Here is a 69,686-nt window from a genome sequence, read left to right on the forward strand (position 1 = left end):
TTGATATGTGTGATGGGGATTTTGGGTAGGACTGGCTCTGCTGGTGGAGTTTTGGCTGCGAATTTATTAGACGACTTTTGTTAGGTGCAGTTTTTAATATTTGAAAGTTTTTTTTTAATGTGGTACTTTTAAGATGTTTTTCCATAATATAATGTATAGTTTTGTTTTGTTTATACATGGTGTATGATAAGGTCTTAGTTTTGGTATTGAAAAGGTTTTCTTTGAATTGTGTTTTACAGTTGGGTTGTTTTTGGTGAGGTGTTGTTTTTAAAGGATATGTTTATAAGGTTTACGATGGTGTTATGGGCTGTAGCATAAGGCGGAGGATGGGTTTTTAATTATTTTGTGACAGCTTTTATTATTGTGAGTATGTAGCGGTTGTTTTGGTGGGTTTGAGGTCATGTCATAGCTAATTTATTAGGTTTTTTAATAATATAATTGGAACATTATATATGGGGTGTTAGTGTATGTTTATGTTGGTTTATTATTATAGAGGTTTTATTAATTTGGTTTGTTTGATTGTAATACATGTTTTATAGTTATGGATAATTTGGGAGATACTCTTTATGGTTAAATTTATCTTTTGATTTTGTGTTTATTTATCAGTGGTATTTTTGTTTTGATGGTTTGAGGCATAACGAGTTAATTGAGTTAGGAGTAATTTTAGTTTTGTGTTGTTAAGTTAGGTTCATTTGTGCTATTTTAATTTTTGTAGTTTGATTGATTGATTGGCTGTTTTGGTGCCTTTTATTAGTTTTATTTTAGGGAACATGGATACTTATAGGATGGATTTTTAAAGTAGGGTTTTGGTTTGTTTTTTGGTCTTGTTTTTTTTTTCTATTTTCTAGTACTTTAGATTCTTTTAATGATGTTAATTATTTCATTTATTATATGAGGGGCATGTGATTTATGACTTTTTCCATGGGGGACGTGTGAAACTTCACTTATTACCTAGGGGGGCATGTTTTATATCACCTATTATATACAGGGTGAGCCGTATATCACTTTTTATATTTATTCTGTCCATGTGTGTCTGTTTCTGAGTGTCCGAGTGTGCATGAGTGTGTCTGAGCGTTTCTGAGGGTGCACGTGTCCGGCTGTGTCTGTGTGTGCCGAGGTGTTCCCGAGTGTGTGTGAGAACACAGCTGCAGAACACAGCACTGCCAGCATAGTACGTTGATTTTTACCATAATGGGAAATACACCTTTGTGTCTGGGCTGTGAAGAGGTTCCTATGTTACCTGAATAATTGATTTTTTTAACAAACCTTGAACAGAAGCTCCTGCTCATATTCCACAGACTTATTTCTGCAACTGCTGATCAGCCTCAGTGAATCTGAAAACTTTCAGTCCTTTAAAAAGGCTGCAAAAAGCAATAACTGCCACGGCCATATTTTAATTTTCTGAAGCTGTTTCAGTTCTCTTGAAGCTACAAGGTATTTGTCATACTGTGTTAGAAACTCTCAGCTGTAAAGTGCCTGTAGGATAAAAGACGTTGCATCTTTGCTCGTTTATAGTTATGGATATAACTCAATTCTTTTGCTTAAAGCTGATTTTAATTGTCAGAAAATCTGATTTTCAGTTGATGAATCTGGGGATGCTTTTATAACTACTCTGCCTATGTGAGAGCTGCCTCAGCCTGGATGGCTGTGAGGATATCCAGCTGTTCCCTAGGGCTTGGAGCAGGGCAGGGCGCAGAGCTCACGGTAAGCCTTGTTAAAACACTTTTAATATCAAAATAAGTTCAGACTTTGCAGTAATAACATACAAAAGTCCATTGCAAGCCTAGGTACAAGCTGTCCTTATTAAAGATCCATGTTGATGGATGTTTTGTCTAACTGCTCTGAGGACGGAACGTGTCCAAAGCTTTGTTAACCCCTTGTCTTCTGCTTGGTAGGGCAACGCCTTAGGCCAGGTCTCGGGAGCTGTGCTGGAGCAGGGAACCCCCGTGAGCACGAGCCAGAGATGGGGACATCGAACCAGGTAAGGATCGGTTTCTATTTAGTAACTGGTTTTGGTGGCTTTAATATCACAGCTGCAGCGTTCCTTCAGACGCTGTGTCCTGCGAGAGCAGTTCAGCTCCTGAGCTGGGCAGGGAACACTACAGAGCCTTTAGGAAATGCATCCAAATAAGAGACTACTCTGCTTTTGCTGTAGTTTTCCTTCCTGTTTTCACCTGGGCTGGAAGGACGGGCATGGCCTGTATTTATCACATGAAAGTGATGTTCCTAAATTTCTCCAGAAGTTCTGATTAATATTATTACTCATTTTCTGGCAGAAAACACGCTCATTTTACCTTTCCCACGTTGTTTTCTGGTGCTGCCCTGGTTTTGGGGGTTGGGGGCTTTGTTCCCCCCTACTCTTTTTTCGCTGTAGCATTTCTTCCCATTATCATGCTAAAGAAAGCTCCTGGGGCCGCACCCAGCTCGTAATGGCCCATTACAAAGGTAATGGTCCAGGGATGAAGGTAATGGTCCAGGGACAAAGGAGGTGGCCAGGGAGTTTGGGAGAACAAGTGTAGATCCAGTCAAGTTTCAGCCATGCCACATCACCTTGTCTCTTCTTAAGCCAGGCCTACCCTGCCAGGACAGTGCCAGCCTCTGAGTGCAGCTGCAGGATGTGCCCTGAGGCTCCGGGCATTCTTGGGAGATGGTGAGTGGTGAAATTATCAGGGTTTGGCTTGTATGCTACTGAGAGAATGCACTGATGCCTGGTTTTCATGCCTGGTTTTCTTTATTGTAGCTGACTAAGAGACAACAGCCCAGTGATGGCAGGAGTTTCCCAGAGAGTGGAACAGCTCTTCTCACCTGATGTGGATTCTAATACCTCGATCTCTGACAGATAAGTGCAGGGGTTCAACCCACAGTGGGGATGGGAATGAGTCTCTGGGTCTGGAATTGTCAGGGGGGATTTTGGGAGTGCCGGGGATTGGTGGGGATCTCTGTGGGGTGATTGCTGGGCAGGCGGGGTCTCTGTGAGGGCCCCTCTGAGACCCCTCCTCAAATTCCCCATTGTCTCTCCCCAGCACCTGTGGGACGCTGCACTCGGTGGATCAGGTGAGTGGGGGGTCCCAGGGGGGTCAGTGGGGGGTTTCAGACCCCTCTGACCCCCCCCTTGTTCTCTCCCCAGTACCTGAACATCAAACTGATGGACATCAGCGTCATGGACCCCAAGAATACCCGCACATGGTGCGGGGTGGGGGGCTCAGGGGGGTTTGGAGGTTCTCAGAGGGTTTCAGTGAGTTTTTGGGGGCTGTTTGGGGGTCTCATTGAGTTTTTGGGGGCCCTTTGGGGGTCTCAGTGGGATTTTGGGGGTCTCACGGGGTTTTTTTGGAGGCTGTTCTGTGATCTCAATGGGTTTTTTTGGGCCTCACCGAATTTTGGGGCCCCTTCAGAGGTCTCATTGAGTTTTTTGGGGGCCCCTTGGGGGGTCTCAGTGGGATTTTGGGGGGAATTCGGGGTCTCAGTGTGTTTTTGGGGGTCTCACCTGGTTTGTTAGCGGTCTCACTGGGTTTTTTGGGGGTTGTTCAGGGGTCCCACCGGGATTTTGGGGATCCCAGTGGGTTTTGTGGGTCTCATTGAGTTTTTGGGGGCTGCCTGGGGGTCTCAGTGTGGTTTTGGGTATCCCAGCAGATTTTTAGGGGTCTCAGCAGATTTTTGGGGGGGGCCTCACCTGGATTTTTGGGGTCTCACCAGGTTTTTGAAGGCTGCTTGGGGTCTCAGTGAGTTTTTGGGGCCTTTCTGGGGTCTCAGAGGTTTTTGGGCTCTCACCGAATTTCAGGGCCTGCTCGGGGGTCTCATTGAGTTTTTGGGGGCCCTTTGGGGGTCTCAGTGGGATTTTGGGGGTCTCAGGGGGGTTTTTTGGGGGCTGTTCTGTGATCTCAATGGGTTTTTTTGGGCCTCACCGAATTTTGGGGCCCCTTCAGAGGTCTCATTTAGTTTTTTGGGGGCCCCTTGGGGGGTCTCAGTGGGATTTTGGGGGGAATTCGGGGTCTCAGTGTGTTTTTGGGGGTCTCACCTGGTTTGTTAGCGGTCTCACAGGGTTTTTTGGGGGTTGTTCAGGGGTCCCACCGGGATTTTGGGGATCCCAGTGGGTTTTGTGGGTCTCATTGAGTTTTTGGGGGCTGCCTGGGGGTCTCAGTGTGGTTTTGGGTATCCCAGCAGATTTTTAGGGGTCTCAGCAGATTTTTTTGGGGGGGTCTCACCCGGATTTTTGGGGTCTCACTGGGTTTTTTGGGGCCTCACTGAATTTTGGGGCCCCTTCAGGGGTCTCATTGAGTTTTTGGGGTCTCATTGAGCTTTTTGGGGCACCCTTGGGGGGAGTCTCCCCCTGCCCAGCTGTCGGTCAAGAACCGCTTCATCCGCGGCTCCGTGGTTCGCTACGTGCAGCTCCCAGTTGACCCCTCCCCAAATTCCAGGAGCCCTCTCCCCAAATTGGGATTCCCCCCCCCCCCAAAGCCCCTCCCCACCCTGAGGGCCCGCTGGGCGCCGTGGCTGCAGCCCTGGGCGATGGTCTGGGGGTCAGCCATGCTCAGGAATCCCTTGAGGTGCCCCCCGCCCCCCACGGGCACTGTGGACACCGTGAAGTCCTGGGGAGGGGGGTGTGGGGGGGGTCAGGACCCCCAAAAGCCCCCCTGGAACTGCTGCAGACCCTGAGGAACCCCTCCCCCCCAAAAAAAAAAACAAAAAACCACCCAAAAAACTCCCTTACAAAGCCCCCCAGAAATTTTCCCCAAAGCCCCCCCAGAATTCTCCCAAATTTCCACACAAAGTGCCCCACATTTTTCCCCCCAAACCCCTCCCAAAGTGCCCCCAAATTCTTCCCCCAAAGCCCCTCCAAATTCCCCCAAACCCCCCAGGGCTCTGAACCCCAAAATTTCTTGGAGGTCTGAACCCCACCCAGAGCTCCCTCAAAGCCCCCTAAAACTCTCCAAATTCCCCAAGATTTCCCCACAAAGCCCCCCAAATGCCCCCAAGATCCCCTGAAATTTCCCCCAAACCCCCCAGAGCTTTGAACCCCAAAATTTCTTGGGGGTCTGAACCACCCACAGTCCCCCCAAACCACCCCCAAAGCCTCCCCAAATTGCCCCCACATTCCCCCCAAAATTCTCCAAAGCCCCCTGAATTTCCCCCAAGATCCCCCCAAACCCTCTGCAGGTCTGAATCCCCAAATTTCCTCCGAAATTGCCTCCAAACCCCACCCAGAACCCCCCCAACCCCCCAGGGGATCTGAGCCCCTCCAAATTCCCCCAGGGATCTCACCCGGAAGGCTTCAGCCACTGCCTCAGTCCCTCGCCCCTCGCAGGTTGGTCCAGGGCGAGATTCCCACAAAAAATTCCCAGCCAGGGGAGGGCAGGGGGCAGTTGGGACCCCCTGGAGGATCAGGGGGGGTTCCCGGGGTCCCAGACTCACCGGTGAACAGAACGTCGTCCGTCACCAGCAGCGCCCGGAGCTGGAGCTGCTCCAGCACCTCCTGGAGACCCCCGAGCTCAGGGGGGCCGAGGGGTCACGGGGGGGACATGGAGGGGGGGACATGGGGGGGGTCACGGAGGGGGACAGCGGGCGCGACCCCCCAGAACACACAGAGACCCCATAACACACAGAGATCCTCCAGTGCCGTCCCCCCGCTGATCCCACCCTCCCAAGCCCCCCCCCAATTCCCCCCCCGGGGTGAGGCAGCGCCCGCACCAGGGTGTGCATGAAGTGCCCGAAGCTCGGACAAGGCCGGGACCCTCGCCAAAAATGGGGACTTCTCCCAAAAAATGGGATCTTCCGAAAACGGGAACCCTCTGCACAAGGAGCCCCCCCTCGGCCAGCCGGGCAGTTTTGGGATAAAACGCGGCGGTTTTGGGGCTGCCCTAGGAGGGTCTCACTGGGATAGGAGAAGGAGGAGAAGCGGGAGGGGGGGGGAAAAAAGAAGAAAGGGCGGAGCCTTCGACCTCGGCGCCGTGGGGGAAGGACTGGAGGGTGGGACAGCGCCTCTGATTAACGTGAGCTCGTTAGCGATAATTACTGGCGTGCGGTGGCCCCATGGACACCTCCCTCGTGCACAAAACTGCACAAAATTTGAATGGGGACGACCCAAGAACCCCCCCGAAAATCCATCCAGCGCCAAAACCTACGGCCCCCTACCCATAATGCATTGCGGCGGCCCCGCCTACCCATAATGCATTGCGGCGGCCCCCTACCCATAATGCATTGCGGCCCCCGCCTACCCATAATGCATTGCGGCCCCGCCTACCCATAATGCATTGCGGTGCCCCCCCTACCCATAATGCATTGCGGCCCCCGCCTACCCATAATGCATTGCGGCCCCGCCTACCCATGATGCATTGCGGCGGCCCCCTACCCATGATGCATTGCGGCGGCCCCCTACCCATGATGCATTGCGGCGGCCCCCTACCCATGATGCATTGCGGCGGCCCCCTACCCATGATGCATTGCGGCGGCCCCCTACCCATGATGCATTGCGGCGGCCCCCTACCCATGATGCATTGCGGCGGCCCCCTACCCATGATGCATTGCGGCGGCCGCCTACCCATAATGCATTGCGGCCCCGCCTACCCATAATGCATTGCGGCGGCCCCCTACCCATAATGCATTGCGGCCCCCGCCTACCCATAATGCATTGCGGCCCCGCCTACCCATAATGCATTGCGGCGGCCCCCTACCCATAATGCATTGCGGCCCCCGCCTACCCATAATGCATTGCGGTGGCCCCCTACCCATAATGCATTGCGGCCCCGCCTACCCATAATGCATTGCGGCGGCCCCCTACCCATAATGCATTGCGGCCCCCGCCTACCCATAATGCATTGCGGCCCCCGCCTACCCATAATGCATTGCGGTGCCCCCCTACCCATAATGCATTGCGGTGCCCCCCCCTACCCATAATGCATTGCGGCCCCGCCTACCCATGATGCATTGCGGCGGCCCCCTACCCATGATGCATTGCGGCGGCCCCCTACCCATAATGCATTGCGGCCCCCGCCTACCCATAATGCATTGCGGCCCCGCCTACCCATAATGCATTGCGGTGCCCCCCTACCCATAATGCATTGCGGTGCCCCCCTACCCATAATGCATTGCGGCCCCGCCTACCCATGATGCATTGCGGCGGCCCCCTACCCATGATGCATTGCGGCGGCCCCCTACCCATGATGCATTGCGGCGGCCCCCTACCCATGATGCATTGCGGCGGCCCCCTACCCATGATGCATTGCGGCGGCCCCCTACCCATAATGCATTGCGGCCCCGCCTACCCATAATGCATTGCGGCGGCCCCCTACCCATAATGCATTGCGGCCCCCGCCTACCCATAATGCATTGCGGCTCCGCCTACCCATAATGCATTGCGGCGGCCCCCTACCCATAATGCATTGCGGCCCCGCCTACCCATAATGCATTGCGGCGGCCCCCACCCACAATGCATTGCGGCCCCGCCTACCCATAATGCATTGCGGCCCCCGCCTACCCATAATGCATTGCGGCGGCCCCGCCTACCCATAATGCATTGCGGCCCCCGCCTACCCATAATGCATTGCGGCCCCCGCCTACCCATAATGCATTGCGGCCCCGCCTACCCATAATGCATTGCGGCCCCGCCCCTACCCATATTGCATTATATTTAATAATTTTTATAATTTTGAAATCAAGGGGCTTTCAGGCAAAGATATGGGAATTAGGAATAACAGTTCTCTTCTAGGGAAATTAAAATAGAAATACAGTACTACAAAGAAACAAACCCCAAACCCTGACACAGTCAGAGTACAACCTGACACCCCATCAGGCAGGGTGTTGGCAGCAGTTCCATCCCATGGTGGCTGCATCCTCCTGCAGTGACAGATGTGGCTCAGCTGGAGCAGTGCTCCTGTACAAGGTGCAGTTTCCCTCCGGAGCTCCAGTGGTGATGTGGAGAAATCCGGTTTTCCTCTGGAGTCCAGTGGAGAAAGGGGCTCCCTTAGTGTCCCAAAACCTCTGTTTTTATCTTGGTAAGAAATGTTGGGCTCTTCCCCCTGGCTGGAGCAACTCCCAATGGGATGCAGTAATTTTATCAGTCCCACAGTGGGACTCAATGGCCATGAGCAGAAAATGACTGGCTGGAGGAAGGATGGGTTGTGAAAAGATAAAGAACAATGCCCTGCCTGGTTTCAATGGATGGCCCACTAGCAGATTATCTGCCGTGGAGATAAGGATCACTGCCCCCACCCTCAACAGATGGTGACAGAACAGATACCTTTTATCACACTCTGTATTGTAACGTGCAGATTATAATCAGGTGCGGCTCATGTATGGACAAAGAATGAAAAGTTGCTGGAAGTGCGGCTTATACTCAGTGTAGCTTATAATCATGAAATTACTGTACATCAAATGCCAAGGTTTAATTACAATGCCTCTAAGTCAAATTTCAAGGCAGCCAAACTTTCAGAGCCATGCAAGAGACAGACAGACATACCCACAGCAACTTCATACTTCAAAAAATATGAAGATGGTTAATGTTACTGATTTCCCAGCACCAGTATTTCCTCTTTCAAACACAGAACATGTTAACTGGAGCATTCAGTGCCTGGCTAACATCTCCAGGCTGGGGCATTCCATCTGGACCACAGCTGCAAGAGTGAGTCTGCATTCCTGCAAGAGGAAGAGTTAAACCAGGCTTCAATAAAAAGCCCCTGAGAAAACACACACCTATCCTACTGCATGGGCATCCTTCCCATGGGCAAGGTAAAGGTGCGTTAAGACACAAATTGCATGTGGGCTGGTTTTTACAGCACAACTGAAACCTTCCTGTGAGCAGCTGGATTCCTGGCCACCCTTGAATCCAGAAATGCAGGCAACACTTGCTGTTTGCTGTGAGCCATGCCATGTTTCTATAGCAGTATCCCATTTTATTTTTCCATATGTAGAATTTAGAGACCATGACCATGCAGTTGGTGTAGTAAATCAACTAACTAAAGATGGTAAGTATTTATTTGGCCCTTTGCAGACAAGAGGGTTTATCAGGCTTAGCTCCAAAAACATGTCTGAAGTCATGGGCAGCAAGAGAAAGCCTCCAAAAACACTGACTTTAGATTGTGGCAAAATTCGGTGCTGGAAAATATTCTGGAAATGATCTGCCAACTGTAGATATTTCCCAGAAGGAGAAAAGTGCAGCCTCCACACCTGGCTGATGTACACTTGAGCCGTGACGCACATCCAGCGCTGCTGCTGTGGAGCTGAAGGTGTGTGAGCCTGTAATTCAAACAGCCCCAGTGCCACTTTCCCTTTTAAAGCTGTGGCAGTCAGGGAGAACCGGAATGGTTGGTCAGAGTGACAAACATCTGCTAGATGAGAGGTACCAGCACTCGCTGCCTTGTCTCTGACTCTGCCAGAATACCGAAGTTTCATCTTTGTTTCAATGCTTTCAGCAGTGAAGGATGAAGCAATCAAAAAAGCATCTTCTGATTATACTGTAATCTTGCAGTTCTCTTAGATGCTGTGTCTGTGTCACAAACTTACAATTGATTTACACTGCCTTAAAAATTAACAGTCAGGATTTAAAAGACAGTGGAATGTTTTTGTATTGCAATATTTACTTATTTCCTCAGAGCCCAAGGTCCGAAGGCCCATTTCATCAGGGGAAAAAATATTTAATATTTTTTTTTTAACTTGAAAATTGTTTAGAATTAGACATCATCATCATGTTAAAAAAATAAATTTTAGACCTACTGAAAAAACCCAAAACCTATGACTTCTAAGACAGCTTCATGGCTTTTAGGGACCGTGGCATTATTTTCTAAAAGATATTGTCAAATCTGTGATTTAGCTCATAAAATCTTTGTTGCTTAGGGATAATAACACATCCTGGGGTTAATGGATTCTGTAACCTCCTGAGTTTTGGTTATTTCTAAGAAGCAGGCACTGGCAGCTGGCTGGAGAGCACTTTATTAGCCAGCATCCCCGGAGAGCAGACACTAGGACACTTGATATCTTTTTGGCTTAGAGGATATGGCAAGGACACAAAGCTCCTCACAGCACCTTGGAAAATGAGAGAACAGCAATGACACAGCTGAAAACGTGCTGTGCATCCCACTGACCAGGGCTGCCTTGGAGCAGGGATTCTGCCATCCCTGCCTGCCCTGTCCCACTGCCACCACAGCTGGGGAGCAGGACAGCTCTGACCTGCACCCTGACCTGCTGCAAGTGTCAATAACTTCTGGTTTTAATATAAAATAATACTATAACATCTACATGAAGCACTAATAAATTTGAATTCATTTTACACATTTTAAAAAATCTAATGATGTTTGAAAACAAAGGTTGGATTCTTGACTAATATGAAACTTCTTGAAAATCATAATCAACTTTTTTAACATCAGATCTTACATAAATTCTCTCTCTCTCAATCAGATCAAACCCCATTCCTTTAAGGCATTGCAGATCCTGTTTCCCTTCTTGGTCAATACCAATTGTTGCTGCCTTTGGAAACCCACATTCGAACTTCTGGGCATTCAACATTTAACTTTTTAATATTTTTTTTCAAGAGTATAATTAGCGATATATATCCTAAATAAATATCTAATGAAAATAATGCATGTCTATACATATATAGGTGATTAGTATTAACAGGTATTAAGAGGGTTTTACTGGCTAAAGTATACAGGTATAATGAATTCATCTACCCCTAAAGAGGATAAAAAGTGTTCATTTGAAAATGAAATATTTCAAAATCTGGCAAAATTAATTTCTGATAAAGTGTCATTTCACTTTTTCTATCAGAACTGTTCTGTCTCAGCAGCTTCTGAAAGACTTCAGCTCTGGTCAAGGAATCTGTAGTTGGACATACACATTTTTGTTTAGCTGCTGACTCCTTGTCATTTGTTAGTGATATCAAGATGTCCTCCACAACATCAATGACAATCCTAAATGTGAGATACACCAGGGCTTTGAATTTTTTTTTTGGTGAAAGTCTTGTCTTGCTTTCGTCAAACATGTATTTTGTACTGAACCTGACTTGTTAAATTCTGTCATGCCAGAGATCTGTCAAATTAGACTTGTGCCAGTGTTCTAGTTTGAAAACTGATTTACAGTTCTTAACAAACCCAAATCATGTCTGACAGTCTGGTTTCAAATTAAGCAGCAGCACACTTTTTGAAAGAGGTGAAAGACACCTTGCCTGAAAGACATTGGTCTCAGTAAAATTGCCACTCTCCAAATCACAGTAATTCTGCACTTGAAGCAGGAGTGAAAATGCCAATAAAAAAATGAGCCAGATGAAATGATGTGTCGTTTACAGGAGAAGCAGGCAATAAAAATCATATTTCCCTCTTGGTTCAATTCCATTCCTTCAGCACAGTTTGGATATAATCTAATATAAATGTACCCTTTCCACAGCAGCTGTTCTTATAGAGAGACTTACCTCATCTTGGTTTTTAGTATCCGTTTGCAGGTCAAGCACCATGAGAAGCTTTAAAATATGACATTAAAAAAGACAACAAATAAAAATATTTCAGATATAAAAAAGTTCACAGACCAAATGAGACCAGGGTACTAAGAGTATATTGCAAAGCTATATGGGTCTATGCTGTGTAATGAGGTAATTTTGGAATAGAGAGTATGACAAACAGCCCTTAAGGAAACAAGGCTGAGACAGCTTTGGTCTGTGCTCTTATTCCTCAGCCTTCTTCTCCTGGAGAGAGAATGGATGAGGAGATGCCCTGTGGTGATGGCAAACATGTGCAACTTGTTATTTTAAGAAGAAAAGCTTTCATTAAAAGAGCAGAGTGTCAGCAAACACATCCACTCGGGACTTTTAGTTCACAAATTCTTGTTTATTTAGCACAATGTTGCTTTCCAGGAGTCTTACCAACCTGAACCTTGCCTGCACACAGCAGCTGTAACCTGTTAATTATCATGAACTACACCTGTGTTGCTATCCAAGCATGAGGACTCTTACACAAGACTGAAGATACTACTAACAGCTCAGTATTGTGATAAAAGCAGGTAAATATGTGAAATAGTATTTTATAGTTTTACAGAAACAGAAACTAGAGGTGTTGGGCCCTTAGGCTTTAAACACAGGCTTTCCAGGAATTCACAGTCATTCCCCTGACACACCTCTGGATCAGACAGGAATTGCCTGGGCAGTTTTGGGAATCTTCTTTAGAGAGCTTGCCCATGCTCAGAGTCCTGGGCTCGTACACAGGCCACCTTCTGCCCGGGGTCATGGAGCCAGGGAAGAGTGGCAATGAATCACAGAATAATTTGGAGGTCACTGGGCTGGCCATCCTATCCAAAGCAGGGCAAACTTTGAAGGAAGCGCCAGTGTGAGCCAAGAGGTGACTTTAGCCTGAGCTCAGCTTTGTGTAATGCAGGATTAGCTGGAACTGGTTCCTGTCTGGAGGCCTCGGGCATGGCTGGGGCAGGCGTGGCATTGTCTGCACCTCACTGTGTTATCACTGTTATCTCCTGTGGGTTCTCACTGAAAGGTTTCACAATTTCCTGCTCCCTGGCACAAGGTGCCTGTTCTAAGGTGTAAGAGTCTAATGCCATGAATGCCATGTTAAACTACTAATGGGAAAATTGACTTTAGCAGCCATTGATCCTGGAACAAACAAACAAACAAAATAAAAGATGCAATTAAAAGGTTAAACGCCAAGGAACTGCAAGGAAGCAAACAAGGTGAGATACTGAAAATTTGGCATGATTAGAAGAGTGATGAACACCAGCTAGTTTTTCCAGCAGAAACATGGGCACAGGAGAATCTCTCAGATAAGGTAAAATGACACTGAAATCAGACTACAACACTTGGAAGGGGTGGGCAGGGTCCTCTGCTGAATGTCCCCTGCAGAGTAAAGTAAGACACTGAGCTACAGCTAAGGAAAAAGTCAGGTGAATTGCAGACAGAAAATATCCACCATACCCTCATTTTAAGGTTGATAGTTCAAGAAAGAAACAAATAGAAAAAGTTGCTCCTCACAACCCTCAGAAAAGAGAGTTTCAGACATTTTTCCTATCACAATTTACTCTAGAGTGTTCTGAGGCTTTATGTTGGGGCAAGGAAAATAACACCAGGCTGCAAGGCCAAGATGCACTTTGACTGTTGAGGTAAACATGGGCTCAGGTGGATGCTGTATGAAAAACACTGATGTCAAACAAGGTCCTCTCATGTCTTGTGTGATATCCTGAGGGACTACGCATGGCTGGGCACGGCAGCCAGCAGCACCTGGCTCAGCTGTCCTACATGGAAGCTCTGCTTTGTTGGCATTATCATTCCCTGGGCATGCACAGCCTGAAAGGCAGGCAGCAGCAAAGGGAGTCAGATGAATGCAAGCTGGGAAAACACAGGTATAATGAGAATCTCAGCTTTGAATCCTCTCTGCATGTTAGTGCACAGAAGCACAGATCAATCCTCATGTCTTGACAGCAGCAGTAGTACAAGGCACCCTGGCAGATGCATCCCCCAGATGAACAAGACTTGTTAATTGGAAATCTACAGCTGTCCACAGCAAAATTTCAGTGCTAATTATTTATGTCTTCACATCTGGGTGTAAATGCTGGAAGAGTCAAGACAAAGGTGCAAGGACTTTATCCAGGCCACCTATAAATTACTCCTCCCAGTGATTAGTGTTTTGTGTTGCAGTGGGGATAGCAGGTGATGGAGGCTTATCCAGGGAAGCTGCTGCATTAAAAGTAGACATTCTATCCCTGGAAGTGTTCAAAGCCAGGTTGGATGGGAGTCTGAGCAAGCTGGTCTAGAGGATGGTGTCCCTGTCCATAACAGGACAATGGAACTAGAATGTCTTTAAAGTCCCTTTTAAAAAACCATTCCAAGATTCTACAATTCTCTGAAGTCAGTGTTTGGCAGCCCCACAGACCATGCAGCCTGAATGCCATCCTAGAAGCTTTCAAAGCTAGTCTCTGAGCAGAATCCTAGCTATTAATACTCTTCCTCAAATATCACGGAGTTTAACAACCTGAAGGGTGTGCAAAGAGCACTGTGCAACAAGCAGAGATGGCAGAGCTGTGCACAGTCCCTGTACACTTTAAATAGAATGGAAAAGGTTCAGATATGGAAAAAAGCAATGAGTGAATCACAAGACAGAAATCCCTCTAAAGTCAACATGAATGTTGCAGCCCATTAATTTCAGCAGGAGGTTTGGGGATTAAATTGGTTGTTGAGTCTGGGCCCAAGTCCACTTAAAATAATACGAATTATTGGGAGGGCACAACTTGCTCTGAAGGTCACCAGGGCTCTGAAGTGCAGCAGCAAAAGACCCCCTGCTCCTCCTGAGCAGCAGCTTTGCTCCTGAATTCCCATGTAGGGAATGCAGACCCCTGAGTGGGTCAGGACCTGTGGATGGGGAGCTTTGCACAGGAATATGACGTGACTGATGTGGGCAGAACGAAACCAGGGAGGAAAAAACACACAGATATGAGATGGTTCTTCCTGCACAAGTGTTTTGAAGAGGGACATGACTCCTAAATAGTACTGGAATTTTCACTCCAGCTCTGTAAAAAGGTCTGTTTCTTATTCTCAGCCCAGATTCTGTGTGTTCCTCTCTTCCTGGCTCTGTCACCACAAGCCACTGCATGAAGCTGGCTGTGAATGCAGAGTGTGAGCTCCAGCCAGCACAGGCTGTCATTGCCCAGCTCACACACAGCCATTCACAGCCTCCTTCCTTAGGATCCACGGGATGCATGAGATGCTGCTGAATCAGATACCACACTTGGATCCCCAAACCACCAAAGAGTTACACTGCCAGGAGACAACAGCCCGAAAATAAGCCAGGAAAGAGCTGGAAATGAAATACTCTCCAGGTAGCAGATTAAGTTCCAGGCTGGTTTTAAAAAAATACCGCAAAATACTCTTATCCAAAAAAGCCTTTCTACTGAAAAGGACAGATACTTCTTCAAGCCTCATAAAAACTGATGAAAGAGCCTACACAAAATAATGATTTCTACAAGACACCCTACACAGATACTCCAGGAAATCCACTGGTTTTGGTATTGGCGTTTTGTGTGAAGTTGTTTCAGTAACACCACCATGAAGGGCAATGAATGGAATTTGACAGCATTTAGAAGGGAACAGAATTCACGTGCTTGCATCCTCTGACCTCCTTTGTTCTACAGTGCAAGGTGAACTCTGTAAAAATCACATCAGAGCAGCTGTTCAACAAAAACCTTGCAGATTGACCTTACTGCTAATTTCAGATGTATTCTGTAAGAAAGAAACAGTCTATTTCCAGAAAAAAGCCAAATAAAACGGACTAGAACATCACCTCTAGCAATGACATGAAGTAGAATATGCTTAAAGAAAATAAACCAGCACTACTTACTTACATCTGTTAGTTTGGCTGATTCATGTATATTTGGTAAAATGCACTGAAAGGAAAAGTAGAGAGGAATTAAGGTACACACAGTTTTGGTTGGAAGGCCCTGCAAACTGACTCATTATTTTGTGTCTGCTCTGGTGAGAAAACAGAGCTGCAGCCCCTGGTGCATGTAAGTCCATATATTCTGATGAGATGCTGGCACTGGCCAAGAGAGGATGAGGATGGCTGTAAAGCCTTCTCCACTGAAGCCTCCTGTGCAGGCAGGACAGGCCAAGGGCAGCAGGACAAAGTCCTCCAGTTTTCTCTATATGAGACAAAAAGGCACAAAAAAGTTCTGTTGGGATGGCTTAACAGCCAAGAGCATCCACAGCAAATCCCCCAGTGTGAGCTGCTTGCAGGGGAAGCTATTTTAAGTGCTTCAATACAGCAATGGCTTTATTACAACCATATCATACTTACACAGGCATAAAAAATACAATTTATGGCCCCCACTAATTTTTGAAAAAATAATCTTTTGCTATTTTCAGCTGCCCACACTGTTGGCAGAAAAAGGGTTCTGGAGAAATTCTGCCAGAGATCCCGCACAAAGCCAGTGACAGCTTCTGGGAGAGTGCCACAGGAAGCATGGAAAAGAATTATTTGTATTAATGCAGCCACAAAGCTTTTTTTCCTGTGGATCCCAAAGTAGCTTGAAAAATTGCAGTCTTTCACAGAGAGGAGAAAACAGAGATTATCTAAGAGACCATAACGAGACAGGCAGCACCCCTGATGCTGCCCCCCTTTCCTTTCTCTGCACTGAGTAGGCACTGGAAGCATCATCTGTGGGGCAGATGAGGATGAGGATGGGTAGAGTCATGGTAAAGGGGGCAAGTCCTGCAGGACACCAGCATTAAGGTGTTGCAGAGGTCTGGAGAACTCAGCAATGCAGGTCAGCCATAACTTTCCTCAAATGTCAGAGGCTAAGGACTACATCCACCAGCTCTTGTTAAATGTGACATTGGATCCAGGGGTTTAACATTAAACAAAACCCCAACACCTGTCAGAAAAAAAAAAAAAAACCCCAACAAAAAACCAAAACCAACAACCAAAACCCCAGTGTGAGATCAAAGAGGAATATCTGCAAAGAAAACAAGACAAGACTTCAAAGCCCTTCATTGATTCTGTCACACTAAAGTCACCATGTCCTGAGGCATCACTCTGCATCTCTGACTATTTTGTGTTTAGATACCACAGCCACCACAGTGTCTTCAAGTGTAATTAACTGACACTGAAATTGCTTATACTGCTGCCTTCCCATGGAGGTCTCGGAGGCTGGCACACATCCCAGCACATTACTCACTCTAACACAAGATGTCAACATCTCAGAGCAAGGACTCCTCTCTCTGTCAGTGTTTCAGAGCCCTCACTGTGCACGTTGCCTGCACTGGACCATGCTCAGTCTTGCCTGTGATGAGCTGCTAGACCAGAGGGCTTCATCTGGGCTGGGTCACTGCCAGGAGGTGAAAGCTCCACATGCTTCATATCATGTCTGTGAAATCACTGGACCCTACAAGAGCCCTTTAAAAGGTTAATCATTGACAAATAGTAACTTTCATTCCAATATCCTTAAAAAGGGAGAGGGACTAGGAAAGGATGAGTAGCAAAATACCACTGGTAATGTCTGAAATTGTCACTATTTCACAGCAAAATTGCATCCTTATCGGACACAAGGAGAGGAGTGTCAGCTCTGGTGATGGCTGCATTTCTAGCAGTGCATATACATCTGTAGGACGTGTGTTTACTCCTTCAGGGCCCAGTAGAGTTAAGAAAATAGTTCTTCATTCTCAGAAATAGCTCCCCACGTTTTGCCAAGCAGCAGAAGATACATGCCTGTGTGACAGGGCAGTGTTTGACACACAGCTGTAATGTCAGCATCCCAGGGAGCAGCTGCCAACCTTGGTATGAATCTTTTGGCTCAACACAAGAATTGTTATCATCCAGGGGGAGTCTCTGAAGTGGACAGGGATAAGTGCAGTCTCATTTTTCTCACTACTTCCAGGAGCCTTTTAATGATATAGCTGTGTTTGTCCTGTGAATTTCTTTGAAAATTCAAGTAGTAGCAAAGTAGCTGAAAGTAGTATGAGTCTGGGAAGAAAGAAGAGAAATACCACTGTTTTTTTTTTTTAATGAAAGATCTAGTGTAAAACTGTTCTGCTCTGACATTCACCTTGTTCTGTGGAGCTCTGGGTGCTGTATCAGTGCATAGTACAGCACATCAAACCTGGTCAGGGTTTCATTAGCTGTAGCTGGGAAATAGATGGGAGTCACCACGTTGTTGAAACTCATGTAATCCTAAGCAGAGCCTTGGGCTTTGTGAAGACCATTCCCAGCCCTGAGAATGGGGCAGGTACATCCTCTTGTGCCTGCACAGAACTGTGATCAGCACATCACTGAATCCCTACCATAACCTCACCTCACATAAAAAGAAGAATAGGGACTTTAATCTTTCCTTCAGGACTAATACTGTGGCAGTAAACAGGATGGTGCCAAGCTCAGGACGGCAACATTGATGGGATAACAGTGGATGACAAGGAGAAATTATCTAAACTGTAATGGCACAGGGTGATTGCTGGTTTGCTGAGGTCACTAAGACAATTCTTGGTATTAAAGGATGGGGCAGTGAAAGATTTGTTCTCCATCTTTGCATACCCCAAATGACCAAGCACTCATCAGGCTTACAGCCTTGTTCTAAGGACAAAGGTGACAGAGCCTCCTAAGCCCCAGTTGCACTTCAGGGCAGATAAAATCCACTTCATCCATCCCTTGGACTGAGTGCTGCCCTGCCCCAGCCAGCACAGAACCTGCACAGTGCAGGGGTACAGCACCCCAGAGCCTTGTGCTGGAAAGCTGGTGTGGTGTTTGTTCAGAGAAACTGAGCAGACACAGAGCTCTACTCTCACAAATGAGAGGACCCATCAAAGAGAGCTGCTAAGGTAAATACCTCCTCTTAGCAGGGCCTTATCTCTGCCCAGCAGATCAAAGAGCACTCCTGCACTGCTGCACAGTGTGCAGCCACCATCAGCAGGGCTCTGCAGAGCAGCCTGCCTGCCTGGATGGCTTGCAGGCCTGTGAGACATGCATCACACGTGGAACTCGTGATGATGAGTTTGGGGATTTTCAAAAAACAGATATCTAATGTTAGACTGCCCTTTGGGAACCTAAGCTAACACCCTGACCTTCAAAACACTGGAAGCTTCACAGCACCCAAGGTGTCCAAGCAAAGGGACTTTTCAAAGATGCAAATTCAGTTTTTCAGCCACTAAAAAGGGATCATTCAGAAATGTGTTTGAAAATGTTCTCAGGACCTGCATGTGCCCTGAAATACTCACTAGCCACCAACACTTGTGATTTTCTAAAAATGTTTTCCATTTGAACTTTTTTCTCTGTCCCCATTGGCTGGTGAAAGACACATACACACAAAACAGACCAGGCAGGAGGAGGTGGCAGAACTTCTTATACCCAAAGTGCTGTCAAACATACAACACCAAGCTTGAATTTTGCAGTCTTAGGTCACTTCCAAAATCAGTAATTTTCAACAAAGGTTGGATTTTAAGGAATAATGTTACATCTAAGAGATTATGAAAGGGATAGTTATTGCTTTGGTGGAAGAAGAAGTTACCCACTTGCTGGTCTGTCTCAGCAACTTGAGGTAGGATTTGTTATAAAAATCCTGCTCTGCTGACAGAGAAGAGGGCAACCACTGGAAAAGGATGGTTAGTTACCTTTCCCTTTCAGGTTCACTGGGTATGTGATCTGCTCTGACTGCCCTCTTTCATCCTTCCTGGGGCAATGGCTGGAATGTTCTGCTGCCAACAAAATGCATAAAAGGGATCAAATGAATCTGAGGCCACAAATGAGTTACATAACCAGGAATGGCTGATCCTGCACTACTCAGCTTCTCATGATGTCCAGGTGATGGTGTCAGCAGGAATATTGCACCCCCTTCTGCTTTTGCTTTCATCCCTGGGCAGTCTCTAGCAAGCTGGGTTAGGGATCCCTCTCCCCTGTATTCTGGGATTCATTCTGGGCCCTTCCACCAGCCCAGACCCAGATCACCCCAGTCTCTAACTGGTGTGCCTGCTTCCCCCAGCACTGCTGCCCCAATGTACCAATGGGGCACCATGAACAGCCAGGCCACTGCAAAGATTATCAGTTGTGTCTCTGTGTTTTGGCTCTGACTATGAACTCCTCCACTGCATCACTTCTCTTGTCTCCAAGGTTTCATCTGGGTCTCTGGTACAAATGACTTCAAATTGCCACACACAGACAACATGGGAAGCCTGAATCCAACACTGCCATTCTTGGGTTACTTTAAAAGCAGATCCTGTAATGAAAAATCTCTGCTTTGAGGTTATGTGCCCCACAAAATACCAGTAGTATAACCAGAAAACATTGTGTACTACATTAAAAAGATTCATATGTTCTAAGAAGAGGAGAGCAAAGGAGTTAAAAAGCAGAATAAAGAAGACTTTGACTAAAAAGAAGCTTGCAGTGTAGCATTCAAAACAAACCCCTCAGTATTAGCACAACACTGCTTTCAAATTTGTCAAAGGCAGAGAGGAACTGAAATAACTTTAGCCATTATTCCCCATACACTCATGGCAAAAAAAGGGCATGTTTTACACTGAATTAGTTACAAGATTGAGCTGGGCACATTGTACACACTCTTTACTTATATGATGCCGTGTCTGTCTTCCACAGAGGCTCTGCTGCGCTCAGCTCACACGACAGAGATGCAAAGGAACTTTCTCTGACTCACCAGAGCAGATGAACCCCATTAGCTTCAAGTCAAGAGCACAGAAAAATCAAAGTGCCTTTTTCAAGCAGAAGAGCCCTGCTAGAAAGAACAGCAGGAACAAACACAGCTCAGGAGAAAGCTGAGCCTGAAGACTGAGCAGGAATATTATTGAGTAAGAAAAGCCAACAGGGAGGTTTGAGGGAGGCAGGGGAAAGAATTTACCAATTAACTTGCCCTTACACTGTGGGGTTTGCCCACTTGTAGGCACTTGGATCCCAGTTCTCCTCCCTTCAAAAGCAATGTTAAAACCTCCCTCTGGGCACTGGTGCAGGGTCTGGCCCATACTTCAAATGCACAGGTCAATTAATCCTTCCAGTCTTGGTGAGGCAAGAGGTATCTCCATGGCTCAAAGACAGTCTCTGAGTGGAAACTGAGAGAGAGAACTCTGACTTTCCCCAAGTCACAAAGTACATCATTGGCAGAGCTGGGAGGGGTTCAGGAAACAGTAGGGTGCAAAATCTGAGTTTTGAGCTCAGCCCATGAATAAACAGATCACAGTTTTTAATGGCTGCTACCAACCACTCTGACAAAGGGCTCTGGGGTCAGCTGTGTTTGTGTCCTGGCTGCTCCTCTCACAGGCTCTGTGCATGGATTCACCTGCTCATGATGAGACACACAAAGGAGGTCAGCTGCTCTCCAACTATGAGAAAGGAGAGTCAAACGATTGCAGTGAAGCAGGAGCTCACACACCAAGTGACCACAGCTTCCTGAGTGCAGACAGTGCAAGAAACTCCCCTATGCTTGCTAATCTGGCTGCACATATCTCTGTTCATGCAGTCTGCCAGATGCATTCAAAACAGACACCTAAACCCATCCTCTTGTCTAAACAAGATACAGTGGCACTCAGTGCAGGTATGGTTTTATTTTGGACATATTGGGAACTAAACTGAGCCCAGCTGCCTGTGAACAGCTCACAGCTTCTGCCATGAGGGGCCTCCCAGAACTGGAGGGGTGGGAGCAGCTGGCCTCATCCTGGTTGGAATTTGTTCAGCAGGGAGATACAGGGACCCTAACGAGAAACAAGCTCTGCACTGGAGAGGACAAGCAGGACAAGCTGTCAGTGAGGACATCAGAAACACCCCTGGAAAGGAAACTTTTGGCAGCACGTGAGCCCAGTGGTGCCAGAAGAGCTGTCATCTGCCACAGGATTTAGAATAGGAAGTGGCTGTGGGAGGGTTTGTTTGAATTTTTTAATAGCAGCCAGTATAGATGGTTAAAACCAGGGAACACAACAGGAAAACCTGCTACCCTCACTCTAACACCCTTCTCTCTTCCCAGATATCACTGTATCATTTAGATTGTCCCATTAAATCCATGTTTGCCCTCAGCAGCCCTACACAACAGCCCATATAAAAACAGGAACACTGAGAAAGTGGCTTCACCCACTATCATTTATTATTCCATATCATTAGTCCATGGGGACACACAGACACAGAGAAGCTGTGGTATGTTCTCAGTCCATTCTGTAATAGCCCTCCCCAGACACAGAAACACAGCGGGGATGAGTAGCACAGACCCCAGGAGAAAAAAAATAAATCCCATTTGCTGCAACTTTTTGAAGCTCCCAGTGATTTAGTTGTTTCAGCAGATGGAGCCATTGCAGTATTCACCACGGATTGCAAACTAGGCCAGTCCAGCCTGCTCAAAGGGAAAAAAACCTTCTGTCTGCTCTGAGGACATTTTCAAAAGAATCCTTGGCTGTATCCAGGCAAGTGCATGTCACTTAGGCAACTACATGCTCTTTTAACAAATGGACTGGCTTGCCCTGAAATATCCTAGGACTGATTTTTAGATCTATAGGATCATTAGTAATTGCACATTAGTATCACAACTGAAGGTGATGATTTTAACGAGCATTTCAAAGCTGGTAGGTCTCCAAATCAAGCCTGCTCAGTAATTCTGGTATAAACCCCTCAGCCTTTGCCATGAGAAGCACCCAGCTCCCCTTACTGGTGCTAAAATTTGTTTTTTAAAGGCCTGATGTCACTACCATGAAATGGCATCTAGCTGCAATTGCTGAGTTGCTGTGCTGCAGGGATAGCCCTGGCTGATGGAGGGGGGCTTTCAGAATATCTACACATACACATATTGAGGAAAGTAATACAAATGAGAACACAACAATTAGAGTTTCCAGAAATACATTCACTTACAAATATGACTCTTTAAAGGTTGTAAGGAGATAACTGTGATCATAAACTTGGGCATGAAACAGCAAGCAATTCATGGTACAATTAGAATTTGAGATAAACGGATTAATAATCTCTTGCTCAAGCATCTAATTAAGAAGAAGAAGCTGAATTCATCAAAGGCTGCTGTTGACATTATACATTACTGAAGGGGAATGGGGATTTAAAATCCCCTGGGTATGAAAACTCATTACCATGTTCCCTGATGGAGGCATCACATATACAAAGGGCAAAGATTATGACACTTAATACAGACAGACAAAATGACAGAATTGACCCCAGCTTTGCATCCTGCACAAGATCTGCTCATAAGCTACAGATAACTCGGTGAGTCTTCCCCACATACCTCTAAATGCTTTGTCATTTTCAGGGTTACAGATAACACAGAAGCTCTTCTGCAGTGACAACCCCCCCAGCTCTGCCATGGTAAAGCAGGGTAACACTTCTAGCCCAAACCAAATCTCTCACCTGGAGCTGTGGCTTTCACTCCACAGCAGGGAATGTCTCACTGAAAGCAAGTTCAGAGGCTGTAAGACCAAACCACAAACCTAAGAAAGGCATGGATGCTTTGTTGTATCAATCTGGGACACTTGGGCTTTTATGGGTAACCTACCATAAACCAGGGGGAATTTGGTGAAATTGAGAACTCACAAAAAAGTTGGACAGAAAGTAAAGTCAGACATCCAAGGAATTTCTGCCACAAATTTCCATTGAAGGCTGGAGGTCCAGTTTCTAATCTACTTTTCCTTCCCAGACTCCAAAGCAAAAACTTCTCACTGCACTAACTCCTGTGGCAGTTTTGGATTGAAATGGCTATTGAAATTGAGGCCACAAATCCCTTCTCATTTGGGAATAAATCTAAATTTAGACCCTAGTCTTCAAATGAATGCTGATCCACCTCACTGCATTACTAATGTTCTTTACAAATACGATGTCCTAAAGGCATTTTGTTTCCCTTTGTGTATATGTGGCAGAGAATTGGATTAAAAGGATGGATTCTGCTAGAAATACCCATCATTTTACAGAGCAAACACAATTAATAACGAACCAATTCATCCATTAAAAAAAAAAATCTTTCTATAAAAACTGCAGGAAGCACAAAAAAAAAAAAAAAGCTGAAAAGAAGGAAATAAAAAATATGAAAAATTGTACTTTCCACTGGTGTGAAGACATGGCTGATGTGAGTGCCCAGAGGCTGGGCTGAACTTGCTGGCAGCAATGGCAAACTACAACTTCTTAGTGGATCATCCATCAGCTGCTGCAAGTCAGGAGTTGCATTTATAGAGCAGAAGCTCCTGAGTCCACGGGCTCAGCAGAGATTGTGTGGAATGGACACAGTGAAAAGATGAGATATTTCTGGCCAGCTGCTCAGCCATCCTCCTGGGGGCTCAGACCGCCCTTGTCAGCAACCTTCTGTGGATGAGGCACCTTGCAATGGCATCAGTGAGAAAAGCTGGGCAGAGACTCTGTGTGAATCAAGTTTTAAGCAGCTCCTTTCAAACCAGTCTCTTCCAACCTTTTTGTATGAACCTGCTGGATTAGGGAAGGAAAACAGTATCAGTCTCTACCATCTCAGAGGTTGGGTTTCCATGAATTCTCTCTGAAAACTAAATGTTCATTTAGTTAAATTCAATGTTTTTAAGGGTGCCATTCCTAATCAGCTTTGCAGAAATAGCCAGCTGTTTTGGTGTGGGTGGTCAGAGCGAATTGGGACGATTATTTGGAAAGAAATGAAATGTGAGGGAAAATGTAAAAGTGGGTGAAAATGTAAAAGCAGAGGAACATTCTGCAATAACAATGTAATCTCATGCAGGAAAACAAGATGAGCAATGTTTATTAGGAACAGGAGCTGAGTGTTGGGCTGACATCCAACCAGCATCCAAACACTCATCCATCTTTTGCTCCCTCCATTCTGTGGGGAGAAAGAGAGGAAGGAGAAAAGGCTCATGGATCAAGTTCAACAGGGAAAGCAAAAACAAAAAGAATTAATTCAGTCATTCCCAACAGCAGAGAGATGTTCAGTCACTGCCTGGGAAGAAGGGTCTCAGCATGTGCAACCATTGCTTGAGAACACAAACACCATGCCCACAAATATCCCTCTCCTCCATCTCCTCTCCCTGAGCTTTTATTGCTGAGCCTACATCACAAGGAATGGAATATCCTTTTGGTTGGGTCCTTTCCCCATCTCTCACCTTGTCCCCAGCCCCCTGACTGGAGGAGGGAGCAGAAAGCCCAGCCACAGTGCAAGTGCTGCTCAGCAGCAGCCAAATCTCTGGGGCAGCAGCAGCAGCAGCAGCAGCAGCAGCAGCAGCACTGCTTTAGGCACAAATGCAGAGCAGGGCACCACAGGCAGCTGGGAAGAAAGTTAACTCCAACCCTGACAGATCCAGTGCACTGCTCTGTCACACAATTATTCCTGATGCTTAAAGCCAAAGTAGGCTTGAATGCAAAGGATGTTATAAACAACCTGCTGCAATTTTAAGCAGTTGCATAAGACCTTTATCTTCAAGGTCTGACTCACACATTTCACTGTCGAAAAGCTGGGACTTGGTTTGTGGAAAGAGCTCATTAGGAACCACAAACTCTATCATGTTTCACCTGAAATGAAAAACAACTACCATCCAGTCTGACATCTCTACTGGAATGCCATAGAATTGTGGGCATTTAGAATTGGAGCACAGAAACAACTCTGCCCTGCACACAAATCTCAGAAGGGACATAAGGGAGAGGCAAAAATGTCTCTTGACTCAACACTTAATGCACTCTCAGGCTCCAGGATGGAGATAATTAGTCAAAAGAGAACAAAAACAAAGCATTTGCATTGAAGCACCCATCAATGTCCTTAATATGCTAATTGTAATATTGAATTGTTATCAATGGATACATGTTGATACCTGTCGATGTTATCAACAAAACAACAGAATCACCCTCAGAGATTTTGATGAAAGCTGCACTTTCTGTAGTGGATTTACATCTGTTTATACCATGGAGATATTTTGCCTGTAATTCTGTGAAGAGACAGATTTTTGAACTTCTTTTTTTGAAAACAAGATCTAAACCCATCAGTCATCTCAATGAGATTATGCTGGGTTTGCCAAACCTTCCCCACTTAATGTATTTTTCTGTTATTTTACTAGCTCTGCTTGTAAATACGGGATTATAAGAAAAATAAGAAAATCAAAAGATACACAGCTTCTCCTAGAAGAGGTTAAAACCCTGTCAAAAATCCTCATCTGTGTTTATGTGATAAAGGCTGCCACTGGGTACAAGCCACAAAGTCCAGAGAAAATATGTTTGCTTTTAACACATCTCACGGGGTTTTGTCACTTTTGAATATAACATTCCTGGATATTTAGCTGCTGGCACTTGCACACTGCTGACTTACTGGCAATGAGATATATTGCTGGGCATGTACAGGGGTGTTTCATGAAAACCAAGATAAACTTTACAGGATCACAGAGCAGTCCCTGCCTGGCAGAGCAAAGCTGTCAGATCTGAGGATACACCGAGACAGGATGTTCTCAGAACTACAGAGCCACTCAGCTGTCAGACGATGCAAGCTGCCTGTCTTGTCTCCTCTTTTCATTCCCCCACACTGTGAATCACTGGAATTCTTCCAGATAGGATGCTCAAAATGAACTGCATTTTTCCCTTAATGCCTGGGCTCCAATGGTTAACCTCTCAAACTCTTCCCCCCATGCTTCCCAAGCTCCCACCACCGGGGACTGCCTGACTGGTCTGGCAAATGAGAGTGGGTAAAGAACCTGCAGGGCCCCACAGGGATCCCTTTGTATCAGGGTGCTCTGTCTACGTGGGGGTGAACAGCTCTAAACTCACCCTAAGTGCAAAAGTGAGCAGTGCTGGGTGGGGAAGGAGGGTCAGCTGCTTTTGGTGTTGAGTGCTGAGACCACCCAGACTCATCAATCCCAAAGTTAAACAACACAGGAGGAAAAGACCTTAGCCCAAGACCCTTGCTATGGGTGAGTAGCATCAGCTTCTACTTTTATTTTGCTGGCTTGGATACAATTGCTTCAATAATGCTGCAATAAATAGTACAGAGGGAGTTACACCTACCTATTCTGTGTAGTAAATAATTTTGATTAGGATCTCCTAATCTGATCATCATCAATTCAAATAATAAGTGATTTTATTTATATAAATATATTTGGTTTACCATCCTTACTCCTGATGGACAAAGCAGTACAAAGGCTCAATTACACCTACCTAATCCTTTAGACATAAACCATTGAGCAAGTCTGGGGGCAGAGCTGGAACCAGCTGCATCTGGTCTCTTAGAAAGCAAGGGGGTCCTTTCTGCTTCTCGTGACTCAGTGGGAAACCTCCCTGCTAAACCCTGTCCAAATCTTCCATTCTGCCTGTGATGCCTTTGAACAGCTCAGAAACTGCTGCTGTCAGCCAGCCTCTAGAAACTGATTCACAGCAGCCTCCTCTCTATCTCCCCATGACAGCAGGAATGCCAGCAAGAAACTGGGTTTGCTCTGCTCCTCGTGGAACTCCGAGCTGATATTATATTAATAGTCTTTCTCACTGGGACACAGAATTTTTGGCGTGCTCATTCTGACTGTAATCCCATTATATCAGCCAGATTCTCAGCACGTGTTCAGTGTAACCTGATATTTCATTTTATAGAAGGATGAAAAGCTTCCTCACAAATTAAGATTCTCTACTTTTTGACACAATGCAGTGTGCTCCAGTGAGGTGCTGTTAGATTTTCCTTCCCACGTGTGATCAGAGAAGAAACAATTTGGATCTTTTCCTGTTTCAGTATCCCTCATAAAACACAGGACAGCCTGACCACACACCCACAGTCCAGAACTGAAAAGCAGCAGCCAAGAGGCAATCAGATTTAATTCAGAGATTCTGCTGGCAAAGACAGTGAGCCATGGGCCAAAAGGAACATTTATGTTCTGAAAAAGCTCTGGAATATCAGTGTTCTGCTCATCCAGTGCTGACAGATGAACGGCTGGATAACACTGAAACCATGGCTCAGAGAGCACAGGCAGCTGAAATGCAGATGCCTGCATCCTCTCCAGCTTGTGATGCTGAAGAAGCCAGACAGAAGAAATCTGAATGAAGGCAGTGAAGAAATTGTTGGCATTCATGTTGTGGTAACTGATGAAGCTCTCGTTCTGGATCTTGAGAAAAATGTAGGGTTGCTTTTTTTCTTCTTCAGTAACTCACATAATAAAACTCTCCAGAGTAATATAAATAAGAGTGAGAACCTAGAATGAAAAACAAGAGTATTAGGATATAAAGAGAAAAGCATGAAAAATATCTGTAGCCAGATTTACAATTGCTTATCTGAGTCTGAAAGACAAAGAATAATATTTTCTTCACAGAAGCAAAAGCAGCATATTTTAGCTTTTTTTTTACTGAAAATGTCCTGGATAACTCAGAAAAAAAGCCCCCAAATAATTTAGAAAGTGAAGCTCATATAGCAACCCACCCCTGTCTTTTCCTTTCAAAGAGGCCATCAGCTTCTAGTTTTTATGTAATTTCCTTAAAAAAAAAAAAAGAAAAGAAAGTTTTTTTTTTTTCTGTGCACAAAGATTGATTCATTAGATGTTTTTTGTCTCTGGGCATTGAACAGCCTTTAGCTGAATAGAGTTGGAGTTCATGCAACTTAATTGGAAGAGCATCATTTCCAACATCTCCCTAGGATATTTACTATGAATGGTGAGACACAAGAAAAAGAAATTGCTGATGTTTAATGTTTTGTGCTGTGGAACAGATTCATTGTTTTGCTCAGCAGCTTGAGTGCTTTAGGAGTAGGAAGGGGTCTTCCTGTCAAGAATGAACACAGTACTTTTCTTTCATCCTCATCATGTGAGTGGATGTGAAAGAAACTAAAATACTGTGAATTTTCTACTCACATCATCACAGTCACCTTGAGACACCAAACGTTTGAGAAATGTCACCCCTTAGAATTTGCTGCACAGTCATCAGCAATTCTGCACAGTCATCAGCAATTTCCTTAATTTCTTGTTAAAGGCAGTTATCACAATTGCAATTTTCCCACACTTCTAAACAAAAACAATAGCAAATTGTCATCTGGGGAACTCCAAATGGAAGAAACATCAACAATTTTGGCAGCATTCCCAATTAAACCATCAAAAGTTTTAGCAACATGGCACCACTCCTTGAAACAAGAAACTTTCTTCAAATGCCTGCTGTTGATTTAACTGTGACTCTTTTGTGTAGAAAACTACACAATGGTTGAAAAAGGCTTGAAAAGTGCTGAATCCACTTCTGCATAATAACAGAGTGAATGACAGCTGGGGAAAAATATTGGAATTCTAGAAATGTTTTTGTTCTTTCAGAATTTTTTTTTGTGGTGCCAGCTATAGCATCTGCTTGATCTTATGACTTCAATACTCCTTTTTTAGAAGGTGTTTAAAAGGATTTTGAAGTTCACCGTATAAGCTGGCCAGACTCCCTGCTGCTTTTTGGCTAAGAGACTCTTACTGGAAGATGGAAGCCAAAAGATCTTTCCCATAGGATGTTTGGTTACCCTGAATCCCAAAATTTCATCTGTAGCTGCTCTCCCCTTCTCAATATGTGTGGCTATGTGAGGACATAATCCTCCACACTTCCTCCACATGGAAAGGAATGCTATTCTGAAATGGAAATATGAAAATGATGTAACCTTACTACTCCTGCTAAAAGTCTCACATTTGCAGATAAATTGAACAGGGAAGTGATTATCTCTTCAGTTTAACAACTGATTTGTGCTGCTACCCCTTTTCCATCAAAAAATGAAGCTGTGCTGGACTGCAGAGCCTGTCCTTGGAGAGCAGAGTTTATTCACATGACACAGCGCCCAACTCCCTCGGCATAATCCTACTGAAGCCAATTGGTTTACTTGAGTTATTTGCCCATATTTGCACAACAAAGGGGTAGCTAAGACAAAGGACGACTTATAAATGAGGTCTCCCACTGCCACGGGCGAGTTAACTGATTAGGAAATGCAAATTTGTTGAGTGTAACTTCCAGGAGGGAAAGGAGTAGCTAAGCAGCATTAGCTACTTGCTTAGTAAATAATTAGCTACAGCAACTCAGACATTCCGCCCCGGGCTGGGGGTGAGGGATGTGTGTTCCAGGGTGTGCTGCCTTCCTCCAGCCCTGCTCTCAGGAGTGTGAACACCACACTCCTCAGCATCCTTCTACTCAGCATCCTTGGGCCGGGTTTGGACATACAGCTCTGGCTCCTCAGATGTCTCATCTAGGGATGTTAAGGCAGCAATAAACCCTGCCGGCATCTCTGATTGCTGGATAACACGTGCAAATAAGAAAAGCAAATCATTCTGTAATCCTCTCTGCCTCAGAGGGGGAAAAGATTCAAGATTAACATTAATTTGTGCTGTGGTTTAATCCAATATGTGGAGACTGATGGTTCCTCTCCCACTTTGACCTTAAAAAGTAAGGTGAGGAGAGGCCACAAGGAGAGAGGCACTTCCTTCTCTCATCAGCATCCTGCAGCTCTTTCAGCTGCCTTACTTCGAGTATTTAATGCTATTTAGATTATCTAGGATGGCTCTATCAGCTGCCTCTGTCATCACCTCCCATGCAGATGCTGACGTGACAGAGCTCAGCAGCTCTGCAGCACACACAGACATCAGCCTGCTCTGATCAAAGGCCTGGGAAGAAGCAGGTAACAGCCCTGCTTCCCCCAATTTATCTGATATTAAATCGGCTGGATTCTGTGGTACTCAAGATTTTAGATGTACCTAGATCAGATGTAACAGACTGTTCCTCAATTTCTAAGATTTTACTCTTTCCCATACTTTGCAATCCTCTGATTTATCTACTGTACCTTCAAGTAATTTGGGTTTTATTCATCACAGCTCAACCTTAGTTTTGTAACACTTTTCTCTGTCATTACTCAGTTTTTGGCATATATACCAGTTATGACACAGGACATTCCTTTTCCTTCAGGAAGGCCTTGAAATCATATTTATGAAAATACAATATGGTCTAGGATGCTGGGATCATTATGCATATTTTTACAGTAAGGTTCACACACAAGTGTTCAAGAATAAGAACCTGCCTGGTACCTTTGTTGGGATGAGAAGGCAAACACAGCACAAAAAGGGGTGACATAATTCTGTCTTCCAAACTCATTATTCTTTAAAATTCTCAGAACTGATTTTACAGTGAGTATAAACATCTTTTCCTCTGTGTTCTTTCAGCTTTACCCGGTACTCTGGGCTTTCTGCACCTTGGTGCTTATTTTTGTATCACACACTGGAGGCTGAGGCATCTGGGGACACAGGGAAATTGTGCTTTTCTTTCTTCTTTTTCCAGATGTCTTAGCTGTGCAACTTGGAAAAAGCATATTCCATTTGCATAGTTCTCTCTTCTCACACTTTCATATCTAGCAGAGAGATTTGTTTCCTAAACCTCATTAAGCAGGGAATACTTTTACTAATCCAATTCAGCAAATTATAATTTTATCAGAACTGTCCCTTAGAAAGAGCTTTCAGAAACTGCTCTGCAACTCATCTGGAAAATGTGCACAGATAGAAGGATTTATTTTCTAAACAGAGAGTCTTAATCTCTCATTAAAAAACAAAACAAAACAAAAAACAACAAAAAAACCCTAAAACACAGAAACAGTACAAGACAATAGTTAGTGTTGCTAAAATTAACATAATGTCTGTTTTCTATGTTACAGAAAAAAAATCCAGCATCTTACAAGAAATGAGCTCTACATTAAATCTCTTTGGGGGCATGCATTGCCCCTCCAGCTGCTGTCAGTATTTAATGTACCTGACTTATGGGGAAAGGGGAGACTGGAATCAGCAGTGTACTGGCAAACACACATGGGCACATTTCTTCTGCTCACACAGCTCACAAAATCTCACTGTTTCCTTGTTGGCTGGATTTTTATAGCACAGACTGCCATGGTACCCAGGGGACGTGGAAGTGACGGAAGCACCTGAGGTCTCAGCCCACACTGTCTGTGCTTTGTGTTTCTCAGTATGAAATAAAACAGCACAAGATTTAATAAACTGGTTCAGATTTTATTGTTTTGCATGGGTCTGACTTTGATGAAGACGTTAAAGTACCAAGGTGATAATTAATGCTGACAAAACAGTAACAAATCACAGTGGATCCAGCTTGAGCAAACAGCAGCAGGAAGAATGCTGAGGTCGTGAGAACTAACAGATGATTAAAGATGCATTGGGCTACGCCTTAGTCATGGACTGAAAATGTCATTAAAAAAATCATCAAACCCTCTATAAATAACTCCATGATTATTTCTCAGGGAAATTGTCAGGTGTTTCAACACTGCTCAATTCTTTATTTTCCTTCCTCAGCAGAACAAAGACTAAAATATTTACTAGATTATTTAAATTTATTATTTTATAGACCATTGTCTATATAAAAAAGTAATGTTTTCAGCATATAAAGCTCAGGGAATAGCAAGAAAATTTAAGTCTGATGAAAAATGAACTACTTTTGAACCAACAAAACAATGAGCAAAAAAACCCACAAGGTCGTGTTCTAAAATGAAGTAAAATTCTGTTCAAAATGGAGATAACCAATGCTTTTATCCTTATAAAACCAAACCCAGAATTTAGCACAGGGTATTTGATTCTGCCGTCAACACACGACTTGATTTTTATATTCCAGCTCCAAGATAAATTACTTTGGGCTGCAGCCTCCCCTTGAAACCCAAGGCATACACAGTTCATTTGGCTGCCTTCTGCCTACTCAGCACAGCCACATCCATCGGATCATGTGCTCTGCAGGGCGAGCCACGTCCTGAACTGCCAAGGAGAGCCAGGGGCACAGCCAGCCCAGGGCACAGCCAGCCCCGGGGCAGTGACAGAGCCAGCCCCAGGGGCACAGCCAGCCCAGGGCACAGCCAGCCCCGGGGCAGTGACAGAGCCAGCCCCAGGGGCAGAGCCAGCCCAGAGCACAGCCAGCCCCGGGGCAGTGACAGAGCCAGCCCAGAGCACAGCCAGCCCAGGGACAGGGGCACAGCCAGCCCAGGGGCAGGGACAGAGCCAGCCCAGGGGCACAGCCAGCCCAGGGCACAGCCACCCCAGAGCACAACCAGCCCAGGGGCAGCATCGCCTCGGCTTCCACCGCCCGTGCGGTGGGCGCGGATGGAGGCGCTGGAGCCGCAGGAACATCGCTGCCTTTGGAACAGCTCCTTTGGGGTCTGACTTGGGGCAGCATCCTCCCATCCCAGCCCGCGGGGCTGTGCCCAGCAGGCCCTGCCACCAGCAGGGATCCCTGGAGCGCTTTTATTGGAAGGGACTGCAGAGTCCGTCCTGTTCCACCCTGCCATGGACAGCGACACCTTCCACTATCCCCGCCTGCTCCAAACCCTGGACACTTCCAGGGATGGGGCATCCACAGCGGCTCCTATGGGCAACCCGTGCCAGGGCCTCACCGCCCTCCCAGCGAGGAAATTCCCCACAAACCCAATCCCAGTGTGAGTCCATCCCCCCTGTTCTATCCCGATACGACTCCGAGACCCCTCCGGGCTGGTGCGGGGGGACGGGCGGCACCGGCTGCGGGCACCGGCGGTGCGGCGGCCGCGCTGCCCATGCCTGTGCCGATCCCGATCCTCGATCCCGATCCCTCTCCCCGATCCCGCTCCCCGATCCCGCTCCCTCTCCCCGATCCCAATCCCAATCCCGATCCCTCTCTCCCCGCTCCCCTCAGCGCGGGCCGGGCCCGGCGCATGCGCGGTGCCGCTGGCGGGCGGCGCCTCACGGGCTGGCGGGAGCCGCGGCCCGGCCATGGCCGAGGCGTATTTCCCGGTGGGGCCCGGGCTGGGCATGGAGGAGAATTTCCTCTCGCTGGACGATATCCTGATGTCGCAGGAGAAGCTGCCGGGGCGCGCCGAGAGTGCGCTGCCGCGCCTGGCCGTGCTGATGGGGCAGGGCGCGGGCAGCGCCGAGTCCATCCCGGAGGTAACGGGGAGGGGACCCGGGACACGCCAGTGTCGCTGTGGGGAGGGGACACGGGACCCGGGACACGGGACTGTCGCTGTGGGGAGGGGACACGGGACATGGGACACGGGACTGTCTGGGGCCACCACCTCGCCCCCACCTCCTGTCGCAGCTCCCAGGCCCGGCCGCCCTCTCCTGATGGTCCCTGCAGTGATGCTCTCCTCTACTTTCCCTAAAGCTATTTTTGCTTTATTATATACAGTTTGCCTGGTTTTTTTCCTTCTTCTTCTTTTTCTCATGCTGTTTCATCAACTGGCAATTACTGAAACATAGAATGTCAATAAAAAGTCCACTTTCTGACTTGCCATAATAAGGCCTCCAAAGTGTGTCTGGTTTATGCTACAGTCACAAAGGACTGTTCTGAAAACAATCTTTACTTTTTGTAATGCTGGATCTTCATTAATAAAGTTCACTCTATGTCTTTGGGGCTGCTTCAGATGTACTTTCATGGTAAGGATAACTTTTGGCTTCTCTCGTTCCTCCAGGGATCAAAGCTGGAGATCCCCCTGTGGCTTGCTAAGGGGCTACATGACAGCAAGAGGAGAATCATCTCTGTGGAACTGCCAAAGATTTTCAGGGAAGCCTGGAGGACAGTGTTCAGTGCTGATGCCAATGTGGTTGATCTGCATAAAATGGGGCCCTACTACTATGGATTTGGCTCACAGCTCCTGAATTTTGAGAATCCAGAGAATCCTGAGATAGCTCAGACTATCCTGCAGGCAAGTATCTCAATCAGGTCCTGAAATTTAGATCTGCATTTTTCTGTCTTCCTTTTGTTCCCAGCTGCTTAGCAGTCTTCAGGAAAAAAATATCCTGATTTAATCCAAGTGACTTCTGGATTTAATATGGATGACCCTCTTGGCAGCTGCACAGACTGGTGCTGGAAGCCTGCACTGTGCATCCAGAAGTGTAATTTTAGCTTAAATATGGTATTTAATAAAATCCTGTAAAACAGGACTAGAGGAGATGTAAGATTATTTAACTAAACCTGTCTTTTACCCTCTCTAATGCAGACACCTCACACTGCTCTGGGCAATCTCCTTCAGTGCCTTGCCAGCCTCACCTTAGGAGGTTTGCTCCAATGTCTGAACCAAAGCTCCTTCACAGCAATATAACTCTGTTCTGTTTGTCTCATACAAAGTAAATGCTGAGGACAGATTATTCTCTTCCTTCCTGCAGCAGTCCCAGTTAATTTGATATTTCTCCATGGGTCATGCTTCCTAACCTCTGACTGCCCTCATTGTGCACTGCATCCACTGTGCCATGCCCTGAGCAGCAGTGCAGTCTCATGCTCAGGACTTGTGCTGATGAAAACAAAAGGATTACTTTGTGAGTTTTGTGTGGCTGTGATGCTCTTGGCTCATCTTGGTGCAGCATCTGGTTTGTCACGATGCAGTCACATGGATCTGTGTTTGGTTTGCAGTCCACAGTGAGGTGGTGCAGGTTGCATCTGCAAACAAATAATTTCCTGACTTTGTACTATTCCTGCCTTAATGTAAAACCTTCTGTTAGTCCTGGTGAATGACATCCTATTGTTTCCACACCATCCTTCTAATTAGTTAGGATTATTAAGAGTTCTGCTCCCCTACATGCCTGTAGTCATCCCTTCTGCTTCTGCATGTTGCTGGCTGATTTAATAAGCACTGCTGCTATTCCTTCAGTAAGCTCATTAATTAACATCTCAAACAGTGGTTGGTCCCACGGAGACCCAGTGGAGCTCCACTCAGTGTGTTCTTCCCTCCTGACAGAGCTGTGGATGATGGCTGTCTCTCCTGACCATCTTTGGGTGGTCTGCCTAAATCTTCCAAGAATGCCCCCTGACAGATGCCCCTTTCCTGCCTGTGCAAAGCTGGCATCCTGCCCTAGCAGGAAACCAGGCTGGGCTCTGTGAGTTTGTTCTTGGCAAGTCCATGATGGCTGTGATTCTTTTATTGTCTTGCAGAAGTTTCTGTATTGCTTCTTCATTCCAGTGTGCTTCCAGGAATTGATGCTGATGGATTTATAATTCCCTGGCTCTTCCTTTCTCCTCTCCCTCTCCCCTTTCTCTTTTAAAAGATAGATGTCATCTTTGTCTGTTTCCGGACTTCAGTCTTCTTGAGCTTTTAACCGTAACCACTAACAGCTCTGAGACCTCTTCAGCCAGGTCTCTAAGTGGGCTGGGATGGTTTTTATTGCATTTTTTTCCTTTCTCTGTGCTTTACATTAAGGCTGATGCAGAGAGGCTTTAAAGTGCTCCTGCTTTCTTGGAGTTGTCCACTGAACATGTTCTTTGTGCCTTGAGGAGGTGCCCACACCTTTCCTTGTCTTTTTTTTTTCTGCTAATGGGCATCTGAGGGAAAAAAGCCACAGCAGAACTCATTACTTATTGACAGAAAAATCAAAGCATGCCAGGTTTGATTTCTCCTTTTAAAAGCAAACAAGAGGGGAGTTGTGCTGATTTAAAAACCTCTAAGTTTATCCTTATTGAACCTATTACTTTACCCTGTAAGTTGTGGTGATTCTGAAATCAACTTCTGAAAGCACAAAACAAAGCACAGTTTCCAAAGAGTTCTGACCCTTTTTTTCCAATTCCCAAAAGCAAAGATAAGAGAGGAAAATAAAATGCCTTAAATATGTCTTGCTACTTAGCTTTTCAAAATGCTATTTCTAAGTTGTAGATTGGTTTGGTTTTACACCTTTTTCATGGTTAAGTGTTTTTCTAGCATCTTGAATGCTTTTCAGCAGCAGCTTGGCTTAACTTCCAGGACATTCACAACTTGCAGCTTGTATGTACTTGCATCTTGTACATTCCTGCAGCAGCTGCTGTGGCATGAGATTCATTCCTCCTGCTCTAAAGCAATGATTGCTTGAGAAGTGAGGCAGAATAGATCATAATTGTGTTGTATCCTGTGGTCTCCTCAAGCCTGTTGTGAAGGAGCAGCCAAAATCCAATTCTGAGTTTGCTGCCCAGCCAGTATCAGGCATTTGCTGTCCCACCTCAGGCATGAAGTGGTTTTGTCTTTGTAGCCAAGCTTAACAGGCGCTGTGCTGGTTGCAGACCCTTGGCTTGCTGTGAACAGGAGCCTGAACCTTTGGCTTTTCAGTTTTGAAAGCTCAGCCTCCAGGTTTGAGCAGGGGGTGGCTCTGTGTAACCTGTCAGTGACTGTGTTGTTCTCCTCAGACGTTCATTGCCCGTTTCCGCCGCATCATGGACTCCTCGCAGAACGCCTACAACGAGGACACGTCTGCGCTGGTGGCTCGCCTGGATGAGCTGGAAAGAGCTCTCTTTCAAGTGGGCCAGAAAGGGCTGAATGACTTCCAGTGCTGGGAAAAGGGACAGGCTTCTCAAATCACAGCTTCCAGTCTGGTGCAGAACTATGGGAAAAGAAAGCTTGCAGAAGTGGATGGTTAAAAACCTGAAGAACGTGAAGTTATAGTGGGGGACACAGATTTCAGCCTGTTGTAGAAGAAAAATGAATCAATTTAGGGAAGGACAGGCTCCCTGTCCATTAATGGGAATTCTTCTCTGTAACAGCTTTGGATAAGACTAGTGAAAATTTTAAAGGCAGAGGACAAGGGTATAAAAACTAGATCACACCACTGAACAGCCTTACACCTCTCTCATAGCACTCCTGAGGAGCTGCAACTGAAGTGTTTGCTAGGTGGCTGAGAGACTGAGAGGATTTTCTGAAAGGGTAATAAATACTAATTATGGCTCTGAATTGATATTTACAGTACCAGATCTGGAAGGAAGTGTAATTTATGTATTTCATCTTGTTCTTCCCATCCGAGCCCCTGAAAACAGCTGTTGATTCTATGAACAGCTGTTTCCAGGTTCCCTGTTCTTTAGAGAGACCCAATGATGTGGAAAAAATGTGATACAGCAATAATTTTTTTTCATTTCTTACACACTGAGGTGGAACAGGTGCTCTCTGTGAGGCAGGAATGTTTTTCTTCCCTGACTCCTGTACACAGTGCCAGTGCCCTGGAGAGAAATACTTCCTCAAACCCACACAGCAAGTGGCTGCACACATCTGGTGCTGCCTTGTCCTCTCTCTCCCTTTTTGGCCCTTGTGACCTTGGTGCTGGGCAGTAAAGAGCGTTCTTGTTTGATGCCTGTGGCTTTTGTGCTGGATGTGTCTCTCTGATGGGTGTTCTACAGAGGAGGAAACAGAAGGCAGCAAAGAATAAAGTCTGGATCAGATCAAAAGCAGAAACTTTAATGGAAACTCTGCCCCATTATCAGCCTTTGAGATATTTGTTTCTCCATGAGAAATTCTACTGATTTCTAAATTTGGTGAGTAGAAGGGACAGAACAAATGAACTGAGTTTCCTTCCTTCTGATCCATCCAAATGAATCTAGGAATATGATTCTGGTAAATGTCATCCTTGCCAGTAGCAGTGACAGGATTTGGGACTTGCTAAACAGCACAGTGGTTATCACCCCATATGGATGCCCTTAAACCTGGATCATCTCAAGTCCCCTTGGACTGGAGACAGAAGACATGGTTATCTCTGTAGTTCTGCAGTCATCAGGATGGTTGTCCTTTGGGAGCAGTATTAGACATGCAGGTGCTTCTGAAGGAGAGCCTTGAGGAGAACCTAAGCAGAGGAGCTGCATCCTGATGCTGCCGAGCACTTCCACTTCTGTGGGAATCTCTGGGAGGTGACAGCAAGATCCAAGTCTCAAAGGAGCTGTTACTGGACTTGCAGATGCACCTGGACATTGGATGCTTCAAACAAGACCTGGAGCACAAAGGGCCATTCCATGGCCAGAGGTGTTCAGGCTCAGTCTGTGGAGGTGCTGAGAGGGGACAGTGTTATGTCTTGGTGCCTCCCCCTCAGCTGCACAGGGCCAGCTGTCCTGCCACAGGAGACTAGCTGGAAGCTTGCCTGACAATGTATTTTAAGTATGTGCAAGATGAAGTGCTGCTGCACTTAATGACTTAATGGCACATAATGGCTTATGCATTTCTCAATTGTCCATTTCTGGATTTTTATCCTGAATAAATGTTCTGTAAGGGAATGCTTGTAATGTGAAAGTCTGTTGTTAATTGTGCTGCAGCAGATAAATCAAATGGGAAAGTCCAGGTCTGTACAAAAGTGTGGCCATGATAGATAATGCCTCTGCTCTTACAGATAATGTGGTCAGGAGCTAACTTGTGCAGTTGTGCCAGTGTAGAAATAGTTCCTGCCTGACTTAGCCCAGGTGGGTCTGGCAGCTTGCACAGGTTGTGGCAGAGACCCTGTCAGCCAATCAATAAATTGTTGCTTTAATGAATTGTGTTTTTAGGAACATCAGATGGGTAGGGATGGCTCTGTGTTAGCTCAGCTTTGTTGTAGTGGTGGTGGGAGGTGGGAGTTGTATCTGTATCCAGATCCTGCTGCTCCAGGCACTGTAGCAAACACTTCATGTACCGTGGCAGAGCTGTGATCGGTGCTGCAAGGGGAGCAAGTTGAAGTCCATCTGTGACAAGAAGCATCTTTCAATTGGAAATACTATTTTACTGAGATGTTGGCTTTGGGATATAGCTGGTTTATAACCAAACCCATGAGTTCCATCAATTTCTGGACTGGTTTTGGTGACTATCCAAGCTAATTTTCCTGCATTTGTTAGAACATTTTTCTTCTCTACTGCTGGATGCAAATTCCAAGCAGAAATTTGCTCACTTGCCAACATTTTGTGCAACAGCCTTCAGAGTAGGGAGAAAAAAAAAATCTCTGAAGTAGTCTTCAATGTCACTGGCTTTTTGTAAGAAGGCAATGCCATTGTAATAACCTTTTAAGACCCTTAAAAAATCTGATCCTGAAATACAAGAGTACTCTTTACTTTTTGTGAGCACAGTGATCCTTTTCTATGGCACTGCAGCAAGCTTTAAGTTAGAGTTAAAATTTGTGTGTTTTCAGTATGGTACAATAAATCTTCATTACAGGACTACATGAGAAAGTTCTGAAATGGACTTTTAAGTTTTATTTCTCCACAGCTTTTAAACGGAAGGACTGCTGATGTTTATGACAAAGCAGTCCATAGACACATTTTACAGTGTTGCAATCAAGGGTAAAAATAGGCAAAATTTGAGCAGCAAAAAGAAGTGTTCTGGGAACTGACATCCTGTAACACCACATATTATTTTTATGAGAGACACAATGGCACCTGCCTGAGTTAGGAGCACAAGCTGTTCTGATGTTCAACCGGTGATTTTCTACCGATTTTTGGGTAATCAGCTGCAATGAAAGTTTCGTTCAAAATTGTAATTGAAATCTGGGCTTGGTAGGTTGTGTTACTTTGTCCTAGATTAGAACATACACAAAGAGTGGATGTCATGGTTGGCAATGAAAATGAAGGATTACTGACTGCTGCAGAGGGAGAGAAGTGGTGACAAAGCTGTGGAATCCAAAATCCTTCTGCCAGGGAGAAATTTGCCATCCCACGGGTCCTGACCACAGTGGTGAAGAAGAACCCAGAGGGGGCTTGAGACTAGGAATGGAAACAAGAAGGAAGAGGAGACAGCGAGCTTCCACCTCCCCTGGGCACACTGAGTCTGCCTGATGGGCTTTGTTTCCCAGTGGAATTTGTCTGGGGAGCCTCTTCCCTGAGGGCTGGGAGCCCCCAGAGCCCACTCCCTGCTCTGCTCTGGGGAGCAGGACAGCACCAAGAGCACTGCCAGAACACTCTGGGCTCTGGTGTGGAAAACTACAAGGGGCACAGCCCCAAAAAGCCAAGGCATTTGTTCTGGTTTTCCAAACACTTCATTAACGTCATTGACAATACCAGCAGGTTCCTCAGATTAGCGTGCTTCTATTTTTGAAGAGTTATTCCTCAAGGCAGGCTGGCAAGCAGTGCCAGCAGCCTCAGTATCCTTTCTATCTGGGTTGGCAGGACACACTGGTCCATTGCCTCTCGTTAGCCTTTGTGAGGACTTGCAGCTCTTTGCAGTGCTTGGGGCAAATGCACCTTTGGGATTCCCAGCTAGACCTGTGCAAGGCACAAATCTCAGTTGTAGGAAAAAAAACACTTTGCTGCTGCTGGGTTGAGGCAAGGCACAGGCAGCAGATCCTGCTGAGCAGGGTTTGGGGGGTGAGAAGCTTAGAAGGAATAAGGAAATCCAGTTTGCCTGCAGATGAGCTTGAGAAACTACAACTCTAAAGACAGTCCTAGATTTGGCCTCCTTGGATTTCTGTCTAGAAATGGGCAGTGGTAAGGAGATGCCTCCTGAGGGTCACAATGGTGCTGTTCCATTTCTCTTATGCTGTGATACAAAAAAAAAAAAAAGGGAGAAATGAAACAGAGGTTGAAAACTGGACTCTCAGCTTTTGTGGCTTGTAGGACAGGGCTTGTCTCTCTAGCTGTCCTGTTTGTGCCTTGAGGGCCTGGGTTCTCCTCAGGGAAAGCAGAGGATTGTGACAAACCCTCACAACTCTTGCTGACTATAAAAGACAATTTTCCCCCTACTTCAGACCAAGAAACTGCCAAATGCCAAAAGCTTGTGTGGCTTGTTTTTTTCCTCAAGCATTAGAGCAAAAGTGGAGTGAGGGGGTGGCTGTGGGACTTGGCAGTGATGCACATGGGAGGAAGCAGTGAAGCAGATGCAGTAATCAAAGCAGCCCTCACATGTGCTAATTTCTCTTGCTGTGGGACCATCCTTGGCAGGGTGGGTATGTCTTGCAGACAGGCTCCCATCACAGCAAGGATTTAAGATGAGTTTCTTACCTTCACCTCACAAACACAAGATTTGCAGGTTTTTGGCTGTTCAGCTGACATCCTGCAGCCCCTTTCCTAAGCTCTTTGTGTCCATGGGTGGCTGAATGGCCATTTCTCTGCTGGGGTTGATTCCCTAAGTTTTAGCTTTCATGTTTTCCAGATTCTGTACTGCATTAGTATATAACTGTGAACTTCATATAAAGTGTTAGCAAGTTCTCTTCATAGTTTAGTTAGACAAAACAATCCTTTTCCAGCCCCAGAACCAAGGACACCATTGCGGCTTCAGGCCCAAAGATGTGTAAACAACAACAAATTGAGGAGAGCAATCTGGGAGGATGGGACTTCATAACCTGGAGCTGTAATTGGACAATGAATCCCAATATGTAAAACTTACAGAAGTGTGAAAACTCATGACCCAGGGTCCATCTTGGGTGTAGCCTCGGCCAGGCTCTTGTAGTGCCCAAGGTGTATCCTTTGAAGGCATTTGTAATAAATACCTGCTTTATTCCTTTGACACTGTTTAGCCTCTGTTCTAGGTAGCCTCTTTAGCCATCAGGGGTGAGGGAGCAAGCCACGCACAAGCCCTGGGCAGCACTAAAAAACCAACTGTGAGAGTCACACCCTCTGCAAAGGCTTCCAGAGAAAAGTCCTTCCTGTCCTCAGCTGTGCTGGTGGGGACCCAAGGAGTGCTGATGGAGTGGAGCCAAGCCTCCTGGGCAGGGCTGTCCTCTGTTGTACTGCCCCTGTGCATTTGGGGTTACTCCAAGTTTGCACCAAGTCAGCAGGGTTTATTGCACACATGGTGGATTTACTAAGCTTTGCCTGGAGGCTGAGCTGTTATTTTTCCTTTCAGTTTGGGCTCTCAGGTGCACAAATGCAGCTCTGGCTGCCCCTGAGCCTGTCCCTGCTGATGCAGGCAGAATGGGGTGAACAGATCACGGCCTCCCTGGATGGCCAGGCTGTGTTCAGCCAGCACTGCTCTGGATTCACACAGCATCCTCCAAGTGAGCCCCCCTGGGCGTGCAGTGACATTTAACTGAGTGGTCCCACCCTCATCTCTGAGCTCTGCTGTGTCCTGGCTGCACCCAGCACCCTGGGGCTTCAGCTGAGTCAACAGGGCAGGAAAAAGCTCTAGGAAAAGAAAATCACTGCAAATCAAGCCTTGGGAACAGCATCTGCTTTATGGCAAAGACCGATTTAATCTCCTTAGCAGTCGCCTCAATTGTAGAATCAGCAGGATGCTAATTAATTGAGAGGTGCTCGGTGACAGCCATTGAGATCCCTCCTGGCTTTAAGTGGAAGCCTTTTGGGTTTGGCATTTGTGCTGGCTGCTCTCCTAGCAAGAGCTTCTGCCTCAGAGCTAAAGCCCTGTGTGGGGTGTCTGACAGCAGTCACCTCTCAGCTGGCCATGCACACCCTGAGATGATCCCACAGCCCTGTGTGGGGTGTCTGACAGCAGTCACCTCTCTGCTGGCCATGCACACCCTGAGATGATCCCACAGCCCTGTGTGGGGTGTCTGACAGCAGTCACCTCTCTGCTGGCCATGCACACCCTGAGATGATCCCACAGCCCTGTGTGGGGTGTCTGACAGCAGTCACCTCTCTGCTGGCCATGCACACCCTGAGATGATCCCACAGCCCTGTGTGGGGTGTCTGACAGCAGTCACCTCTCTGCTGGCCATGCACACCCTGAGATGATCCCATGGCTTTTAGGGAGCACTGCCCTGGTCTCCCACTCCTGGCTCCAGGCCCTGGGAGCCAGCAGAGAGGGGTGGCTGCAATCCATGGAACACCTCACCCTGCCTCCTTCTGGCCCTTCCAGCCTGGAGCCAGCCCCTTACCTCCACCCTGAAAGCCCACAAGCCGATTAAGCTCAGCATGTTAATTGGCTGTGACAGCTCATTTTGTTATCTTGTGCTTAGTTATTGATGGGGTGCATGTGACTGGATTCCGAGCGAAGGTCAGTGCCAGGATGAGCCAGAGCCCCTTGTTTGGTGCAGCCCAGCAGTGGGATGGGGCTGCAGGAGCCCTGCCAGGATCAGTGTAAAGCAGCAGCCTGGCCACACAGCCAGCAGCCACGTCAGAGGGCATTTTAGCCCTGGGATGAGCAACACTCTGCCTCAGGAGCACATGGAGACTCCAAGAGAAGAGAGTTTGGGTGGGTAGTCTGGCACCCACTGGTGCAAACCACTCTTTCTAGAGCTGGGTGACACAAGGATTGGATTTAAAGCCCCTGAGGGGGGAAGATACACAGGCCAGGGCAGCACCTGGTATCCAGCTCTCCCCAAAACAGTCTGGGGACTTCATCTTGGTTTTGTCTTTGGCATCTACAAGGGACAGGGCTAAGAAGGGAAAGCGAGGATGAGTGTGCAGGGAGCTGCAGAGCTGAGGGAGAGAGGTTTGTGGCTGTCCAGCGAGCCAAGAGCTGTGGGAGGAAGAGATGAAGACCTGCCTAAGGAAGTGAGAGATGTTGGTGTTTCAGAGTCAATGTGCTGTCCTGGGACAGCAGTGACATGCCTCTGGGACATCCCTCTGCCTCTCTCCCAGCATCTGCCAGGTCCATGGCCCAAAGGCAGCATAACAAGAGAGTGCATTAGTGAGAAGTGGGATGAAATCGTTAGGATTGATGGATCAGAGCTAGAGGAATTGATCAGCTGAGGGCCAAGGAGAAGGTCAGGGGCAGAGCTGGTGGCATGCAAGGCAAAGGGAGCTGGGTGTTGGGCTGCTTCTGTGAAGGCAGGCTGCAGCTGGTGGGGACTGGGGAGCTCTGGAAACTCTGAGAACAGAAGTTTAGTGTTCCCAATCCATCACTCTCCCCCTAAAGCATCACAGCAGCTTGCAGCTAGAGAGGTCAGCCCTTGGAAATGGCATTATTCCATTCTCCAAGGGAAGGTGAGTGTGGGCAACTTTGCTGTGTTGTGACAGGTGATGTGCAGTTGAAAATGCTGATTAATGCTGCCTTTGAGAATGTGCCAGTCTCTGGCCTCCGAGGAGAGAGCCCCTGCTGTCTCTGCTCTTGTCTCACGCCTATCAACCTGCTAAACACACACATGCCATCACTCTGAGCACCCGGCTGGGCTCTGCTGACAGGTATTTATTTAAAGCCTGGCTTGGCTCCCAAAAGTGGCTGTGGCAGAGGCAGCTCGGTGGGCAGGGGCAGTGCTGCTGCCAGCTCCTGTGGCTGGGAGGAGGCAGGAAGGGATGAAGGAGCTGGCTCTGGAGACATGGGCAAAGAATTGTCCCTCTGAAGAGGTGTCTCCTGGTGGTGGGTGGCTCTCCAGCCCCACAAAGTGAATGCCTAAATTGAGGTCAGAGTTGATTCTGACAGAGCAGCTTCACTGAAATGAGTTGAAGGCAGCGCACTGCTGCACACACTGCAGGCACAGTGCTCCAGGACCTGGTGCCTTCCTCTGGAAATCAACTTTACTCTGATGTGCTTGGCCAATCCGTGCAGCTGATGGACCCAGACCTTCAATTCCTGTGCAGAGGCAGCTTTGGAAATGGCTGAGGGCAAAGTCCCCAGGGCTGCCTTGTTCCTGGCCCCAGTGCAGCTGAGCCATGGGAATTTTTCTTGGCTGGTTGCTGATATTTTAATTTTTTTTTCTGGCTTTTGGACAGAATCATCTCATTGCCCTGAGGCAGAGGGGCTGTAAGCACTGTGAGGAACAGGGCTCAGAGGAGCAGCTGTCCTGCAGAGCTTGAGCAGCAAAATGGGGGGACTCAGGGTCTGAATGAACAGAGAAACTTGAATGGGGCCCAGCCCTATTAGAGGGACATAGGAGAACATCTCGTTAGGGCAGAGCTCACAGCCAGGATGGAAAATTACTGGTAGCCCTGTGTTTGGAGGGCAGGAGGCAGCCAGAGGGGACGGGCAGCTCGCCAGCCCAAACACATGCTTTGTGGGGCACACAGGGCACAGCACAGCTCTGCCCTGTGCCAGGTCACAGAGCCTCTGCTCCCATCCTGGGCTTGTGGGCTGTGTGGCAGGGAGAGGATGCTGAGCTCCTTTCAGGATTTTACCTTCCCAGGCAGCTTCAGTGGACTGCATGGTGTCAGGATGTGGATCAGCAGGGCTGGCTCCTCCCTGTCCCTGTCCCTGTCCCTGTCCCTGTCCCTGTCCCCAGCCTGACCCTCAGCTCATGACCAGGCAGTGCTGTGGTGCAGCCCCACCTTGTTCTGCACGAAGCCCAGCAGTTCTGGGGGTACCAACCCATCCTGGCACCAATCTGAGACCTCTGAACAGGGTTTGAGGTGTCTCTTTTGAGGCACCCAAGATCAAATTGCCCTGCTGTCATTCTGGCTCTGATTATTTTGGAGCCAGCAAGGTGAGAGCCTTTTGCTGTCCTGTGGATGGAAGGCTGGGACAGATTGTGCCTGCCCTCGGGGTGGGATGTCCAGCCAAGGTGGGATGCAGGATGGGGCCCATCACCAACAGCTGGTACTGCAGCACTGCTGCCTCAAGCCCAAGATACCCCTCACTATGGCCAAGGCTCCAGCATGTGATCCCATGCCCATGGAGCAGCTTTAGCTGGAAGATGCCTCTCCCTCAGCACCAACACATCCCCACAGTCACCAGTCACACTCTCACTGCTTTGTGTGCACTGCTGGATTCTGGGAAATGGCTCCTGAGCATTTTTGAAAATAGGTCTTTGGAATATATCTCACCAACTTCTAATTCTCGTTTCTCCCTCTTTTGAATAGCTGGACTGAAACAACCCATCCAAAGACTAGGGCTGAGCAAAGCAGAACCAGCAACCACTGGCTCCAAACAATGTTTTTATTTAAGGGCAAGAATAAAAACATCACACTCACGCACAAATGAGGCTAAATTTAGCTGTGACTCCTCTGCACATCGTCACTGGACTGCCTGTGCCTCGGGGTGGTACCTGATCCCCACGAAGCCCTTTGATACAGGCACATCGATTGTGCTGGTCCCCTGCACAGCCAGCACATCTGCCCCAGGCTGCTCCTCCTCCTCCTGCCCCCAAATCAGCCCTGTGTGCAGCACAGGATGCAGCCTGGAGCTGTCAGACGTGTGTCAAACCCTGCCCTGCCTTGGGGCTTGGATTCAGGCCTCTGCTTCCATGCTGGTCACCTCTCCATCCCTGTCTGCTGATGGCAGCTGTGTGCTCTGTCCACCACAGGATGGGTCCTTGTGGCACTGGGTGCCACTGTGGGAGGGGTGGCCAAGGGAGGCAGAGCTCCCTGCAGCAGGGTTAGGGATCCCAGATCAACCTCTGCCAGGTAGAGATGGCACCATCACAACAGGAACTTTGGGAAGGGGGAACAGGATCATCCTGGAGCGTTTTTGTTGGAGTTTTATCGTCTCTGCCTTTTTCATGAAGTCTTTCCAGAGACAGGGAAAATGAAAGGTCCTAGGGCTTCCAATCCTGCCACCTCCCTCTTGCCATCAATGCATCTATGGGTTCAGCAGTTCTGCCCCTCTCTGTCTCTCTACTTGGAGGTGTGACTGCTGAGGAAAAGATAAATCCCAAGCATGAAAAATATCTTATTCCCATAGAAACCCCTGGCAGCTGAAGGAGGAGGAGGGGGTTTGAATGTGTGCAATGCCAGGAAGATCAGAACCAACACTATCTCATCCCTGACCAGTTCAGAGAAAACCCCTTGGCTGCTGGACCCACAGAAGAGGGGGAAAAGCAGCGCTGAAGGCAGGGAAGATCTGATCCCATTAAGTGCTAGCTGAGGTGCTGGCTCCTAGTTGAGGGATTTAAGAGTCCCTGAGCTCCCTGACATCATGGGCTTTTCCTCTCTTTGAGGTGAACAGGGAATAGGAAAATGCAGCCTGGATGCAGAGCTCTTGGTGACTCAGCGGGAGAGGTTGAAATCAGCAGAAATCTGGTTGCCATCCAAAAAGCCTGGGACAAGCTGTTAAAATGGATGTACCAGGGATGAATGTCAGTATGAGCAGACATTTCTCCAGCCCCTCAGCAGCTGTTTGTAGGATGAGCTGCCTGTGGCTGCTCTCAAGGCACCCCATGGCCCAGCAGGCAGAGGTGCCCTGGAGCAGAGGGGTCTGTTGGCCACTGTGGCTGGCTGAGGGGTGAGAAGATTCAGCTCTGGGATACCTGATTCAACCCAGGTGCTGAGGAACCAAGCCCACTGAGAGGAGGTGATGGGGTCCTCAGGAGCTCCCCACAGGGATGTTTTGATAAGGGCAGTTTTGGATGGTATGTCCTGTGCAGTTGCCTCAGGCAGCAGGGGAGTGGAGGCTGCTACATCCCTAGATGTGGGGAAGAAATCAGTTAAAGTGATGCCAAAGTAGTATAGAGGAAGGAACAGTGGCAGGATGGAGACAAGCAGGATGTCCTCAGTGTCCCAGTCATCCCAGTTCAGAAGAATTCAAATGATTCAAGTGATTCATAACCTCATGCTCTGCCCGGACTCCAGCATCAGTGTGCGTGGGACCCCCGTCACAGGCTCCTCTCCTGGGTGATCCTTCCCGATTGTCACCATCTGCACTCCCTGGCAGCCCCAGACCATCATGGCCCTGCTGTGGGGACCCTCACTGCACATTCTTATCCTGCAACCTCCTGGCAACCTTGATCAGGACCATCCTATGCCCAGGGGAACCTGCACTCCCATGCCCCAGAGGACCCTCAGATCCTTGTCATCCGTGTTTGTGTTCCTGGATGTCCCCAAGCCCTTTGTCCTTCATGGCCCCACTCTCCAGGACTCCCTACATCCCTTGGTCACCACTGGCTGTGTTCAGGTATCACTGTTGTGCACAGGTCCCCTCTTGTCCCAGGTCCTCCCTGAACACCTCGATTATCACTTTTCCCTGCTCTCAGGGAGCCCCAGACCCTTTGTGCATGGTCCATACCTGGGGCTCCCGAGGGCTCCCGCTGTCCCCTGCTTTTAGGACTCCACAGGACCTGTTGGACCTCTGGCCATCACGGTCCCACTCTGGGCCCCACCTGCTTCCATGCAGGGTGATGTGTGCCCGGCAGCCTCCATCCCCCGTGCAGCCCCGCATCCCCCCGCGCTGCACGCTCCGTGTGACCCCCCAGTCTCCATCTCCCGTTCGCTGCCGCCTCCCCCAGCCCCGCTGTTCCCCTGGTGCCCCATTCCCCATCCCGGCCCCGTCCCTCCCCTCCGGCCCCGGCGAGGGGAGGAGGATCCGGCCGGCGGGGCCGTGCCCAGCCCAGCCCCTGCGCCGCCCCGCGCACCTCGCACCGGCACCGGCACCGGCACCGGCTCCGGCTCCGGCTCCGGCTCCGGCTCCGGCTCCGCTCGCCCCCCGCCGGGGCCGCCTCCCCTCGCAGCCCGCCCCGCCCGCCGCTCCCGCCGCCCCGGCATGAAGGTGCTCCGGCACAAGATCGAGCTCCTGACAGGTACGGCCCGGCCGCCCGAGCCGGAACGGGGGGTGTGAGACCAGCAGGGGCCGTGGGGTGATGGGGCCGGCGGTGGCCAGAGCCTTCAGCCCCTGCCTCGGAGATGGAGCTGCCCCCGCCGCTCCGCCGCTTGCTCCCGCAGGTGTGGGCTGCCGGCCGGTCCTTCTCGGGCTCCGGGAGGTGATGCCTTGCTGCGGCGGGAAAAGCCCAGCCCGGGGATGCTGGGGGAAGGGGAACCGAGTCGGCAGCCCCCTGGCAAAGGGGGCCGCCCAGCAGACAGCCAGAGGAGATGGGGGTGCCCGGGGATTGCCGGAGCATCCCTGCGGTGCCTCCCTGCTCCTCAGCCAGCCTCCCCTGGGAGTCTCCCCGCTGCCCCGACGAATGCGCTGGGCTGCGAAGGAGGCTGCTCTTAGCAACAGCCGCTGCGAGACAGCCTGAGCCCCTCCGAGCCCCTGCTGCCACCGCCACCCCGGACCCTGCTGCCACCGCCACCCCCTGAGCCCCTGCTGCCACCGCCACCCCCAGAGCCCCTACTGTCACCGCCACCCCGGACCCTGCTGCCACCGCCACCCCCAGAGCCCCTGCTGTCACCGCCACCCCGGACCCTGCTCAGCCCGTCGGGGGCTCCGTGTCCCCGGCCCGGCGCTGTGGCTGCCTGCTCCTGCACCCCTCAACTGGACCACACTGTCAGGCTGGTTTGTGGGGGCTGCTGGGGGAGACCGGTGTCCCTCTCGGGTTCAGAGGAAGCTGTGGGTGTTCCTCCTGCACTGGTGGAACAGGATGTGGCCCAGGCTGTGTCACTCTGGGGTTTTCCTTCACCCCATCGTGCCCCCCATCGGTCCTGCTCGGGGGCAATGCTGTGGGCACACAGCCGTGGCTCAGACTGAGCTGCAAGTTCCCTTCCTTCCTCTTTGAGCTTCGCTGAAGGCTGCCTTGGCTTCAGTGCCTGGCAGGGGCCAGCCCTCACTTCTCCCGATTTGTCTGTTTGCTGCACACTGCTCATCAGCCCGAGGTATCTGTGCCAACATCCTGTGGGCAGCACCTCCGTGCCAGGGCAGCACGCAGGTCCCCAGCGAGGGCACTCCTGTGAGAGCGAGGCACTGTCTGAGGGAAACCTGCCCTGTGCCCAAACATGCTGCCAAGTGTGAAATGGAGCTCACAGCCTTGTTGTGATCGTGATTAGTAATAATAATAATAATAATAATAATAATAATAATAATAATAATAATAATGCTACAAGCTGGTTCTCCTGCAGTTAGCCAGCAGTGAGCTGCAGATCCCTGGGGAAGGTGAGCCAATGTGGCTGTTCCTGTCCCCATCTATACACACAGTGCCAGGGCTCTGGTGGGGCACAGCATTAGTCCCAGGCAGAGCACTTATGTCCTGCTGGGTTTGGAACTGATTGGGAATTAGGGAAGAGACATGTCCTGGCTGTGCCTAGGAAACTGTGGCACCACACTCAGTGGGAGCAGAGATGGGTATGTTTGGTGTGGTACCCTGGGGATGGATGCTTTTTGGGGAGCATTGGGGTGAGCTGCAAGGAAAAGGGCTTGTTGCTGGGCACATTACCCTGGCATAAGATGGGAGCCAAGTTGTTTAGGCTATGAGACCTGGAGCTGTGGCTTCCTCACCAGCCCTCCAGAGCAACAGTGGCCCAGTGGGGCAGGGTGAGACTGCCCACAGCCCCACAGCCACGCTGCCAGGGACGAGGGTTCCTGTGGGGTGGCATGGGAAGCAGAGCACCCAGGGAAGGTGGCAGCATGGCTGTGACCCTGCTTACTGATCCCTGACTTACTGATCCCTCCTCTGCTCCCTCACTCAGCACCACTTTAGGAGATTGTCCACCCCATGCTGGGGATGCTGGCTGGTGCAGGGCTCTGCCACATCCCCCTGAGCCAGCATTCCCCCCCACCACGCAAACAAGGTCACGGGGCCTTTCCTCATGGCTCAGCCACCCTCCCTCCCACATTAGCTGCAGGCTGTAATTATTAAAGGCATTCACCATACACTGAGTGCTGTTCCCAGCCACCCTGGGGCCGTGGCCACACGGTGGGTTGGTGTGCTCAGCGTGGGACGCTCCTGCTCTCTTCCAGACCCAGCTGTTGGTGAGGCTGATTTTTCTCCTGTTTTCTCCCCAGGGTTGTGGGGTGGCTCGGGTGGTGGCTCTGCTGGCTGTGCTGGCAGGCTGCAGCCCAGGGCTGTCCCTGTGCACACAGCCATGTCCCCAGCAGCAGCAGCCCAGCCTGGAGCAGCGTGGCCCTCACTTGTGCCTCTCCGTGGGGCTGATGGCACCTCTCAACATCCCCCAGCCTGGTGGGACCCTCTGGGCAGGGGGTGGCACGGAGACTCCTGGTGCTGGGTGCCCTGGGAATCTCAAGAGGCTTCGCAGTGGTGTTTCTCCCTCCAAACAGTTCTGGATTGTTGGATGGCTCCCAAGGAGCAAGGCAAAGTGCTGTGTCTGCAGAAAGCAGGCAGGTGGCACAGCCTGCTTGAGTTTTGAATGGAAAACCTGGTCAGAGGAGCAAAACCCAACTCTGGAGAGGAGTTTACGACCAGCACCTGTATTCCTGGTGGCCTTGTAATATTCGTGGCATTTCTTGGCCTTTCCACATCGTCAGCCTGGACTGATCTAGGTTTGGAGGTGGATGGAGTGTGAAGCAGGCTCAGCCGAGGCTGTGTGGGTGGAGCGGGTCCGTGTCTGCTGCGGTGCTCCTACAGCCCAAACCATCCCATGTCCAGGGAGATTGCACAGGGGGGAGACAGCTGAGGGGACATGGGATCAGTACTGGCCCATCTGGAGAAGCAACAACTTGTCTGAAGGCTTGGTCTTGTGGAAAGGGTGAAAAGAGAGGCTGCAAAGGCAATGCCTGAGCTCTGGATCCTGCTTGTGTGCAGATAATCCCCTGGCACTGGGATTGCCAGTCACCCATCCCATTTAAACACAGGAGAGCCTGGACTGTTCCCTGTGTCCCTATGTCTTTCACCTTCTGTGTGCAGCCAGCTGCTGATCTCCTTGCTCTCTTTTGCTCTCTGAGCTGGGCTTGTGCCTGGGGGTGTTTTTGGAGATGCCAGTGCTAGTTGGGGTAGCAGCACCCGGTCTCACGCTGCTGCTGAGTGGCAGCTCCATGGAGAAGTGTGTCCCTCCAAGTTGTGGAGCTGAGGTACTGACTGGCCAGCACCTGATTCACAGACAAGAAGACTTTGCTGTACAAACTTCAGTCTGTCTCTCTGTTCTCTTTCTGCTTGGAACATCCCTCTGCTTCCCAGCATGGCTGAGAAACATTATCCCTCATTCTGCCTGTGCAGGGAGATCTCCCTCTGTCCCATCCATACCTATCTGCAGCTTAAAACTGGCCAAATATTTGGATTTTCTATCTTTGACTGATGCTGAAAGCTGGGATGGGAATTTGGATGTTCTTGCTCTGGTGCTTACTGAGGTGACCAGCACTGACAGATGAGGTTGGTCCCTCAGTTTGCCCTGGAGATAGGTTTGTCCTTAACTGGGAGAACTGGACCAGGGTAGGAGCTGGGAGCTGATCCAGGCACTGTCTGCTCTGTGCCTGCTGCCAGCTCCCAGCAGAGGGGCTCACTGCAGCCCCTGGACAAGCTGAAGCACCAAGTCCCCATAGCAGATGCGGGGAGTGAAGCTGATTTGGGTCCCATCCCTACGGGAGGGAGACCCATGGGGATCTGGAGGGCTGGGACAAAGAGGACCGAGGCAGGACCTGCCCTGACATCTCCCTTGCTCTGGGCAGGGCTGCTGCTGCAGGAGATGACCATGGCAGGGCTGCACGAGCTGCGCTTCACCGAGGAGAAGCCGCTGCTGCGGGGACAGGACGCTGAGCTGGTGAGTTTGGTGACCACGCTGGCTCTGGCTCCTGCAGGTGGGGCACCAGGACACAGGGGCTTGGGAGGGGCTGTGTGCTGCTTCTGGGCATGTGTGTGGTACCCTGTGCTGGTTTTGGGTGCACATTTGTGCTCCTCAGTGTGTGCGTGCTGGTGGTGATGAGCCCGCGTGGCTGAGCACAGGTCCGGGTTTGGTGGGATGATGGATGTGTGTGCAGAGGTTGCACATCATGCTAACACACACCTGTGTGTGCAGGTAACACACACACCTGTGTGAGCTGTTGTGGAGGGGTGTGTGTGGGCTCTGTGTCCCCTGCAGCCCTGGGGAGTGGGTGCCTGTGGTGTCAGGGGATTTGTGAGCTGGGTGGGAGGGTGCCAAGTGAGGGTGTCCCTGTCCCTAATGGCTCCTTCTCATCCCAGGAGAACTCGGATGTCTTCCTCTCCATTGTGGACACAGACTGGAAGGTAGGAGCGGCCATGGGAGGTGCTGCCCACCCCCGGGTTTCACATGGAACAGCAGCCTGTGCCTGGGGAAGGCTGGGGGGCACTGAGCAGACTCAGGGGTGTTGCTGTCCCTTTTTTTGTGGGGATGCAGTGCCTGGTCAGTGTCTGTGCACGGGGTTGCACATCCATCATGGTCCCTGTCAGGAGGGGATGGGAGATGCTGCCTGGCATCTCTGTGCTGGCTCTCGGATGTGGCTGGTGGGCACTTGGCCATGGGCTGGGGACAAAACCTTTAAAACAGGCAATTTCTTCTCAGGAAGGCCGAGCTGCTTTTCCAGCCCCTCTAACATTGCCATGGCAATGGTTTCCCAGGCAATGCCAGCTCCCTGCTTACATAAGGATGTTTGAAAGCCTCTTTCTCTTTTGGAGGGCTGGGGCATTGCCCCCTATACCACCCACCACTCTTGGAGAACAGGGGCCCTCTGCCCCTCCATTTCTGCTCTCCGGAGGAGCCCCAGGACACAGCTCTGGGACTCATGGGAGCTCAGCTCATGCCTGGCTCCCACGTTGGTCTGCACCACTCTCACACCTCTGCCCAGGCTCATCCTGCCCCAGGCTCCCTCTGTGGGCACCAGGGTGGGGAGGGAGGGTAGTGGGGCTGCCAGCTTGCTACCTGTTCCTTTCCCAAAGTGTTCCCCTGCCAGGGGACACCAGTGATTGACTTCAGGCTCTGTGCTGCCACTTTGCAGCAGTGGGACCATGGGGAGGGTGGGCTGGGGTGGTGATGGCTGAGCCCTTGCAGGTACAGCACTGAAACAACAGCACCTGTAAGGACAAAATAAATGTGGATTTCATTCATCCTGGGATAAGGGCAGGGGAGCACAGGTCCCTGTTTTAGCAAGGTCCAGATTTTGGGGCTGGCCCACTCAGGGTCTGTCACCCATGTGAGGTGGGAGGGTGCAACTGGTAAGGGAGCAAGGCCTTTGGCAGGGTGCTGGGTGGTGGCTGCTGTGGTTCACAGAGTGGCACATATCTGATGGCCCTCTCAAAATCCACAAAATAATTAAAGTGGTGCCCTCCCCAGCAGCTGCAAAGCTGGTGAGGTGCTGGGGCTGGAGCAGCAGGGTGTGCAGGGCTGGGCTGCTCCTTGCTCAAGGCTTCTGTTGGCCACTGGAGGAGGAACCAAACCTCCTGGTGTCACGAGAGTGAGAGAGAGGAGAGAAAGGGAGGCAAGGAAGGGAGGGAGGTGGCAGTGCCAGGCTGTCCAGAGCTCTCAGTGGCACCAGAGGCACCGGTATGGCTCTTGCTCAGCTGTGCTGGGGCAGGGCTTGGTTGGCACTCAGGGGATAGTAAAGAGCAATGACCCTCCCAGGACAATCGTGTATTTCAGGGGTTGGCTCATGGTGGCACTGAACTGTGTCCCTGCTGGTGCCCAAGTGCAGCAGTTCTGGACAGCAAATGCCACAGGGATGCACCTCCATGCCCTCGGGACCTAAAAAAGGAACTGGGCAATGGTCAAGGCAGCTTTTCCCAAGCCAGCCAGACCCCGTGCCCTCTTGGTCCCCCTCCAAGAGCCTCAGGGTAGGGATGGGCTGAGTTTCCTGAGCTTTGCCAGGGCAACCCCCTCCTTTTCTCACTCTGACATTTGCAAGTTGGTGCAGTGCAAAGGCTGGGGGCTGTCTGCCATTCTTTGGGGACATCTTACCCAATTTTCTAGGCTGACTTCCTTGCGATAATCCAATCCAGCCCCCAGTTTAACTCTTCACTGTCTGTCTGCTCCTCCCTCCAGCCAGTCATTGATGGGATGCTCAGGCCTGGCTGGGGCAGTGGGGGGGACTGGGGAGCCCCCACTTCTGCCACCAGCCAAAGTAAAGCCCTTGGGACATAAGCCAAGGGGCAGGAGAGCTGGGGGCAGGTGCCCTGGGACCCGGGTGCCCTGAATCCTGCAGGAGGTCTGGGCCATCTGCCAGGCAAATGGGCTAGTAGCCAAGCCAGTGGCAATCCCATTTGATGCCATTCAAGCAAAGTCAGCCTTGCTCAGCCCTCCCATCTCCCTGAAGCCCTTTTGCATTCCCCTTGGCTTTTCCACCCCTTCTGTCTTCTATTAACCACTTTCTTTTCTTGTCCCTCTGCATCTCTTGTTTTTTGGCTGAGGACTGTGGCTGTCATGGTCTTTGGCTCTACAGGCAGCAGGGCTAGGGAAAGCAAAACCAGCACCTGGAGTGCCAGGAACCACCTGGAAGCTGGGCTTCCCCATCACACACGGTCCTGCATTCACAGGGGTGTCTCTTTCCAGGCCTGGGTCTGAGCTCCCCACAGGACAAGGCAGTGCAGAGTAAAGCTTCTCTGGTGGAGGCAGTGTGAATGTCATCCTCTGCCTGTCTGTCCTTTCTCCCACATCCTTCTGGCTGTGCAGCCCTGATTTGTTTGTAGGACGTAGCTTTCAGTGGATTTCTGAAAAGCATTGAAGGGACTGTGGGATTCCTACCCCATCCACAATTGCCCAGTTTTGTGGCAGTCATGCCAGGCTGGGCAGGGGCAGGCAGGGGGAGGGCACCCACAGACTGCTGGAGGGTTTTGGGGCTGTGGTGGCAAGAGACCTCGTTGGAATCAGGGAAGAAATCATCTGCCTGCACTCATGTGCACATGGGAATACTCATGCATGTGTGTATGCTCACATATGTCAGTCCAGGGACAGGATCCACCCCTTGGAGCTGCTGGATTGTCCCTCCTCCTGCTTTATTTGCCTGCCCAGGTCAGGGCTAAACCCTGCACATCCCTGTGTGCCATCATCCCACAGCAGCTGGGATGAGTGTGCTGCTGGGTGAGGTGGCACAGGTGTCTGGGCAGTGTTTACATGTGCACATGTGTGTGCCCCTCTGTGCACACGTGTACAAGGTTCTGCAGGTGTGCAGCTTGCTGTTCATCCATGAGCACTAATGATGGCTGTGGCATCCATGGTGAGCACACGGGAGGAGGATGCAGCAGCTGTGCTCCTGGTGTGCACATGACCACAGCACACATGTACAGGAACACACACAGGGCCTGGCCTGGGGTGTATGCCACAAGCATTTTGTGGGATGCATGCGCTTCAGTGTGGCTATGGTATTAATTTCCCCATTTTTTCCAGCCACGGTTTTGCCAGCCCCTGTGTGTGTGTGTGTGTGTGTGTGTGTGTTGGTACGTGTTCCTGTGCATGTACACGCGTGGCCACGTGCACGTGGCAGAGCACATCAGCTGTGTCCTTCTGCTGTTTTTCGGGGTGTGCCCGTGTCCATCTGTGGCTGTGTGTGTGTGCTGCCTGGGCATGGCTGCAGGGCCTTGGCCTCGGCTCTGCAGGCTCAGCTGTGGCTTGGTACGTTCTGTAGGGCTGGAGCCAGCTGTGCTTCTGCAGCCAGGTGTGGTTCTGCAGCCAGGTGTGATGTGTGATTCTGCATCCAGGTGTGGTTCTGAGCCAGCTGTGCTTCTGCAGGCAAGTGTGGTTCTGCAGCCAGGTGTGGTTCTGCAGCCAGCTGTGGTTCTGCATCCAGGTGTGGTTCTGCAGCCAGATGTGGTTCTGCAGCTGGTGTGGTTCTGCATCCAGGTGTGGTTCTGCAGCCAGCTGTGGTTCTGCATCCAGGTGTGGTTCTGCATCCAGCTGTGGTTCTGCATCCAGCTGTGGTTCTGCATCCAGGTGTGGTTCTGCAGCCAGCTGTGGTTCTGCAGCCAGCTGTGGTTCTGCAGCCAGATGTGGTTCTGCAGGTGTGCACAGCGGGCACGGGCAGCGCTGCCCCATCCGCGCTGGGGGATGCGAGTCCAGACACCCCGCCTGCCTCCGTCTGCCCAGAGAGGGAAGATGGAGAAGGTACCGCGCGGTGCCAGGCGTTTTTTCTTCATAAACAAGGGTATTTGGGGCCAATTGGAGCATGAATAATTCCCGCGGCAGCCAATGGCTGAGTGCCGGCTCCATCGCGGCGCTCGCCCGCAATGGAGGCCAAACCTGCCGAGGGGGAAGGGCGAGGGAGGGCTCAGCGCAGGGCTGGGGCTCCGCTATAAATCCCGGCGAGGGGCTGAGCCAGCGCAGAGCTGCGCTTCGCCCCGCCGCTGCTTCTCCGTGCCCCACAGCGGCACCGCCAGCTCGGCCCAGCCTGCCCGAGCATCCTCGCCCGCCCGTTCCTCGCCATGCCGGAGTGCTGGGATGGGGTAGGTACCGCCGTGCCCGTGCTCGCTGCCCTCTCTCCCTCCCCAGGTGTTTTGCCCCAGCGTCTCTCCTGCTCAGCTCTGCACCCAGCAGGGCTCGGCGTGGCTCAGGCAGGCATTGGGGCAGGGAGAACCCGCTGCTGGGGAGCTTTTGCTGGTCCCAGCCCTGCTGCCGCATCCCTGATGTGCTGCAGGTTTTGGGGACGCATTGTCCTTGAGCGTGTCCTCCCCGAGCCCGGCAGAGATGCTGTGCCGAGGCTGAGGGTGGCAGCTGTGGCCCGTGCTGGGGCTGTGTGCTCACGCTGCCCCTTGCCCACCCCCTGAGCTGCAGAGGGACAGGGTCTCTGGCTGTTTTGAAGCAGCCCCTCAGTAGCTTTCTGGCCTCTGCGGTGATGGCAACACCCGATGGCAACAGGCTGGTGCAGAGGGGTGAGTGAGGTGGGGGCACTGCAGCGGTGAGCAGGTAGCCTGGACATAGATGGGCTCTGTCAGACACCTATGGGTGCTGAGACCCCCATGCCCCTCCTTGCTGGGGCTCTGGGTTGTCTGTGCCCCTCTCTCCTTGCTGCCTGCATCTCCTGCATCCCCAGCCTCTTCCCCAGCGAGCATCCCTGCGGCAAAGGGCAGGGCTGTGGTACCCAGCGGTGCTGCAGAGGCTGCACCACGGGCAGGATGTGCCTGCCTTGGTGGGGGGCAGGAAGAAGCAGTGCTGAGGATGGATCTGCTGCCTTGGGCAGGTGATTTTGGGGTAGGATTGAAAGCTGAGCTGTTGAGGCTGTGATGGGCATCACGGGGATGGTGATGGCAAGGAGGTAATCCTGTACCCAGGACCAGACCACATGGATGCCTCCTGCTCTGTGACCTTGGGCCAGGCCCTTCCTCTGCCTCAGTGTCCCAATCTGTTGTTGCAGAGGGATGTCATTGCTCGTGGACTTCTGCCTGGTGCAGTTGCAGGGGGTGGAGGGACAGCTGTGGATAAGGACTAGTGTCAGGGTGCCCTTGGGAGCCAATGGATGTCTCCACAGAGCCCTGGACCTGCTTTTGGCCACTGTGTTCCCCCAGGGACAGCAGGTCTCAGTGAGGGGAGGCACTGCAGTGAGGAGACCCTGTCCCCAGGCGGTTCCTCCCAGCCAGGCCCGTGTCCTTCAGAGTCCTTGGTGGCGTGGAACCCGCGTGAGCATCCACGTACCTGCTCCCTCCCACCAGCCCAGCCGTGGGGCTGCCAGTGCCAGCAGTGAGGATGTGATGCTTGGGCACCCTGCCATCATCCCCTGCCCTGCCCTGCTCAGCACATGATGCTCCTGCACCCAGCAGATCCCAGCCTCGAGGTCACTGCTGCTGGACTGGCTGGCAGGCACGGGCATCTGGAGGGGATCTCTGGTGCCTTGTCCTTGGGGAGCACCTGGGCTCAGTTTCCTGGGCTGGCTGGGAGAAAGGGCCAGGATGTGGAAGGAAAGGAGCCCTCCTAGACAGGGAAACTGAGGCACAGGGTAGTTTTTGTCTCTGTGTGGGGGCACTGCCATTTCAGACCAGGGATTTTAAAATTACTTTAGCTATAATTTTGGGATCAAGCTGCAGCATTTCCTGGAGTGCTGTCCAGGGTCTGACCTCTGCCTGTTTGTCCCAGATACATCAAATCTGCACCCAACTGGGCCATGCTGTGAACCCCTACCCAGTTGCCAAAATTTTCTGTCTCAAGCCCTTGAAGATCTCTTCTTCTGTCCTATGGTCCACCTGTCCCATCCTATTATCCTTCTCTCTCAAGCCCTCTTGGATCCATCCCTTGATACCATCCTGTGATCCCATCCCATGATACACGTGCCAATCCTACATCCCATCTGAAGTCCCTTCCCTTCCCTTCCCTTCCCTTCCCTTCCCTTCCCTTCCCTTCCCTTCCCTTCCCTTCCCTTCCCTTCCCTTCCCTTCCCTTCCCTTCCCTTCCCTTCCCTTCCCTTCCCTTCCCTTCCCTTCCCTTCCCTTCCCTTCCCTTCCCTTCCCTTCCCTTCCCTTCCCTTCCCTTCCCTTCCCTTCCCTTCCCTTCCCTTCCCTTCCCTTCCCTTCCCTTCACTTCCCTTCCCTTCCCTTCCCTTCCCTTCCCTTCCCTTCCCTTCCCTTCCCTTCCCTTCCCTTCCCTTTCCTTCCCTTCCCTCATTATTTGTCCTGCTTTCTACCCCCTCTGGGATGCCCAGTTTTTTTTCCTGGGACAGCTGCTCCTCTTTCCCTGTCTTCCCTCGGGACCCAGCCATTTGGGGAAGCAGCAGTGAAGGCTGTGATGACGGGGCAGGAGAGGATGAAAGGCTGTCTTAGGGCAGGTGGGCATCAGCCATCTCTCCTCTTCCCCAGGAACACGACATTGAGACCCCCTACGGGCTGCTGCACGTGGTCATCCGGGGCTCTCCCAAGGGGAACCGCCCGGCCATCCTGACCTACCACGATGTGGGCCTCAACCGTGAGTGCTGCTCCTGGGCTGGGCTGCAGGGCAGGCAGGGCTGAGCCCGAGGCTCCACGGGGTGCTAGGACATCGCCCCTGGCTCAGCTCCTTTGTGCCCACCCATGGCTGCATGGGGTCCCCCCAGGCATCTGAAAGCACCAGGGGAGTTTGGATGCTCTACTGGACACAAAGCCCAGGCCAGGCACTGCCAGGAGTGCTTGGCCACCCTGCTGCTGGCTGCCTGCCTGCCCACACCAGGCAGGGATGGACATGGGGGATGCTGGGCTGGTCCTCACTGCTGCCAGCACGTTGGTATTCAGAGCATGGACCCAGCTGGCAGCAGCGCTGGGGGACAAAAGAGACTGGAAATAGCAGGGAAGGAGGGACCCCGAGCTGGGGCTCTGATGTGGGGATGCTGCACTTTCTGTCAGCCTGCAGCCCTGGACCTGCACCCCAGGGCCTGTCCTGGGCTGTGCCCTCCAGCTGAGCCAGGATGCCCAATTCCCTGCGAGTGGGGAGAAGCATCTCCCGCTCTGCTGGCGGCTGAGGCTGAGTCACTGACATGCTACATGAGCTGTGTCACCATTGCAGCAGCTCTGGCTGTTCAGCTGCACGTCACGCTGGCTGCCGTGGGCCTTTCAGCCTGCCTCACCCCACGTTTTGGGAGGGATGTCCCAGCACTGATGCCTTGGGACAGGACCTCTCCAAGCCCCAGCAATGGTGGGGTCTTGTCCACGGCAGAACTGGGGGTGTTTATTTGACTCTTTCCAAGCAGGGGGATTTGCAGCTGTTCCTCAAATCCTGTGTTTGCTTGAGCCCTTTCTGGGGATTTTGGACAGGGCTAATACCCCAGGCTGCTAATCCTGCTGCCCACTGGGTGGTCTTGCAATCCTGGGCTCTGCACTCCTCAGTCCCATCTTTCTGAGGCTCCCCAATGAGGTCACCCCAAACTCCTCATTCTGCTGGCTGTGTCTGTCCCTCCCCATGCCTCCTGACACTTGTAGGCATGCAGTCCTTGTCAGCAGTAGCTGTGGTCTCTGCTGTGAGGACAAGGAGCCTGGAAGGGAGGGGATGGGTTGGTTTTCGTGGCATGTCACCTTGTGGCTGAAGGGCAGTGGAAGGGTGGTCAGCTTCTGTCTATGCTCCCCTGGCCCACCAGACCCCAGTGTCAGGGTGTTTGGTCTCTGATACCCACCTGCCCTTTGACAGATAAGCTTTGTTTCAACACCTTCTTCAACTATGAGGACATGCAGGAGATCACGAAGCACTTTGTGGTGTGCCACGTGGACGCGCCGGGACAGCAGGCAGGAGCCTCACAGTTCCCTCAGGGGTAGGTGCCAGCTGCAGGGGCTCACTGTGCCTGCTGGGATGTCCCCTCCCTGCCCCTGGGATTGTTGCTTCCTGGCAGTTGTGCCCTGCCTGTGGGTCTTTCAAACTGTGCCAAAGCCTGTGGCAGATGACTGGCCCAGGGTGGGCAGTAGGGTGGTTTGCAGGTAGATGGCATTTCCCTGCCCATTTCAAGCAGCCCAGCTGCCCTGTCCCAGGCAGTCTGCTCTGAACAGGTTCCATAACCACCATCCTCTGCCTCCCTGTGACACAGGTACCAGTATCCATCCATGGACCAGCTGGCTGCCATGTTACCCAGCGTGGTGCAGCATTTTGGGTGAGTCAGCCTCTCTTCCACCAATGCTGGCTGAGATCCTGGGAAGGGAGATGGACAGATGGATAAGGATTTGGGGCTTGGGGAGTTGTCCCTGTAAGCTGGCATCCTGCAAATCTTCTTGCTGTGAGTGGGGGGGTGTCCCAGGGAATGTTTTGGAGCCTGCTGTCCCCTCATATGGACCTCTCCATATTTCCAGGTTCAAGTACGTGATTGGGATCGGTGTTGGGGCAGGAGCCTACGTGCTGGCCAAGTTTGCGGTGAGCCTGGGGCTACAATGGGCTGTCCTCGAGTTGCTTGTACCTGCTGTCAGTCCAGGGCATGGGGAAGAGCAGGAGCTGATGCCTCCAGGCAGTCTCTGCTGCTGCAAAGGCTCCTGGAGGGTTTGGGGCCCCAGGACAGCAGTGCCAAGGTTATGGTGGCTGGGCAGTCTTGCCACAGGTGTCACATTGCTCCCAGGACAGGGTCACATCAGCTCCATGCAATGCCTGTGCAGTGGCTCTGATGGGGGGCTGCCCAGGGCACATCTCCCCTCCCCTCTGAGCTCTCCTCTCTTGCTCACTGCAGCTCATCTTCCCCGACCTGGTCGAAGGGCTGGTCCTTATGAACATCGACCCCAACGGCAAAGGCTGGATTGACTGGGCAGCTGCCAAGGTGGGCAGGGCAGGACCCCTCCTCCCAGTCCTGGCAGCTTCCTGGGGCAGGAGGCAGCCCTGGCAGTGCAGTAACTCCCTGTGCTCCCTCCACAGCTCTCTGGCCTCACCAGCACGCTGCCAGACATTGTCCTGTCCCACCTGTTCAGCCAGGTAAGGGCTGTGCAGCCTCCGGGCCCCTGCCACCAGCCCCTGGTCCAGCATCCCAGCTGGGTCACCTGGGCTGTGCCCTGCCAGTGCCACAGTGCCACTGGACCTGACCCATGTGCAGAGTTGGGGTCAGTCAAGCCCTGCCTGGTCTGAGGCTTAACCCTGATGAGTGTGTGACTCGTGCCCATGTCCTGGCTGGGTGTGCTGCCTGCAGCACCACTGTGTCCAGCTGCATTGCCCAGCATCCTCCTCCTCATCCGTGCTGGTTGGCAGGACTGGGGGAGCAGGGTGTGTGCCCAGCACCTGCCCTGATCTCCATCCCCTGCTGGCACAGGAAGAGCTGATGAACAACACGGAGCTGGTGCAGAGTTACCGGCAGCAGATCGGCAGTGTGGTGAACCAGTTCAACCTCCAGCTCTTCCTCAACATGTACAATGGGTGAGTGCTCCAGTGCTGGGCTATGTCCTGTCTGTGCTAGGGTGAGGGGCTGCAGTGCTGCTGGGTGGCTCTGAGGTCACTGTGGGAACCCAGACCCCTGCTGGGTGCTGTCATCACCCTCCAGTGCATGCAGGCAGCAGTGCAGAGTTGTCTGCCACTGCTGGCTGGGGATATGGGAGTGGTGGTACCTGAGCCAGAGCCTTGCCATGTCCCAGAGGCCACCACCATTCCCACATCTCCTCCTGCACTGGGTGCTGCTACAGGCCTGGGAAAGGGGGCACAGATGCTGTCCCATGCATGCAGGGGGTTGTGAGCCCTGCCACTCTGCTGGGTGCTGCATTCTGTGGCATGGGCTCTGCTTAGGCTGCGGCAGAGACGGCCATGGAATCCCCCACACACAAAGTGCCAGGACAGCGGGGCTGGATGTGGCTTCTTGGGGCTGGCAGTGGCTTGATCGTTGTGCTATGGCATCAGTGGTGGCACCTGCCCATGAGCTCACACTGGCTTTTGTCCCCCATCAGCCGCAGGGACCTGGACATCAACCGGCCTGGGACTGTGCCCAATGCCAAGACGCTGCGGTAAGAGTCACACCAGCAAGTCACAGAGGGGTCCTGGGGCAGTGGAATTCACTCAGACCAAACCCTGACCAGGCTCCTTTCCTCTCTCACTTCCAGCTGCCCCGTGATGCTGGTGGTCGGAGACAACGCTCCTGCTGAGGAGGGGGTGGTGAGTGATGGGCAGAGCCTGCAGGGTGGCAGGCGGGCGGTGCCCACGCACGGGCACGCACATGTTCACTGCCTGCTCAGACACACGGCACTGCTGGGGCTGGGAGCCTGCTCGTGTGCAGACCTGCCTGCTCCTGTGGGCACCTGTGCACGTGCAGCTGCGTGTGGTTGTCACATCTGGAGAACTTCCCCTTCTCCATATGCCCAGATGTGCTCATGCTGTGCGTGCTCGGATGTGTTGGCACACGGGCACGCTCCCTGCTCGGCCATGTGCACCCACACAGCTGCTGGCACACTTGTGATGACACACTTGTGTGCTTGTGCACACAGGTGTGACACAGAATGCCTCACCAGTCCCCTCACCTCCTGTTCCAGTCCTCACCCTTGCCCAGACTGACAGGAGGAAAGTCCCCTCTGTCCCATGGCAGGGGATGGTGGTCTTGCTCACCTGGTGCCCTGTCTGCTTCTGGCTCGGGTGGGATTTGCCATCTGGAATGCCATGGGCCAGTGGTGGTACATGTGGACAATTTCTGCTTGGCTCCTGGCTTCCTAGGGTGCTAATATCGTCTCTTCTGTCTGCAGGTGGAGTGTAACTCCAAGCTGGATCCTACCAACACCACATTCCTGAAGGTAGGCTGCTGGCAAGGGGCAGCAGGGAGGTCCCTGCTGCCTATGAAGTGCCCCATTGCCTTCTGCCCCAGAGCTGCAGGGTGCCCCCATCTCCCCATTCCAGGTCCATCATGGCCCTTGGAGCGGGGGCTGTATGGGGAAAGCAGGGTGATCCCAGCAGTGGCATCCTGCCAGCGGGTACTGGGGGATGGTGGGCAGTACAGGAACCCTCCCAAGCTAAGCAGGACCTTCTCTTTGCAGATGGCTGACTCTGGTGGGCTGCCCCAGGTCACACAGGTGAGCCCTCACAATTTCCCCAGTTACCTGGGCATACTGGGCCCTGGGACATGCACTGGTGCTGTTCTTGGCTAGCTGGGGCTGATGAGGGCATAGGGGTCTTACACTGGGGCTGCCAGAGGCTGCTTGGGGCTGAGAGGGGACTCAGTCTCAGTGCTAGCTCAGCTCAGCTCAGCTCAGCTCAGCTCAGCTCACCCTGCTCTCTCCCTACAGCCAGGCAAGCTGACCGAAGCCTTCAAGTACTTCCTGCAAGGCATGGGCTACAGTGAGTGCTGGGGCTGGGTGTGGGGTTGAAGTGTCCCCATGTGTCCCCTTGTGTGTGCTGGTGTGCTGACCTGCTGCAGGTCTGTCCTTGTGTCTGCAGGGTGAGGGGTGTACAGGCTCTGTGTGCAGACAGATGTGTGTACCAGGGCTCTGTGTGTACATATGTGTGTGTCAGGCTCCCTGTGTAGGTGTGTGTGTGTGGGCATTCATGAGCAGCGGCTGTGTGTGTGCAACAAAGACAAGCAGAGCCCACGTGCAGAGTTCTGTGCATGTGTGTGTGCACAGTTTATGACAATGTGTGTGTTGTGTGTGTGTTTATACCCGTGTGTGCATGCTTGCAAAAGTCCATGTGCACGTGTGTGTGTGTGTGTGTGTTTACAGGTCTGTTGCATATGTGTGTGTGTGTGTGTGTGCAGTCTGTGTGCACAGGACAGCTCCGTGTGCAGGCACACGTGGGCTGGGCAGGGGCTCCTGGGCCAGCAGAGTGGCCAACAGGGCTGACACTCTCTCTCTGCCCTCCCTGCCCTTCTCCTGCCCCTGCCAGTCACCCACCTGAAGGATCGCAGGCTGAGTGGAGGCACAGGTACTGCTCAGTGCCCGCTGCTGCATGGTGCCTGCCTGGCCTGAGCCCTCGAGCTGCCTGGGCACCTTTGGGAGCAGCCTGGGTGCAGGACTGGCCCTTCCCAGCTGGATGCCCACTGCCTCGCTCTGCTTTGCCTGAGATGGCACCCTGAGCCGGGGCTGGGGGCTGACAAATGGCATTCCCATCCAAAGAGAATTCCCCTTCCCTGCAGGCACAGTCTTGGCAGCGTGCCCACTGTGCCCTCCTCCGGGTGCACCAGGAGCTGTGCCCACTGGCCATCCTGGCTGGGGGAGGGTGTCACCTTCCCTGCACACCCTGGGAGCTCTGATCCCAGCTCACTCCTCTCCTGGAGCGTGGTCATCAGGGGTCCCCACTGCCTGATGCCCAGAGGTTGCATGCCCAGGAGTGAGCCTGGTGTTCAGCCTGCCCCAGAGCACCCCTGCCCTGCCGTCCCTTACCAGCCTGGAGCTGCTCATGTTGTCACAGCACCGCTTGCTGCAAGCTTGTGTCCAGGCTCAGTCGCATTGTGGGGCAGGGCTGGTGGCAGTGTTGGCTCAGGTCCCTCAGGTGTTGAGAGGATCTGAGCACCCCGGCCATGTCTCTGTGCCCGTGCAGTGCCATCTGCCAGCATGACCCGCCTGGCACGCTCCCGCACGGCCTCCCTCACCAGCGCCAGCTCCGTGGATGGCACCCGCCCTCGTGCCTGCACCCACTCGGAGAGCACCGAGGCCATGGGGCAGATCAACCACACCATGGAGGTATCGTGCTGAGGTCCACGCCCGCCGACGTCTCCTTCAGAGCCATCTCCCATCCGTCAGCATCCCGCCAGCACCCACCCGCCCCGTGGACATCTCCACCAGGGCCCTCGCTTCTTCGGGGTCAATTTGTCTTCTTTGCTGTTGGCCTCATCCCCTTGTCTGGTACAGGAGAAGGAGAGGGGCTTCGTCCAGCAGTCACACATGGTTCTGCATTGGTCCTCACCCTCCCTAGCAAGGGCTTGGCCCCGGCTTAGGAGGGTGGGTGGCAGGGGGACAGGGCCAGGATGGGGTAGCAGGGTCGGGGTGGTGAGATGGGGACAGGATGTTGGGATGGGACGGGATGATGGGATGGGACAGCACGTGGAGAGGACACAGGAGGTAGGTTGATCTTACAAGTTCAACTGATTGCTGACCAAAGGGAAGACAGGAAGAGGGAGCAGCGCTTACTGGGAGGTCACTGGTCTGTTCCTAGGGATACAGTTTTCATTTCTCCCTGATGGCCCTCTCTGGGGAGAGCTAGCACGGGATCCCCAGCACACCCAGGACTTGCTACCCCAGAGCTGGCTGCGCCTCATGAGAAATCACATCCCAAACTGTCCCTGCGCCCCAGTCATGTACCCTAAGGGCTGCCCTGGGGCAAGTGAAGAGGGGTCAGCCTTACTCCAGAAGCTATAAGGGCAGGAGGGTGGCATGAGTGTCCCCCTGCCTCTGCCCATGCGCTCACCGCTGGTGGCACTTCCTTCGTCCCTTGTTGCAAGAAGGACAATTACCGCCTGCCACCAAAAACGCACTGGGGAGGGGGGAATGGGCTGGCTTGGCCACTGCCACACTGACAGTTCCACTTCTTTGGCTGAGCCTGCCAGGATCCAGAGGCCACTGTTCTAGGGGATGTCACACAGCAACTCCCACCTCAAGTTTTGCCACAACCTGTGGATGTCATCACCGAGGAGCCGTTAGCAATAAGATGAGACACTCCCCCTACCATGCTGGGGAGCCCTCAGCACCCTCTGCCCTGCAGCGTGCCTCACTGCAAGGTGCTGGCAGTGTGGGGTGACCCATGGGATGTGGGGAGCACTCCATGGTCTGGCTTTGCCCACACAGCTGGCCAGACTCACCATGGCTCCCCAAGTCCACAGTCCCCACCTCCAGCATTTTGCTTGCACACTGCGTGGGGCGTCTCTCAAGGGCTTGGCTCCCCCCGGGCTGTGGGGCCCCATCTGGCCACCAACTCCAGGTGGCTCTTGCCTCTCGCACTTGGCATGGAGACCCTGTCATTGCATAACCCCACTGATGGCCACCCAGCCTCTGCTGCCAGAGCAGCAGTGCCCAGCCCTCCTGTGCCTGCTGTGAGGTAAGGATGGCCCTGGCTCCGGATGGGTGCTCAGGTCTCTGTAGGTGGTCCATGGGGGACCTGAGCAGGGACCCCAGCAGGTGCCACCCCCTGGGCGAGCAGAACCAGCCCGCAGGAAGCAGGTCCCACCCAGCCCCACAAAAGCATTCTCAGACCCCATCCCTGCTCCCCAGTGAAGGGCACAGAGGTCCTGGGGCTCCCAGCGGGTGTATGAGGGCTCTTGGCCGTGAGACCCATGCCCCACCCAAACCCTGTCATAGTAAAAGGCCACCGCAAAACACCAGTGTCCCCCTTTGTCCCCCACTTTGTTCTGCTGTGTGCTTCCTTCTTGGTGTGACTCTGAAAGCTACGTAGCTCCTTTTTACGGTAGATACCGCTGCGATCTCTTCTTTTCTCAGCGTGTCCTTCCAGATGATATATATATATAAATACCTATATATAATATATATATAAGGGTTTGCCCAATCCCTGACCTTTTTGGGTTCACTCCTCCTTGCATTCTTGTCCAAGCAGTGCCGTGTGGTTTCCCTGGAGGTGGTGTGGCCGTGCTCGCCTTCAGTTCCTCACCTTGGTTTTGTTGGTTGGTTGGTTTGGTTTTCCCTGGTGGTTTGTTCTTTTGATTTTTGTTGGTTTTCCTTTTTTTTCCCCAGTCACAGCGGAATTTAACACATTTTCCTGTCTGAGTGCAGCCTGGTTTTGTCACAGCGGCATCGAGGCCGCAGCACTCATGAGACAGCAATATGTAAACCGGATTTAACTAACCTGTTGCTGTAGAGAGGAGTTACTGTGTTGGAAATAAACCAACTAACTAATAAAGATGTTAAGAACCTGCTGTGCTCTTTATAACATGCTACAGGGAAATGGGTCTGAGCCCACCTAGGGCCTGCCTGGAGTACAAGGGGGACACACTTTGGCCACCAACCCTGCTAGGGATGCTCATGGAAGTGAGGCCAGGATCCTGGGGTGGAGGGAAAGCTGTGGGGTGCTTTGGCTTTGGGGTAGCCTTAGGCAGGCTGCCCTATATGTAAGGAGTGGATGGAGGCTGGAAAGCTGCCAGTGTAGCCCAGTGAGGTTGGATCCAAGGGGTGTCCACTGGGGAAGAGAAGATATGTGGCTGCACAACTCTGGGGATGAGCAGGGTCCTTGGGAGGTTCAGCTTCCTTGTCCACTGCCAGGACCCCTGTTTGTCTCCCCATCAAGACCTGAGTGTCCCAGGCCATAGCCCTTTCCAAGAGCGTGAAGTCCTACCTGGGAAGGATCCTCTCCCTCCATCCCAGTCCTTGTCCCTGCTTGGGTGTGTCAGTGTCTGCCTTGTGCTGGGTCACTCCAGACTGGCCCCAGCCCCTGCAGAGCGGCCCAGAGCCAAACCATGGGGACAGTGTGGCTGTGTAATCCGCACTCCTGGTTGCCTGGGGTAGGCAGAGAAAGCCTGGACACGTGAGGAGGGAATGCAAACAGCCAAGGCTGAGCCGAGGTGTGGGCAGCGAGCCCAGGAGCCTTCCTGGGCTGGTTTGGTTCTGCTGGTCAGGGTGAACCTCGCTGAGGGGATGGGGTACACTGCACACACCCTTATCACTGAAATGCAGAAATGCTGCTGTATTCATCCAGGGCATAATGCAGACTTTATGCTGTGCAGATGTCTGGGATAGGATGTCAGACAAATGATTTCCACGTTCCCACTGAATGCAATTCACGGAGTGCTGGAAGCTGAGTACTGACAGACTGCAACAGGAAGAAAACTAACAGCTCCATATCCCTACAGTACTACTGCTAGATTAAAACTTTTTCTGTGCTTTAGATATGAACCTAAATAATCTATTTTCTTGGGACCTGCCCCATCTCAGCATTCAGTTACCTTTTCTCAGACCAGAAGCAAGTATGTCACTGAAGCTTCCCTTCCCATATATTTACCCATGGAAGTATAGTCACAGCTTTTTTTAATACTGCCAGTAATACTCGCATGAGAACAGGCTGTTGATGATGCATGAGTTTTTATTTGTAGCAGGAGGAGATAATTTAGTATGTGTAATCCCTCGGGGGAACCTGCAAAGCAACGGGAGCAGCAGGGCAGAAAAAACATTCAGGCTGCTTTTCCTGGCCAGATATGGATGCCATTAGCAGGGAGTGAGGGAACGATATAGGTCAGTGTCTCAAATAGTGCATGAAAATTGGATTTAGAGGGTCGGATCCTGTGGTGCATCTGTGAGGCTGCACTGCCACCTGGTGCGTTTTGAAGCACTCACAGCCTCTGTCCAGCGCCGCCTTTGCCTTGTTTTTTGTTTAAAACACCTCACCAAAGGACAACAACGCTGTTACAACCGCTGGCTGTTGGGTTTGGTTATGTAAACAGATAGGAATATGGCAGCACACAGGTCTGGGAATGAGAAGTGGCTGAGCAATGGTGACACCCCCTCCATCTGTCACAGCTGCACAGGGCTCCAGCTGCCAGGACAGCGTCACTGCAGGTCAGTGCCAGCCCCCTGAATGCTTCAGCCTTTGCAGCTGACTGTGTAGTGTCACCAGGTGAGCCAGGCTTGGCAAAGGTGGCTGTGTTTGTGCCTCCGAGCAGGTGAAGCAACCTGCGAGGGCTCAGGTGGGTGTTGGCACAGCCAGGTACCTCTCTGCAGCCAGCCCTTCCTCAGCAGGGATCCCTGACTAACGAGGAGGAGTCTCATCCCCGAGATGAGGTGGTGACAGCTAAGGGAAAAAACTCAAAGAGAAACTCAATTCCCTTTGCTTCCCAGGGCCTTGCTGTATTCAATCCTCTGAAAAGAGAGCTGGAAGCACCTAATGCCCTGAAAATCACAGAACTGCTCAGATGGGAGGGAACGTTTGGAGATCATCCAGTCCAATCCCCCTTCCAAGGCTGAGTCACCTAGAGCAGGTGGCACAGGAACATGCTTTGAAAGTCTCCAGAGAGGAAGAATCCACAACCTCCCT

At 50.9% G+C, this 69,686-nt stretch overlaps 2 protein-coding genes and 1 long non-coding RNA gene across 6 annotated transcripts; all 3 read left to right on the forward strand.

Annotated features, from left to right (window-relative positions):
* Positions 1–2,617: 2,617 nt before the first annotated feature.
* Positions 2,618–3,241, forward strand: LOC117001578. Its single transcript, XR_004419066.1, has 3 exons — positions 2,618–2,650; positions 2,741–3,054; positions 3,128–3,241. It is a non-coding gene; the product is annotated as an uncharacterized LOC117001578 (long non-coding RNA).
* Positions 3,242–33,077: 29,836 nt separating this feature from the next.
* On the forward strand, positions 33,078–38,330 carry GINS3 (GINS complex subunit 3). Its single transcript, XM_033069998.2, has 3 exons — positions 33,078–33,286; positions 33,811–34,044; positions 36,486–38,330. Exons 1-3 carry the CDS (start codon positions 33,113–33,115, stop codon positions 36,714–36,716), a joined length of 639 nt encoding a protein of 212 aa, XP_032925889.1. The 5' UTR covers positions 33,078–33,112; the 3' UTR covers positions 36,717–38,330.
* Positions 38,331–48,265: 9,935 nt separating this feature from the next.
* NDRG4 (NDRG family member 4) lies at positions 48,266–67,578 on the forward strand. Of its 4 annotated transcripts, XM_033069390.2 has the most exons (17): positions 48,266–48,358; positions 52,114–52,205; positions 52,625–52,669; positions 59,171–59,276; positions 60,468–60,588; positions 60,859–60,921; positions 61,118–61,178; positions 61,486–61,572; positions 61,668–61,724; positions 62,056–62,159; positions 62,681–62,737; positions 62,834–62,885; positions 63,467–63,514; positions 63,755–63,790; positions 64,004–64,055; positions 64,599–64,637; positions 65,253–67,578. In XM_033069390.2, the coding sequence occupies exons 1-17, from the start codon at positions 48,322–48,324 to the stop codon at positions 65,405–65,407; spliced, it is 1,212 nt and encodes a 403-aa protein (XP_032925281.1). In that variant the 5' UTR covers positions 48,266–48,321; the 3' UTR covers positions 65,408–67,578. The 4 variants fall into 4 exon arrangements, with proteins under 4 accessions (XP_032925281.1, XP_032925277.1, XP_032925279.1 ...); XM_033069386.1 differs by lacking the exon at positions 64,599–64,637; XM_033069388.1 differs by lacking the exons at positions 48,266–48,358; positions 52,114–52,205; positions 52,625–52,669 and adding an exon at positions 56,655–56,830.
* The last annotated feature ends 2,108 nt before the right edge of the window (positions 67,579–69,686 follow it).

Source organism: Catharus ustulatus, chromosome 11 (genome assembly GCF_009819885.2).
Source record: "Catharus ustulatus isolate bCatUst1 chromosome 11, bCatUst1.pri.v2, whole genome shotgun sequence".
Classification (NCBI taxonomy): Eukaryota; Metazoa; Chordata; class Aves; order Passeriformes; family Turdidae; genus Catharus; species Catharus ustulatus.

What these genes read in the sequence shown, in the direction of transcription:
- GINS3 (XM_033069998.2), top strand. Translation starts at nt 33,113, where the DNA reads ATGGCCGAGGCGTATTTCCCGGTGGGGCCCGGGCTGGGCATGGAGGAG. An exon ending in GCGCCGAGTCCATCCCGGAG is followed by an intron (nt 33,287 to 33,810) that starts GTAACGGGGAGG and finishes TCGTTCCTCCAG; the next exon opens with GGATCAAAGCTGGAGATCCC. An exon ending in TAGCTCAGACTATCCTGCAG is followed by an intron (nt 34,045 to 36,485) that starts GCAAGTATCTCA and finishes TGTTCTCCTCAG; the next exon opens with ACGTTCATTGCCCGTTTCCG.
- NDRG4 (XM_033069390.2), top strand. Translation starts at nt 48,322, where the DNA reads ATGAAGGTGCTCCGGCACAAGATCGAGCTCCTGACAG. An exon ending in AGCGTGGTGCAGCATTTTGG is followed by an intron (nt 60,922 to 61,117) that starts GTGAGTCAGCCT and finishes CCATATTTCCAG; the next exon opens with GTTCAAGTACGTGATTGGGA. An exon ending in TGTCCCACCTGTTCAGCCAG is followed by an intron (nt 61,725 to 62,055) that starts GTAAGGGCTGTG and finishes CTGCTGGCACAG; the next exon opens with GAAGAGCTGATGAACAACAC.